This window comes from Choloepus didactylus, chromosome 5 (genome assembly GCF_015220235.1).
Source record: "Choloepus didactylus isolate mChoDid1 chromosome 5, mChoDid1.pri, whole genome shotgun sequence".
NCBI lineage: Eukaryota > Metazoa > Chordata > Mammalia > Pilosa > Megalonychidae > Choloepus > Choloepus didactylus.
In genome coordinates, this window is record NC_051311.1 from 85626382 (window position 1) to 85698470 (window position 72089).

Genomic DNA, 72089 nt, shown 5'->3' on the forward strand with positions numbered 1-72089 from the left:
ATCATTAAAGTAAATTTTGGGACTAGGATTAGCTATGGTTATCAGACTTCAGAATCAGTATCCTCTCTACTATCCTACAGAGGGTTTCCATTAAGTCTTTGCATAGTGCCCTATTTTCTAGAACCCTTTTGTGAAACCTCAGCATCTCTACTTTAAGCAGTGTGGAGCTTTACCTATGGACTTTTAACCTCATTCTGGGTACATTAAATACCTATGTGTCCAAGGCTACCAATTCCAAAGACAATACTAAAACAGAATGGAACCACCCATTAGTGTGCTGTCTGCTGACCCTGGAAACTTCTGGTCTCTTTCAACAAATCTTATTAGCCTGTCCTTCACTGAGTTGACAAAACTTTGTTTTAGAAAGTCCTCTATATCTATCTAGGGCTAATACAACAGACAGCCCCCTTCTATTTACCTAGAATTTCTATTTTCTTATTCAGTATTTGTTCACACAGCTTATATTTTGCAACAACTCTGAACTTGACACTGATGAGATGCTATAGGAGGAGCTGTGATTACAGGTCTTCCTTCATTGTACTTAGGAAAATATTTATACAAATAGTTTAAATTTTGATTTTCATCAATGCTATATGACAGGTGCAGGATGCTATGAGAGAATGTAACAAGGGGACTAAAACATTTCAGATGGATTACAGATTGGAAAGAATAAAGAACATACACATCACCCAAGATGTTCAATTAATTTATTTCATTAAGTATTTCTCAAAGGTTTTATAATTTTAGCTGAAGTGAGGTGAACACACAGAGCAGGAAAAGATACAGAAAAGTTTCTCAAGACCTGCCCAATTCTTTGCTCCCCACATTGAAATCTTTTGTGAAAAGTGAAAGTCATCAGTGCTGGACACAAATATTCTGGGTCTGTTACTTTAGGGCACACATTAAGATTGTACTTCTGGGAAAAATTATGAGCCAGTGTACAACTCACCATGCGCTCTTCCCCTGTGTAGGGCATGTAGTACAGACTCCAGCCAACCTCTAAGGGACGTGTGGCATGAGCAAGAAATAAAGCTTTGGTGTTTCAAGTCAATGAACTATTTGGATTGTTTGTTACTGCAACATAACCTAGCCTATCCTGATTATTGCAAGTCAAGAAGCCACTGGTGACCCTAGAGTCTTGCCAGAGCCAAGAAGATTAACATTATATAGCAATATATCACTTTAAATAAAAGGGGGTTGACATCACTATTAGTAAAACTGAATTATCCTGCCACAGAAAATGGATATTCAATGGATATTCAGCAGTTAGTTGCCAGTGACCCATTTTTCTGCCTCAGGTTATCCAGAATCCCTGAAAGTACATTTCTACAAAGAGGCTTAGAGTGGTCTGTTCTGGTCAGGAACAGTGGAAGAGGAGTTCATGAAGTCTTTCCTAACAAAGTGAATATAATTCTAATCTATTAATAAACTCTCTTGTTTTATCATGGAAAAAAAAAAAACTTCCCTTTCCATTTATGCACAATTCCCTATATAGTAGGATTTTAATAAATAACTGTTGGTTGGATGTTTTATTAGATCATCTGTGTTTTTAGTGAGGTAACTCAGAGCAAAAAATAAGATGAAGCATAAGTATATATTAAGAATGCTATATAGCAATTTTTTCATAGAGCTAAAAGTGTAAGTAATGGAATACTAAGTGGTGGTCAATTGGCTTAACTAATTAACCACATCAATAATAAAATGTCCCTAGTGAGGTGAAACTAATGATTGAATTTGGGGATCTATTATATCACAACAGAGAATAATTATTGCTTATGTGGTACTAGTCTGGTATCAGTGAAATAATTTAACTTTCTAATGACCTTTTCATTCAGTTTTGATTAATTTATTATCATGGCATTAGCTCACACAGTGAGCTTTAATGCCAGGGTAGAGATTATAATTACCTAGAGAAGCAAGGCCTATAAGCATTCAGAATTGCAACAGAAAATGTCATCATCTGAAAGTGCTTTGGCATTGGGAGACAAATATAGGGCAAAATTATCTATTACCCATACAGCAATCTAAAACCTAGGTATCAGAGAGTATTAGAATGTACTCACAGTCTCCAACAGCTTTAAATTATTCAAGGTTATTAGTAACAATACTCTAATGCAAACAACATAATTGCTTTTCAAAAAATAAATTATTTTTATTTTCATTTATGCATTAGTTTCTTGATTTTGGCTGCTTCCCCAGAATCCACTGGTCATATGATACCCCCAGGAATGCTCTAGGCTGATAAAAACTTGGGCATACAGAGTTGCCAAACACTTCAAGAAGCCATTAATCTATTATTGGAAAAAAATTAGCAGTGTTTAAATAAAAAGGTGTTGGAAATTTGCAAAGAAGGCCAGAGCAGGGAAATACCTACCAATTTATAATAGAAAGCATTTCCAAAGGAAAAATGAAATGTATATTTTCTTCTCAGGTAGTATATGGAAAAGTTCACTTTGATGAAGCCTGAGACAGACTCAAAATAGTAAAACTTTTCAAGCAAAATGCTCTCTCAGATGCCTTTCTAACTCTGGTGAATAATGATAAATTACTTTAACACCATAGAGTATACAAGTTATTTTCACATTTGATCTTCACAACAATTCTGAGGAGGAACAAGTAGATAGTATTTTTATCCTTTCACAGAGGAGGATACTGAGACCAGAGGATGTACAAATGACTTGATTGAGGCAATTAACTACTAAACATCAGGTGGAGTCAATAAGAAAGGCAATCCTTGGCCAGAAGATCTGAGCCCCCAACCCAACTAAATTCTGTACCACTTATATGTCCTTGGTACTGGTAGTAAACCCTTCTAGGCCTCATTTTCCATACCCACAAAATGAAGATAATACCCACATCAAGGAGTTGTTATAGACTTAAATAAGAGATTAAGGAGAGAAAAGTTCAATACTTTCCAGTGATACACTGATAAATATCAAACAACCCACTCTCCAAAAAAAGGTATCATGTATATAAATATACATAAGTTTATTATAAATTTTACTTATATAAAGGATGTGTGGCATGCAATAAACAAGTAATATAAAATTATAATATAAAATACAATGCTTCTTATTGTAAATTCTACAAAGTCAACTGATTCTCACCCAAGGCTTCTGATTTTTGCCTAACCCTTGTATCCATGGCCAAATTATAGTTGCAATTTAACCAGGATTTGATAAATGGAGTTATACCTCAATCTTCTATCTCTTTTCCCAATAAATGTATTATCAATAAATTTTATTTTTGATGAGTGCTGTTTGATATTTTTGTTTCCATTAATGAGTTAGGAGGAAAGTAAAACAACCAAGGCCTGTTAGAACCTCACTTGTTCATTGAATGACGTGAATATATCCTTGTGGAAAATCAGATAATAGTTTTCAAATACTAGATGAGTATTTTATCAAGTTTTTATACTATTGACAATGTAATAGCATGACATAACTTCAGCTTCAAACATGTCCAAATATGCCTAGTGTGCAGGTTTGAAACTGTTACTCCAGAAAAGCCATGCTCTTTTAATCCAATCTTGTGGGTGGGATCTTTTGATTAGGTTGTTTCCATGGAGATGTTACCCTGCCCATTTATGGTGTGCCTTAATTAGTTTACTGGAGTCCTTAAGACTGCTCAGGGAGAGAGAGCTCAGAGCTGACACAGACCCAGATGCTTGGAGATGCAGACAGAAAGATGTTTGGAGATGCTAAGCTAAGCAATGAAACACAGAGTTTGCTCCAGAGTAGATTAGTGAGAACCCACAGATGCTTAAAGAGAAAGTCATTGGAATCAGAAGCTGAAAGAAATGCAACCCGGGATCAAAGGACCAGCAGATGCCAAGCACATGCCTTCTCAGCTGACAAAGGTGTTCTGGATGTCATCGGCCTTTCTTCATTGTAGGTATCCTTTTGTTGATGCCTTAGTTTGGACACTTTTATGGCCTTAGAACTTTAAATCTGTAACCTAATAAACCCCCTTTATAAAAGCCAAGCCATTTCTGGTATCTTGCATTCCAGCAGCTTTAGCAAACCGAAACACCTAGCTTTCCTTAACAATTGTTATGCAACAAACTTATAAATTTAGCTGAAACTTTTTAAAATCTCTTTTTATAATTAGCCTACCTGTTTTGGGAGAATAACAATAACCATGAGAAAAAGAAAATTATTCTTGTGTCTAAAGAGCTACTTTGTGTTTTCTACAGGATCAGACTAACAGAAGCAGCAGCAGCCATTAGTATCCTTCCTGTCTCCAGAACACTGACTCTCTACTGCAGGGGAACCTCTCCCCTAAGAACCCAGGGCTGATCAGGCTGGCAAGAATCAAGGCCAGGGGCAATCAGGGCATTAGGAGAGGCTTAAGGCTCACTCAGGACACTACCTCCCACTACATAACAAGGTTTCCTCTAGATCAAAGATGACCAAATAATGTTTCTGGCCTTCATTGCTATTCCTCCCTCCTCAAACCTTTTCTTTTCTGGAGACTAATGGAACCTCACATGGCAGTCCCTGCTGCCAAATGTCATAGAAGGCTACACTGGGTCATACAATCTGTGATGTTTATTGGATTACCTCCAAGCTATGTGGCAATAAGCCCTGAGAAAAGATAGAACCATTTTTCACTCACTAATCATAAGATAAACATGGGGGATACATATCTACCCAGTAATGCTTTACTTTTTCCTTTTTTTCTCCTCCATGTTATTTTGTTTATAAAATTTTATATAAGCAGTTTTCTCTCTCATCTCATTCAAAAGTTCCCTTTTGTTTCTTTTATCTCCAAATCAACAGCATTAATGTATTTATTCAAAAGTTACATGGTTTACAATCCCACAATAGGAAGAAGCTTGTCCCAATATCAGGGAAGCAAGACAAAGTGCAATGTCTGTTCCCCTCTGCCCTCTTTCTCTGGCCCAAGACATATAACCTTGAAAAGTTCTGGGAATCTTGCTCAAGTTGCTCTTCTACACTTACGCTTTCTCAGCTTGACTTCTTGGGCACTACGGTTTTCCTACTTCGTTAGAGTTGCAACCCTGTCTCCTACTTCAGCAAGTATCTATGGGATATTTTGAGAAGGCCATTTGATAAAGATGTTTTTGAATTGGCTAAAAACATGTAAAATTGTAATTTTTTATATTACCAAGCAAGGTTCATAATTTACCCCCCAATTCCAGGCCTCTCTTTCTCTCTGATAAGACAAGGCTGAAGACATGGCTTTGGAATGTAGTGAGGAAGAGTTTTGCATGATGGGATAGCATTCAGAGGTGCTCATTGTCCAGGTTACTTAGGATTCTCTTGGTGTGTTTTCATGCCAGAAAGACCTCCTCAAATTCTCTTGCTTCACTTTTCATGGCAAGGCTTTCTTAGCAACAAAGTCTGTAGTATATCCCAGAACCTCTAATCCCAGTGTCCTAGAATGTGTTAAAGAAGTTTATTGTTATTATTGCTCTATTCCATCCATTCATTTTCAGCTGCAACTGATGTAGGTTTGGGGATAGCCTAAAACATAATGTGATGTGAACTGTCCCTCTCCTCATGGATCTATTTGGCAGATGCAGATGCCAGTGTCAGCTTTCCTGCTTAGAAGTTGAATTACATTAGACTGGTCTCAGCCACTAGCCTCATCTGGAAAATGGAGAGAAATAACATATCCCTACTTACCTAATAAAATGTTTAGTAGGCTCAATTAGATATATGCAAAAATGCTTTGTAAATCAAAAAAAACATTTTGCAAACAAAACATGTTTTATAGTTTTATTTATAATTCTTCAACTCTAGCATAATTGCATGCTGTTTTCCAAGAATAAACATACTGGGTACTTAATAAGTGAATATGGGGAGGGGATAAGATACTAGAGGGTATCCCTGTCTTAGTTTTTGAAGGGTACTGTAATGAGGTACCCCAGACTAGTTGACTTAAACAAAAGAAATCTATTGTCTCACAGCTCTGGAGACTGCAAACCTGAATCAAGGTATCCTCAGGGCCATGCTTCTTCTGCAGTCCATAGGATTCTGGCAGTGACTTGCTGGAAGTACATGGCATTTCTTGGCTTGTGGTATAATTCAATCCCTACCTTTATTACATGGTTATCCTTTCCAAATTTCCTCTCCTTATAAAGACATCAGTCATAACAAATTAGGACCCACCTTAATCCAGTTCGGCCTCATCTTAACTAATAACACTTCCAAAAATCCTATTGCCAAACAGAATCACGTTCACAGAACTGAGAATTAGGACTTGAACATATCTTGGGGTTACGGGGCGGGGAACAATTCAATCCATAGCACCCAGGAATACTCATACCTTACCATGACTATTCCCCTCAACTTGAGAGGCTCCTGGGAGAAAATGTATATGGGCAAAAGAGGCAAAGAAGGCAAGGTGGTGACATTTTTCCTGTCTGGAACTATAATCCCAGACCCCATTGTAAGACACTGCAGACTGGATTTCAGGAAGCAAATCATTTTTGCCTAGAGTAGAAAATTTCCTTCTGAAAATGGGCCTATACAGTTGTGGAGAATTGAACTGACCAGAAGATTCAGTGGGCACAATTTGCTGTGACTCATTCTGACCATTGCTTTAGTAACACTTTTCTGGTAGTTCTTAAAAACCCTACTGTGCAGTTACCACAAAATCAATCTACTAAGTCATTCCATCTAAACAATCATGCTTAGAGTGTATTTTGAGACCTGAAGAACCAATGTTTAGAAGGCAATTGAAAAAAAAATATTCTGGAATAAGAGCTGGAAAGAGACTTTTGTATTTTAAACAACTTTTCTGGGGAACAGAAGTTTAAAAAGTCCTCTTAAATTTTTCTTGTTATTGTTCTCTAGGTCTCTGAGACTTTTTGACCCAGGCTGTGTCTTTGAAAAGAAAAATTCTAAATGGATAGAGAGGCTCTTTAATAATACAGATCAGTGCCCCTTTCCTAAGCCATGTGCTTCTGTCATTCTATCTGTCTGAGCAGGTACTCCAGTGTCCTTAGGTTAGGAAGTCATAAGACCCAGTAAGAAGACAAACTGATTAAAGAGTCAGGCCTCCTTCATCAACACATAACTGTTAGCAAGTAACGGTGAATAAAGAAACACTAACAAGAGGTGATCCTTAACTATAAATTTCTTTACAGGTATGAGTTTGAACTCTTTATTCTTTAAAGTGTTCAGGGTTTAAACATGACTTGAGAATGACAATCAACCCTGTTTCATTTTGTTTTGTTTTGTTTTTCTTCACACTTCCAATATCAATTCAATTCTCCTCATCTGCAGTCTTGTTCTTAGGTCTTTAAAACAGAGCATTTGGAAAGAAAGTAAACCATGCAGAAGGGCAATCTTGACATGCAATAAGCAGCAAAGATAAAAAGAGATAATTAATCCTTAAGTGGAAAAGCAGCATCGTAAGAAATGCTTAAGGAAGATTTCCGTCACTCATAAATAAATCCTATTCAAGGGGTTTGTACCATCAACATGAGCACTTCAAAAAGATTGTATACAATCTCTTCTCTGAATTGACATTTAGAATCAGGTCCCTCACCCCTCAATCCATGGGCCTCTAAAGATATAAAAAGTGGCTGTATTTTCCACCAACATCTGGAAACTCATCTCTGATCAGAGGCTTTATATATTTAGACAGTAGATTTCTATGATAAATATAACTGGATTAAGATGACTCCCTAATCTTAGTCTTTGAAATGTTGATTCTAATTCAATTCAATCGATTATAGTAGAAATTATTAACACAGAAAAAAATGTTTGCCCTATGTAATATTCATAATATATCACAGTGATACCATTCATATTATTTTCTTTAAAAAAATTCCCAAAGATTGAAACTTATATAGGCTCTGTATGCTATGCAAATAAAAATACAGTATCAATCTTTCATAGAAGACACAGAATATCATTATTGCAGGTCATAGCACTATAGTAATGGTCTCTTGACTTATATAACTTCCTATCCCAAATTGTTAGCTCATTGGAAGAAAATACTGTTTTATTTGAATTTGTAATATTGGAGCTTATCAGAATTTGGGGCAATTGGTAGATGCCCAACAGATATATGATGAATTAATGAAGTTTTTATCATAAACATGGAAAAATGGATCTATAAAATGGGATACTGTACATGGGAGGATATATTTGGTCAAGAGGAAAACAGTAATGGCGATTGAGTAAAGGGGCGTATGCACCAGATGGAAAACAATTATTATCTTAAAAGATTGTTCCCTAAACTGTGAGTGTTTTCCAGTGGTGGGCAATATATAAACATGTATACTCTGCTTAGTACAGATAATCTAGCTCTGGATCCCAAAACTCATAATGTAGAATTCAATCTTCAAGTTCATATTAACTGATAAAACATATGACATTAAGAAAGTTTTCTATAGTTTGTGGTAGAACTTAACCCTCAACACATAAGAAATTGAAAAATCAAGGAAGAGTGTTAGGGGAGCCCTTTAGTAAAAATAAATTAATCTGGATGCTACAAGTGTTCAGAATAGCCACGTTTACTATATGACTGATTAAAACAGTTTGAACTACCCTCCATGTCAAAGACTGATCCAGAAAATATGGGAGTTACTTTGTCTTTGAGAGTGCAAGCTTTGAGTCTGTTTGGAGATAAAAATAAATAAAATAAAAATTGAAGGAAAAAAAAAGGGGAAACTAGTGATCCATGTGTAGTACGTGAGAAAGGAATTTCTGAGGGAGGGAAGCCAGCAGGGGAAATGAGCAGTTCAACCTCCCACAAGGAAAGCGGTGAGATATTCTCCTTCCCAATGCCTCAAACCCTGTGAAGAGCTATTCTCTACCCACATTAGAGCACTTACTGTACATTTCAGCAGCAGTCCCAGTACTTGGGAACAAATGGCAGAACATTATTTCACTCCTCTGAACAGAACCTAGCAATTTAAACAGCAGGAGTCCAAGTGTTTTATCAACAGCATGCTACCATCCAAGTTAAAAATAAATAATAAATAAATAAGAAAGAAAGAAAAGAAAAAGAATAAAAGTAAATTCTCAAAAACAAAGCCCCTTAAGGAATGTAGTATGAATGTCTAGTGAACTGTGCCTTTGGAAAAGAAAACATATCACAGCATGCAACAAGATGGTAGTCATTCAGAATAGCAGTGAAATTATATTTTTTGCTTTTCTGAGCTTCCATATATGCCTGATACTATATTCCACCTCCTGTGTATGGTATTAGAAGACACCATTTAGAAAATAACTGCTTCACTGGGGGTTCAGCCTAGGCTGAACCTTGTGATTTCATCATGGTCATCCTCCAGGAGAATCATAAAGATCCGTTTCTCAATGTCACCAAGCCATGAGCACTAGAAAATTGTCACAAGATTATCCAATTGAACTTTTGCACAATATGAGCCCTACTGTCACTGCTAAATTCAGACAGCATTCTTGCCTAAGTTTCTGCATTCTAGGGGAAATTAAGAGTTCATAAAGCCACTCCAAATTTTACAAAGATTTGGAAAAGGCTAAAATATCCAGAACAAATCTAGAAATTTTTTAAAAACATAGATTATTGCTCAGTACACAGAAATCTTATGAATTGCAACAAAAGTAAGTGAAGTCCCAGTGATCTTCATGATGTTGTGTTAAAATGTGATTCAGCCATTCATTCTAATACTTTTGTATCATCCTATAGATTGATTTATTATTTTATAAATGTCTGTGCTATCAATAAGTGCATCAGAATGAAAGGTACGAGGATTCTAGACAAGACCTAGCTCCTCACTTTGAGGAACTCATCTATTTGAAAGCTAAGCTATTGTTACTTATATCAAGAGGGTACATGACATTAAGAAAGGCAAGAAATATCAGTAAACAGAATAAAGTCAAGAGCTAGACAAATGATTAAGTAAATAAATGCTACAAGTTCATAGTTAAGAAAAGAGTTGGGATGAGGTGGAATCAGAAATGGATCTTGAAAGATAGTAAATATTTGGATAGATAGAGGTAAAAGAAACAGGCTAGATGAAAATGAGTCTGGTTTGTATGGGGATATGGAGGGGATAAAACTGATTTCAACTGGTAGTTTATATAGGCATGTTCTTAGAATTAAGGTTTGAGGGTAAATTGGATTTAGAATGTAAAGCAACTTGAATGTCAGCTTAAGGTGTGAATTTTATTAACTTGTGCCCTATCTTGATCTAAAATAATCTGAAATAGTTTACAATATACAGGTTACCAAGAAAATAATATTATTTACACTTCAGGAAAAATGAATCAAAGTAAAAATAAGGCTATAAAAAGGTAAGATATATCTAGAGAAGAATATTTGAGAAGCATGCTATAATCTGTTATACATTTGTTAAAAGTGACAGACAAAATTAAGTTTTAAGATTTATAGTATTCCACCAAAGAGGGAAAAACATATAACAGATTAAAAATTATAAGGCACAAATAAGCCAAATATTCAAGAAAATCACAACTGACACTAAGACTAGCAGCCTCAAAAAGAAGTCAGCAGATATTAATGATTAAACATCCTCAACAACCCAGCAAAATCATCAATATAAAATTTCTTATCATACGGGCCAATGATAGCATGACAAAAGCAATGGAGCCAAGCAATTCTTTGAGGAATGATACCCTTCAGATATGTTTTGTACTGATTGTCTGGCTTAATCCAGGAATATGAGGTAAAATATTTTTAACTCTGTGCTACATTCAAGTGGGAGCCATCGCTTTGGAGCTGTTTCAGCTATCAGCATGTGGACATTGCCCTTATTTCTCTTCAGTCCTAGCTCAGGAAAAGATACAATTCATTCTCAACAAAGTGTGTTTTCCTTCCATGAGTTTCCAACCAACTCTTGAAGAACACAAGTTTTAAGGTAAATAAATGCAAGGTAGCAGAAACCATCCATCAGAACTTGGAAAGCTTTAACCCAGAAAGAGAGGCATTTGGCTGTCAAGAGCACTATTTTCTTTCAAATTCATGCTGAAGGTTATTATTTATTTCATATCCCTTGCATAATTTGAAGGTCTGCCTGTTGGAGATGGCAACCATTTCTGAAGGTACTCTTGCAAAGGCCATGATGGAAATAAGTCATGAATTAATAATCTTGTTTGGCAGAAGTTTCATGACATCTGCCAACAATATACCCAAATAAAGCTTTTCTCAGTCCTTCACTTACATGACTGGTGAATTAAATCATACATTTTACAAAAGAAATGTTCCATACACTAATCATTTCCATCTTTTGACATCTGCTTCATGCATATCTTTGTTAGTCAAAGATATGCCACTTTTCAGGTATAAGTGAATCTGGGATATATAAAAATGTACATATGCTATCTTACATTAGGAAGACATAAAGGGCCTTAGCCAAAATTGACAAAAGTCATCAAATATAAACATTAAGTTTTACCCTAAAATTGACAACTTAAAATTCTCACCATAGTGATTGTTAGACAGATATAAACTAAACAGGATATCTAATTTACCTGAATTGTGATATAAATTTTGTTGATATATTTTTTTTAAATTAGCTTGAAATACTTTCAAACCCACAGGACAGTTACAAAAAAAATAAAAATCCCACATAGAGAATTCCAACATACTCCTATTCCCTAGATACCCAGATTCACCAGTTTTAATATTTTGCCACATTTGTCATGTCATTCTAGATCTCTCTCCATCATTCTACAAATACATCTGTCTATCCATCCATCTGTGTAACTATCTGTCTGTATCTCCATCTATCTATCAATCCTTACTTGAGTGTAGGTTGTACACATCGTGCTCCTTGAAACCTTAACACTGCCATGTACATTTCCTAAAAACAAGGATATTCACTACCTTGGGTGCAGTTATCAAGCTCAAGATATTTAATATTGATATAAAACTTCTGTCTATATTCCATTTTTTCATGTCCCAATAATGCCCTTTTGAGCTTTCTCTTCTCCCTTGTTAGATCCCATCCAGGATCATGTACTGCCTTTAATTGTTATTGTCTATTTAGTTGCTCTTTTTTTTATTGTGGGAACTTATATACAACATAAACTTTCCCATCTCAACAACTCCCAAGAATACTATTTGGAAGGATTAATCACATTCACGATGTTGTGCTGCCCTTACTACCTACCATTACTAAAACTTTCCCATCTCTTCAAAGAGAAACCCTACACCCATCTTGCATTAACTCCCCATTCCTCTGTCCTATTTCCATGGCAATCTGTACTCTAATTTTTCTCTATGAGCTTCTCTTATATATTCCTGGATATTTTCTTAGATACCACAGGGCTTAAATTTAATATCCCAAATCTGTAACATCTTGTTTACTTTGATATTAACTTAGCTTCAATAGTGTATAACTTAGCTTCAATAGTGTATATTTTTTATTCTCATAATATTGTTTTTATTGCATTTGAGGACATTTGCAATAAATACCATGATTTTGAGGCCTTGGCAAGATAATCCTTTTGCAATGGAAATCAGATTTCTCTGGCACAATTCCACTGCTAGCAATGGAATTTATCAAAACTACAAATGCCAGCACATTGAATATTTCAATACTGTACAGCTTTATGTAGGTTTTGTCACAAATTACATATTTATATATAAATATAGTCCAAAACCACTAATTTCTCATCACATTTTTTTCCAGGAGACATTGTTTATTTTCCTTGTTATTTTAACCTTGCTAAATGAGCTAACAAAACAAAAATCAGTGTTAACAGGCCTGTGGGATTAATAGAGAGGAAGCTCTGTTTGTAGTTTGTGACAACTGTCCCAACAATAGAGCACAGTAACAGACTAAGTTAGGTACCCTCCAGTATCTGAACCAATTCTTTCAGTGTAGCAGAGAAGCAAGAGGAAAAGCTAATCCAGTTGAGACTAAAACTATGAATACCTTAAATTCAAAAAACCAAAGGCCATTCAATAAATATGGAGAAACTGAAACTATTTTATACCATCTGCGTATCAATGTATCAAATCTAAGTCTATGAAAGAAAACTAACTAGGCAGAATTATTTCCCATAGATATTGTATTTGAAGAGGTCTCTGTCACTCTGAATATCCAATAAGTGCTAACTCTCCCCTAGGCCACCAAGTAATAACTGGGAAAGTTACTTTGATTCATATATTTATGGTTTAAAAAAATATGAAGAAATTCTTTGTGACTTTTACTTCTGATCTTTATTTTTTTATGCCCCTTTGAGCCACTGTATAGTGTCCTTTCTTTTCAGTCTGAAGAACTCCCTTCAGCATTCCTTGTAGGACTGGTCCAGTGGTAATGAACACCTTCAGCTTTTGTGTATCTGGGAATTCTTAGTCTCTCCTTAATATTTGAAAGACAGTTTTGCTTGATTCAGAATTCTTGGTTGGTTGGTAATTTTTTGCTCTCAGCAAGATACGTCAGCCCACTGCCTTTTTGCCTCCATGATTTCTGATGAGAAATCACATTTACTCTTATTGGAGCTCCCTTGTCCATGACATATTGCTTCTCTCTTACGGCTTTCAGAATTCTCTCTTTATCTTTGGCACTCAACAGTTTGATTACAATATAAAGCTGTTTGTGTCTATTTGGATTTATCCTGTTTGGAGTTCATTCAGCATCCTGGATGTGTATATTCATGTCTTTCATTAAATTTGGTAAGTTGACAGCAATTATTTCTTTGAATATTCTCTCTTCCCCTTTATTTTTTCTCCTTTTGGACCTCCAACATGCATACATTGGTATACCTGAAGGTGTTCCACAGGTTCCTCAGGCTCTGTTCTCTTTTCTTCATTCTTTCTTCTTTCTGCTCCTCAGACTGATTTCAATTGTCTTATCAAGTTCACTGATTCCTTCTTTTGCCAGCTTCAATTTGCTGTTGAACCCCTCAAGGGAATTTTTAATTTCTGTTTCTGCTGTCTTCAGCTTGTTTGGCTCTTTTCCATAATTCCTATCTATCTATTGATATTCTCTTTGTGTTCATCTATCATTTTCCTGACTTCCTTTAGTTCTTTGTCCTTGATTTCCTTTAGTTCTTTGAGCATAATTAGTACCTTTTCTTAAAAATCTTTGTCTGGAATATCCCAGGTCTGATCCTCCTCATTGATGGTTTCTAAAGCTTTAATTTTCTCCATTGCCTGGGGCCATCAACTCCTCTTTCTTTGTATGTTTTGTAACCTTTTATTGCAAACTGGACATTTTGATAATTTAATGTATTATTGCTGGAATTTAGACTCTGAAGCACCTGTTCCTTAAGATTCATTCACGTTAGTATTATGGCAGAGCTTTCCTTGAATGCCAAGAGCTAACAAAGTATAAGAAGGAAAATAGAAAACACCTTTCCCTGTCTTTGCAAATTGTCCTATGTGAGTGCTAATTCATAGGAATTTAGAGAATATCTCTAGGCCAAACTGACCCTTTCTGTGCATTTGTTTTCTCTTAGTTATGTGTGTGTGGCCCTAGGAATTCACCTGTCTACACAGATACATATGCCACTTCTTCCCCAGGGATAGTTTTCTTATGGTCCTGGGCACTGCACTGTATGTCCTATAGCCAGCAATCCCTTGCCCCAGGCATCCAGCTGACTGCATTCTGCAGAAGATTTCTATGTTCCACTTTCCATACACAGAGCATGTTCTGGGATGGTGAGTCCCTGAGGCCAACACCAGATGCCTTGAGCTAGACATACATGATCCCAGTGCACAAGGGTTGCTCTGTTTCCTCCAGAACTGGGACCAGGTGTTCATGCACTGGAGTCTTTGGCCAGCTCCATGGTAAGCCAGTAAGGATGGGGGAGGGGCCAGCTAGGGAGCCAGTAGATCCTACCACTTTTAACTAGCCTTTTTCTTGATTCATCACTCACCCTGTTACTGTAGTTCTTTATATTCTGGAGCTTTGAGAAAGATGTTTGTCTGCTCTTGTTGGTTGTTCAAAGCCTCTGTAAGGATCCTGAATTGTCTCACTCCACAATTTTGAATAGTATAAAATACTAATTATTATACAGTGATATGTTTTATACTTTGTCTTTATATTATTTATTTTATATTTAAAGGCCTTTATATTTCTGTCTTAAAATCATGAAATAATCCCTTTCAATATGATGAATAATACTATCTGAAAAATGTTAAATTTGGCTACCTTTGTCAACAACTATAAAAATGAAATAAAATTGACTAGTAAAAATGAATAACAATTCATTAAAATAGTAATATTCCATGTTATTTGGGGAAAAGCTATGAAAGGTCCAAATTATAATAATGTAGCTAAAATAGTTCAATCATTTCATAAGCAACAGCAATATCTTTATTATCTTATAGTGTTATTATGGTAGATCTCATTGGAATAGCTTTTCTAAGGAAAAAAATCAAAATTGTGTTTAGGGGAATGAGCAATGAATAGTGTTACTGTAGAATCTGTCAGATTAACTGGTGGTTTATTATTTTGCAGCTACAATTTTCATGAACATACTTAGGTTAATTTACACACTTGCTATTTACCTCTGTAGTTCTGATAGTCATCTAATAGAAACATACACAAATATATTTGTCAGACATTTGTCTTTTGTTCAATTTTCTTTATTCACAGAATGCAAAGTTATAGTGTTTTTTCTCTCCCACATGCTTACTAAAGTAATCTTCTATTGATTTAATGGGTGTGTATTAATGTAGAAGTCAAGTGTGGTATGATAGGTGATTTTTAAAATGGCTAAAATATTTGATTTACTTTTCTCAGTACCATCACAACTAGCACAAAATTTTTTTATCTGGTCTTTAGCCCACTGCTTCCTGAGTACTTGAAAAAAGAAAAGAAGGAAGGAAGGAAGTCATTGGGCTTTTTGGCCAGTGAAGTGAGTGTTCCATAGTGAAAAAAGTTAGTGGTAACATACTAGCGCCCAATAGGAAATTATTTGACAAATATTTTATTAGACTTGTTTTATAATGCATAGCTATTCTTCGTAACAACTAGACATTTATTTTTCATATAAAAAATTACATGAGGACTTTGGGATTCTACAAAGTATATAGCATTGTAGAAGAATATTTAGAAATATTCTTATATGGACATATGTAAAGTCTATATACTTCTATTCAACAGGGTATTATGCAGCTATTAAAATTTTATAAAATAAAAATGCTTATTATGCATTCAAAAATGAAAAGGCCCTGTAAATACGTACTATTCCATTTTTGTATAAACAGACACACACACCTACACATGAATTATAAAGCAAAAGGAAAAAATAAGCAAAATATTATTATTAAGTTGTTGGAGTAAGAAGGGTTTTCTTAATTTAAATTTATATCTTTCTGTATTCTCAAAGTAGAATATATTCCCTATATATTCTGAAATCAATGTGTATTAATTATGAATTAAAAATATTAAAGTAAAATGTTAATATACAATAAAATAGTAAAAATTATTCCAAATAATTGACACCCAGGTGGAGAATGTACCTTATATTCCTTATATTTCTGCTCTGATAAATTGAAACAGATAAATATACATACTAATAATTTTGCTAAAAGAGTTCTTAAACTGAGTAAGATGGCTAAGCACATGCATCCCTGACTCCCACAAAGCATGTGGCTATAACACGGACAGTATGCCAACAGCAGCTATTTGAGGCCACTGAAAATTAAATAATATCAGGCACATTAAAGAAGATAAGAATTTGAACCACTGAACCTACATTCAGTCTGTCATTATTTTTAACTCAGAACTTGTGCTATTTGGCTCTGAATGCTGAATACTTACCGAAGTGGGGAAGGGGGGGTAACTAAAGCCTCAGCTTTCTCCTCAAAGGACTTAAAAACAGAACCCCAGGGAACCAAAAAGTATTGGGGCTATCAATGAGACAGGAAAGAGCTCAGAAAAATAACTCTACACATTTGTGTAAGAATTCCTGGGCTTAGGCCCAAGCTGTGCATATGTATTTATTATCCAAATCAGCACATCAAAGACTTTGAGACCTGAACTAATATAAATACTCCCCACCAGTTCAGATTGGTCACTGGGTGGTGCACACAAAGGACAGATCCAAATAGCACTACACAGACTTTAAAAACTGAACTGGCATTGGAAACACAGACCACAATGGTGGGTTGTGATTTTCAGCATAAACCTAACCAAGTTTACTGTCTGCTGAAACAAAACGTCAACATTCTTTTTAGGATATAAACACAACCCAGAAGTTTTATAACATAACATTCAAAATGTTCAGGATACATTCCAAAATTACTCTGTATATGAAAACCTAGGAGTATGTCAACTTGCGTGAGAATTGACAATCAATTGGCACCAATACCAAATGCCCCAGATGCTGGAAATATCTGATAAAGACTTTAAAACAGCTTATCATTATCTTTGAGCCAACAAAATAATCATGAACACACTTGAAATGAGTGAATAACTAAAGAGTTTCAGCCAAGAAATAGAAGACAAAGGGAAGAAACAAATGGAAATTTTAAAGCTGAAATACACAATAACAAAAATTAAAATTTAGAGTATAGACTCCAGAACAGAAGGAAGATGATAGAGAAAAGAGTCAGTAAACTTGAAAATAGGTCAATATAAATTATCTAATCTAAACAGCAGATGGGAAAAAGATATTTTAAAATGAGCAGAACTTAAGCAACCTATAGGACAATGAGAAAAGGTCTAATATTTATGCATTGGAGTCCCAGAAGGACAAGAGTGCAAAGCTGGACAAATGCTTGAAGAAATAATAGGTGGAAACTTCCTAAATATTGTGAAAGACATAAAACTATGGATTCAAGAAGTTTAGCAAACACCAAACAGGATAAACCCAAATAAAAAAGGTGCTAAAAGAAAGAACTTATGTTCCAGAATTCTATATCCATTGAAAATATCATTCCTTGTCCAGAAACATACTGATCAGATTCCCAAGAAGAAACAGAAGACATCAATAGCTCAATAACTGTAGAATAAATTTAAAAAGTAATGAAAGACATAATATTGAAAATGGGAACTGGATAAATTGGATTACTTTAAAATCCATGTAAAACATTAAATTCAAGATTATTTGAACTATTTCAAAATGTAGGAAAAGATGGAGAGATCTTTAATTAATTTTAAAATTCAGCACAATCATAATTTCAAATCTTTATCCAAGGTAGAACGAATATAAAATAATTAGATTATTCACAGTTAAGGATATAGATGCATCAATTCTTATTCTTATATCAGCAATAAATAAAAAGAATAGTACTTTATGACCACAGAAGATTAATTCAGGAATATAAGGCATTTCAATATCAGAAAATCTGCTATCATCTTTTCCAGAAGCAACTAAGCAATATTAGCCTACTCAAATGCCAAAACCGTGTTTGTTAAAGCATAGACAGTAATACCCGTCTTATCGTGATGATGATTTGAGAAGGAAAGGGCAGCAGCCCTGAAACTAATTGCCTCTCTCAATGAAATATCCTATGAAATACGTCAAAGACCAAACCTCATGATAAACTTACTCAGGGTATTTATTCATGAAAAGATAACAGAGAGTCCCAGGTATATAAAATATTTTTAGGAGGATGTATCTGTTCTGCCTCAATTCCGTATTGTAAATAAACTTAAAATTTATGGCTTTATGGGGAGCATGGCTCTGTGGAAAGTGGAATATAACCCAGTAATCTATATATCAAAAGGGTATAAAAAGGAAGTATTTCACAGTTAAAATGCTCCCTTTCCTAAAAAGAACCTCATCTGTAGTCCAATTAGTCATACCTAATTCAAGGAGCAAAAGGTATTTTGGGTATATTTTATATACAAAAAGTGTATAAAATAAAGTCCTATTTCACATAACAATGACAAATACCATTGTTTGCTTAGAGACTGTCCCAGATGTCTCTAAGCAAAGAATATTTTACTTTTGCCTGATGTTTTCAGATATGTGTTTGAATCACTGATAAATTTTCTCCCGGTAAGATTCTGTGATTCACATGAATCTACTCAATAATACAATCCTTTGTATTATTGCACAATTGAGCATTTTCCTGGAGATTCAATAAATACATTAATACAAGAAAATGAAGCATAAAATAAAGAGAATAAATAAATAAAAAACCCATGACTTAAAAATCTACTTGAATTAACGTAAGAGTTTATATCAGAAAATATAAATGTATAAAAACCAATAAATTTTTCTCAAGTAAAACTTAGAAATGAATAATAAAATGAAAATTACTTCATAATATCAAAAACACTATAGAATATTTAAAGGTAAATTAATAATAAAAGCACAGGACCTATATAGGGAAAACTATAAATCTAATTGAGAAGATAAACAAGACCTGAAATGATGGAAATGTATGCCATGATGATATGAAAATTAATATCTTAAAAAATGCTAGTTCTCCCCCAAATTATATTAAATTGTAATACAATTCTAATTACTATCCTTATATGAACTTCTGGATAGATGGATTAGATAAAATATCTTGAAGTTTATATGGAAAGTACAAGCCAAGAGAAGTATTCAAAAGGAACAACAGTAAATAGGGACTTGTTTTACCAGATGCCAAAACATACTCTAAATGACTTTAATAATAATCAAAAAATCATATTGATATAGGAAGAAGTATATAAAGTAACAGAAAAGAACAGAAATCAAGAAATAGATCCTGGTGTGTATGTATATTTAATATACTAAAATTTCATAATTAACTCACTGGAAAAATAATTAATTACTTAATAAACATGCTGGCAAAACTGACCATGCATTTAGAAGACAATAAAAGAAAGCGTAAAAATATATATATTTTTAAAATATGTAAAAGTCCTAAAAGGAAATCTAGGAGATGAAATCAAAATCCCCATGTAGTAGAAAAATTTAAACTATTATTAGAACCAGAAGTTATTTTAAAAATTAATATAATTCACTAAATAAAACTTTAAAACTTCTATATAGCCATCTGTAGTTACTATATGCAATGAATTAGATCTATAGAATTTTAGTAATATATAAGAACTATTTTTGTAATAATAGCAAGATTTACAAAAAGTGTATAAAATAAAGTCCTATTTCACATAACAATGACAAATATCATGTATATTCATATGTATATTATATTTATAAGTAATGTCTACATATAATTACATGAAAATTCATGGAGATAAACAGAAAGGAAGCATGGCAGGCATTTATTGTGTGTTGTCTGCTGGGGGATGAGGAAGAAGTTCTTATGACTGAAAAAGGAGGGGATGACAATTGATGAATAAACATTTAGAAAGAATTTAACAGTATACTTTTAAAAAGCATGCAATACATGATTATACTTATGTAAAATAAAAATATTTTGTGGGACCATGGTTTCCAAATGACATGCTTCAACAGAGAACTTTGAGCAAAGATCTTAACTTCAGGGAGCTCAGACCTAGACATTAAATTCAGTCTCAGGGTAGAAATTTAAGCATTATTTACTGTATGTCTCATCTAGATCCCCATTCCATAGCACTTATTATGGAGACAAATTAATAAAGAAAAGACAACTTTTGATATATCTTTTTCTTATATTTTCTTAAGTTGGAATTTTCTTATACAGATTTGGAATCTCTCACAAAAATAGCAGAGTACTATGAAAATAAAGAGGTGCTGAAACATTTAAAGTGGATACATTTTCTTATATCACTCTGCTTTACTTAATCCTAAAATTCTTATTAAATGCTTTAGGAGGTAAGAGTAATTAAGAGCAAACTGAGTAAAAGCAATGTCAATACTGTTATAAAATGACCCTGGTTGAGAAGTTCATACTTTAGAGTGGAAAATGTTTAATTACTATATTAATTCACCCAGAGTGTGATATCACATTATCTGTAACAGGCATAATTTCTAGAGAAGAGAAATGTCGTATTATCAAGAATGATGTCATGAGAGAATTAAGAGTTACTGAACTCCTTCTCTATACAGTTACTGTGATCTGTGGTTTCCACACTTTATCTCATCTAACCTGCACAAGAACTCTCTGAGTAAGAAATAATAATGCTTTCTTCTTTCTTCAGATGAGGACCCTAGGTTCACCAAAGTTAAGAAAAATATCTAAAACTATAGTGAGTTGCATAGCAACCCAGTTGGCTGGGTGCAGAACACTAGAAAGGGGCACATAGAACTGGGTACCAAATCTGGCTCTTGATTTGCAAACCAGGGAGTTGGAGACTGGCTCTGTAAAGGATTTTTTAACTTTTTAGCATAAAGAAAGCAGCAGGATTTTTCAGTTGTCAGCACTGCCCCAGGCAAGGGCAGAATTAAGAAATATCTGAGAGACAAAGTAACTAGTCAGGTGAAGGAGATAATTCCCTGAAGGACCTATCTTCCCCAAGAAAGGGTGGAGAGGGGGACAACAGGGCCCAGCACAAGGGGCAGGTCTCATTCAGAAAATTCAGACCCCAAGGACTGGAAAACAGAAACACTTTAAGCCCACCACCTGCCTCAAACATGCACCTGGCAGGGACAGGGTCTGCTGAGAATTAAAGGCACTGCACCACTTTACACTGGTGGGAAGCTATGGGCTGATGAGCAACACCTGCTGGGAAGTATAAAAAAAGCACAGAATCAAGAGGCTTCACAGCAAATACCGACAACCTGCTAGGTCTTATCCCCAGGGAATCTTGATACTGATTACACCCTCCTCCAGAGGGTCTTGTCTGGTTCTGTTGAAGCATGGCATTTGGAAACTATGGTCCCATAAAATATTTTTATTTTACATAAATATAATCATGTATTGCATTTGAGACCCTCCTCAAAGAAAAATTCCATAATGGCAGGAAAAAAAAAAAAACCAGAAAAACAAGAGCTGAAAAATTCTGATCAGTTAAAGAGAAGCTCTGCTAGAGGTCTAGAAGAAGGTGAACTGAATGTCAAATAATAGCTAGAGAACAAAGCCATCCAACAAGAAAACCTTAGGTAAAAGAGAGAAAATGATCTCCAGAATAAAAAAATCAAGGAAGTTAGATGCCAAGACACCAGCAAAAACTCATGGGTCATACCAGGAAGCACAAAGATATGGCTCAAAGGAACAAACTAACCTTCCAAATGAGATACAGAAGTTGAAACAACTAATTAAAGATGTTCAAACAAATCTTCTAAATCAATTCAACAACTTGAATGAAAATGTGGCAAAATAAATGAAGAATATAAAGAAGACACTGAGTGATCATATCATGGTGATTAAATGTACAAATGTAAGAAAGTTTCTACATGAGGGAAAACAAGTGAATGTTGACATTGAAAGTTGCTGAAAATGGAATGTTATATGGGAAAAAATACATCAATGCAAACTAGGGTCTATAGTTAACAGTAGCATTGTAATATTCTTCCATTAATTGTAACAAAGGCAATAGACCAAAGCTAAATGTCAGTAGAGGGGAGTATAAGGAAGGGGTATGGGATTCTTGTTATTGGTGGTGGTGTTTCTCCTTTTTAAAATTCTTTTTTAGTCTTTATTCATTTAATTTTTTTCCTCTTCTTTCTTTGCAGAAGAAATGGAAATGTTCTCATATAGATTGTGGTGGTGAATGCATAACTATGTGATTTTAGCAGGAGCTATTGATTGTTCACTTAGGATGGATTGTATGGTGTAAATAAAACTGTTTAAAAAATAAACAGAAAAATACAAGTGCTGGAGAAGATATGGTGAGAGAGATATATCTATTCACTTTTGGTACAGAAATAGAATGGTGCAACCCCTCTGGAGGGCAGTCTGGTGGTTCCACAGTAGGCTAAGTATAGAGATGCCATATGATGCTGCAACCCTGTTATTTGGTATATACTTGGAAGACCTGAAAGCAGGGACACAAATAGGCATTTGCACACTGATGTTTATGGCAGCAGTATTCATGATTTGCAATGGATGGAGGTGACCTAAGAGTACATTGACAGGTGAACAGAAGGGTGAACAGTGGTGTATACATACAACAGAATATGCAGGAAGGAATAAAGTTGTGAGGCATGCAACTAGGTGAATGAATTTTGAGGACATTATGTTGAAAGAAATAAACCAGAAACAAAAGAACAAGTATTATAAGGCCTCACTAACATAAACTAATTATAATGAGCAAATGCAGAGAATTGAATTTGAGAGTATAGTTTATCAGGGGATAGAATGTGGGCAGAGATTGGGCAATCAATGATGCAGGAGTACAGAATGTCTGATAAGGCTTAATGTAAAGGTTTCTAGATTGTAATCTCTTAACTATTATTTAAGAGATGTTTATTTGGTACAAAATTTATATTCTCTATAGCACACTATCTAATTTAACCTGTATGGTCAGTTTATTTAAAAACATAAGTACATGGAACCTAGAATAGGAAAGAGATCTTGTAATTCTGTACAGGTTACATCCCAGAGTATTTTGGCAGAATATAAAAAACTATTTTCAAAGTCCCCTTTAGGGACTGGGGGAACATGTAGAAATATTCCTGATATTCTCACAAGCATTAGGGACTCCCAATTTAATAAGCCAAGCTCTCAATCTTTGGGCTTGCCCTTATGAAATTTATTCCTGCAAAGGAGAAGCTAACCCTACTTGTAATTATGCCTAACAGTCACCCACAGAGAACCTCTTTTGTTGCTCAGATGTGGTCTCACTTTCCCAGCCAACTCTGCAAACAAACTCACTACCTTTCCTCCTACATGGGACATGACTCCCAGGGGTATAAGTCTTCCTGGCAATGTGAGACATGACTCCCAGGGATCACCTGGCCCTGGCATCATGGGATTGGGAATGTCTTCTTGAGCAAAAGGGGAAAAGAAATGAAACAAAATAAAATTTTAGTGGTTCAGAGATTTCAAATAGAGTCAAGAGATCATTCTGGAGATTATTCTTATGCATGATATAGTCATTTTATTGTTTAGTGTATTAGAATAGACAAAACGTAACACCTGAATCTGTTGAACTGTATCAAGTTGACTTGATTCTTGATGATTGTGTAACTACATGGCTTTTATCGTGGGACCATGTGATTGTGAAAACCTTGTGACTGACACTTTATCCAGTGTATGGGCAGATGCAGAGGAATAATAAAATAAAGACAAAAAATATATAAATAATGGGGGGAGGATAATGGGCATGAGATGTTTTGGGTGTTCTTTTTTTCTTTTTCTTTACTTTGGAGTAATGGAAGTATTCTAAAACTGATTGTGGTGATGAATGCACAACTATATGATGATATTTGAGCCACTGATTGTATACTTTGGATGGATTATATGGTGTGTGAATCTATCTCAATAAAACTGTATTTAAAAAAATAAAAAAAATATCTGAGTCATGAGGTCCAGACCACACTCAAAGAGTGGGGTAAGACAAGAGCATATATACCAGAGTGGGGCAGGGATTGGATGGACTCTTACAGTCTGCTACCACATCTTTGGACAGAATTAGATTGTATGAAGAATATAACAGAAAATATTTTTTCTGCCATGAAGACCCCTCTTTGCATTGTTTTCATTGATAGCATAACAACTGGAATGCAAACAATTTCATCTAATTGGAGCCACTTTACTTACCTAAAGATAGTTCTACATGATATTCCCAAATCTGGGCCATTTAAATATAAGGGGCATTTAAACAGAAATTGATGGAAAGATGGCTTATGTCCCATTACTTCCACCCATAGCTGATGATAGAATTAACAATTTGGGATATTCTACATACATTTTATTTTATTTAAAAAGACAAATAAAATCTTACCACTATCCTTAAAATAGCATGATAGGGAGGAGCTAAGATGACGGCATAGAGAGGAGTGGAAGACCGTTAGTCCCCCTGGAACAATTCATAAATGACCGAAAAACTAGTAAATAACCTGGAATAACTGCAGGCAGACAAACATGACTGTCCACTCATCATACACCAACCTGAATTGGAAGGAATGCCTGAGATCGCAGCATAAAACCTGTAAGTAAAAACTGAGGACCCATGCCGACAGCCGAGAGTCCCTCCCTCATGGAAGCCTCAGGGTGCTAGAGAGCAGCGCTCTCTGAACAAGCGAATGTATCTCACCCCAGCTCCAACTGGGGTTTTAATGTTAACTGCTCAATACAGACAGCGAATCCCCAACAAGCAGACAGAGACTTTTGGTGACGACTGACCTTGGGAGAGTCAGGAGACATATCTGTCTCAGGACGGGGAGCCCAAAGGATCAGGTGCTATCTCTGGCCAAAGAGTGAATCTGGGAGCCTTCTCCCTCTGTCAACCTGGGCAGCTCAGTGAGTAAGCCCCAGCCGTTTTCAGCTCGCAGCTCTCTGCAGTAGAGAAAGCCATTTTAAAATCACAGCACTCTGACCAGCAGAGTCAGAGAAACAAAGAATCTGTTTATATGCAAATGTCCTCTCTGGAGGGGGCATAGCTTCCCAAGAGGAAAGGGAGGGGCCCAGCTCTACTACCTGCTTTACAATTGGAACCAGACCCCAGAGCATGGGGGAGGAGAGCTGTGGGCCACACCCCCTTACACCAGCCCGTGACAGGCTGACAGGTGCACCTGCTGGGCAGAAAAGCACAAGGTGTGTCAATCCTCTAAGAAAAACCATCAGGGAAACTGGATACTGAATATTTCGTCCTTCTGTGACCTGAGCTTGTTCTCATCCGGGAAAACTTGATTGGGGTGGCCTAGGAGGTCAGATACCTAGACAACAGAAAACTACAACCTACACTAAGAAAAACGAAGTTATGACCCAGTCAAAGGAACAAACTTACGCTTCAACTGAGATAGAGGAATTTAAAGAACCAATGCTAAATCAATTCAGAAAGTTTAGAGAAGATATGGCAAAAGAGATAAAGGCTATAAAGAAAACACTGGGCATACATAAGGCAGAAATCAAAAGTTCAAAAAAACAACTGGCAGACTCTATGGAAATGAAAGGCACAACACAAGAGACGAAAGACACAATGGAAACACAACAGCAGATCTTAAGAGGCAGAAGAAAACAATTCAGGAATTGGACAACAAAACACCTGAAAGCCTACACGCAAAGGAGCAGATGGAGAAAAGAATGAAAAAATATGAGCAACATCTCCAGGAATTTCAGGACGAAATGAATATAAGAATGTATGTATCATTGGTGTCCCAGAAGGAGAAGAGAAGGGAAAAGGTGCAGAAGCAATAATAGAGGAAATAATCAATGAAAATTTCCCATCTCTTATGAAAGACATAAAATTATGGACCCAAAAAGTGCAGCATACTCCAAACAGAATAGATCTGAATAGGCCTAGGCCAAGACACTTAATAATCAGATTATCAAACCTCAAAGACAAAGAGAGAAACCTGAAAGCAGCAAGAGAAAGGCGATCCATCACATACAAAGGAAGCTTAATAAGACTGCAGATCTCTCAGCAGAAACCCTGGAGGCAAGAAGGAAGTCATGTGATATATTTAAGATACTGAAAGAGAAAAACCACCAACCAAGAATCCTGTATCCGTCAAAGCTGTCCTTCAAATATGAGGGAAAGCTCAAAATATTTCCCGACAAACAGACAATGAGAGACTTTGTGAACAAGACACCTGCCCCACAGGAAATACTAAAGGGAGCACTACAGAGTGATAGGAGAAGACAGGAGTGAGAGGTTTGGAACACAATTTTGGGAGATAGTAGCACAGCAATGTGAGTACACTGAACAAACATAGCTATGAATATGGTTGAGAGAGAAAGGTTGGGAGCATGTGAGACGCCAGAAGAAAGGAGAAAAGATAAAGACTGGGAGTGTGTAACTCGGTGAAATCTAGTGTTCAACAGTTGTGATAAAATGTACAAATATGTTCTTTCACGAGGGAGAACAAGCAAATGTCAATCTTGCAAGCTGTTAAAAATGGGGAGGCATTGGGGAAGGGATGAAATCAACATAAACTAGAGACTGTAATTAACAGAAAAAAAAATAGAATGATAAATCCAAAAGGTCTCTAGACAGCAATTAGTCCAACTTCTTGATTTTAGAAGAGAAGAAATCCAGGGCTTTCAAGGGTCAGTTGTGCGCATCTCTTCCCAACTCTGCTTTTAGTAACACCTTCATGGTATCTTTAAATCCGGCATAGTGATAGTGGTTACACCATGGAAATCTGCAAGTGTTACAAATAAGAGATTTTTCCCAGTAATTCAATTGTTAAGTATTCACCAGCACACCCCTGGACTATGATGAGAATTCAGGATTTCTGTCTGCTACACTGGTTGCATGTCTTTATCATGAAGACCAAGTTAATGAACTAATTATCCTATATAAAGTTTCAATATGATTTTATTCTCCTTAACCTGACCTGGACTTTGTAAATAATGTTTCTTCAAAAGTTATATTCAGTCAAATGCACTGTTAATGAAATGCAGGTTTAGATACCCACAGTAATTACAATGTCCTGGTAATCTTCTAAAAAAATAGATGCCTATATTCTCAATTTCAAATTGTTTGCCATAAGAACACAATTACCCTTATTTAATGCTTTGCCGCTCTGGCTATATTTTTAACACTGCTGCACAATGTTAGCCATCCTCATGACTTTCATGTGATCTATATAACAATTAAGTTTAAAAGCTTTATTTCTTCATGCTATGCAGATTATAGTAAACTCTTAGTTTAACAAACTACATATTCTGTGGGGTTAACAAATACAGACAATACAAAACATAAGGAAAACCCAAAATTTAATTAAAATATAATTTATTTATAAAAGCATTCATATTATTTGCCTTATCCTGCTGTAATTTTCATTTTCTCATTTCTAGACTTTCATTATTATATTTAATTTCCATATAACATCAAATGCTCTTTTCTAATTAAGCAATAACATATAAAATATATCTGTCATTCTGAAACCAGTAAAAATTGTAAGCTACAAAATTTTCAACTCTGGTGTTAGCTTGTTTAAGCCAAAATTTCAATAAAATTTGTTTATATATGAAACATAATTTTGTTTGATATTTGGTAACACAGTTGTCATAGCAGCCTGAATACCACATAACAGATTGACTTAACACAGGAATTTATTGGCTCATGATGTCAGAGGCCAGAAGTCCAAATCACAACATTGGCTAAACAGCTAGCCTCCTCCTCTGTAGCATCCTGGTTGGCAAGCAGTCCTTGGTACCTGGTCTTTCATGGTGATGTCTTATTTTATCTCTTCTGGGTTTTATTGACTTCCGCCTTCTGGCTACCCCCTGTGGCTTCTTTCAGACTATGTCTGAATTTCTTCTGCTTGTAAAGGACTCCAGTAATCTGGATTAAAGCACACACTTATTCATTTGGGCCATGCCTTAACTAAAATATCATCTTTAAGAGATTCTCTTTACAATGGGTTCACACCCACAGGGACATATATTAAGATTAAGAAAATGACTAAATTAGGGTATGTAATTCAACCCACCACAAGCATTATCATTTAAAAACTTATGCTACTATTATTAAGCATCACATGCTAGTTATCAATAAGATCCCTTCTTAAAGCCACAGTGACTTCCTTATTAAATGCAGAAGTACTCAGATCACGACAATAGTCTTCTAACTAGCTTGCCGGTTTCTATTCTTGCTTTCCTACACTTAATTCTCTATACTGCAGCAAGACTTATCATTTAAAAAGGTATAGGAACCAAGGACAAGAAGAGAGTTCTGAAAGTTGCAAGAGAAAAGCAACAAGTTATATACAAGGGAATCCCAATAAGTTTAAGTGCCTATTTCTCATCAGAAACCATGGAGACAAGAAGGCAATAAGACAAAATATTTAAAATGCATATAGAAATATAGAAAGTGATTTCCAACCAAGAATTTTGTATCTGGTGAGACTTTCTTCCAATAATTAGAGAGATTAAGACGTTCCCAGATAAGCAAAAACTTGAGGGAGTTAATCACCACTAGACCTGCCCTGCAAGCAATGCTAAAGAGATTTTCAATCTGAAAGGAAAAGACACTAAACAGTGGATCAAAGTGGCCTAAATAGAGACATCCATAACCACATGGATAAGTATAAATGCTGGTACTATCATATTATATTTTTTGTTATATAACTCTACATCTTACTTTTTCAGGTACTGAAATGCAAATGCATGAAAAATTATGCTTATTATTCTGCCATAAAAAGGTGTGAAATCCATTACTTGCAAAACAAGGATGAAACTTGAAGACATGTTGACTAAAATAAGCCAGACACAAAATAGCAAATATTGTTTGATCTCCCTGATATGAAATAATTAGAATAAACAAATTCATGGAGTTAGAAATGAGAATATAGGTTACCATAGGTGGGGTAGGGGTATGGAATGGCAAGTTAATGTTTAAATTGTAGAGAGTTTCTATTTTGATTGACGGAAATGTTTCAGTAATGGATGGTGGTGATGGTAGCCAACATTGTAAATGTAATTCACAGCACTGAATTATATATTCAAATGTGGTGAAAAGGGGAAATTTAGGGTTGTATATGTGTTGCTAGAATAAAAGTTTTTTTAAAAAAATAAACAACAATGAAAAAACATAGGATTGTACTATACAAAAAGTGAACACTAATGTAAACCATGAACTATAGTTAATAGTACAATTACAAAAATATTCTCTCATCAATTGTAACAAATGTACCACATTTATGCAATTGGTTAACAGTAGGGAGGTATATAGGAACTCTGTATGCTATGCATGATTTTTATGTAAACCCACAACTTTTCTAAAAACAAAATAAATAACATAATAAAAAATAAACTAAACTTAAATTAAAAAAATAAAAAAAGGTATAGGAAGTCTGCTAAACCCTGAAATAATTTCTCATCTCATTCAGAGTAAAAGGCCAAGTCCTTATAATGGCTTACATACCTTGTATCATCTGACCCTTGTTTTTCTCTGACCTCAGCTCCTCATTCTCCCTCCCTCTCTCCTTCTTCTCCAATCACTCTCCCATCCTTGCTCTTTCCAAATAGAACTGTGATGTTTGCATTATTTCTTTCTGCCTGGAATGCTCTTCTTCCAGAGATGGGCATGGCTCAGTCCCTCGGCTCCTTCAAATTTTGGTTAAATGTCATATTTTCAGTAAGGTCCGTTGAATGCCATGTCTAAAAAAAGACCTGCCCTAATCTCTGGTCCTTTGCTCTCATTTTTCTAGAGTATGTACAACTTCTTAATTTGCTATAATTTATCTAATCATAACATCAGTATTAATTGGCTGACACCTATAGCCATACTAGAATATAATATATATAAGTATAAATGCTGGTACTATCATATTATATTTTTTGTTATATAACTCTACATCTTACTTTTTCAGGTACTGAAATGCAAATGCATGAAAAATTATGCTTATTATTCTGCCATAAAAAGGTGTGAAATCCATTACTTGCAAAACAAGGATGAAACTTGAAGACATGTTGACTAAAATAAGCCAGACACAAAATAGCAAATATTGTTTGATCTCCCTGATATGAAATAATTAGAATAAACAAATTCATGGAGTTAGAAATGAGAATATTTCTATTTCTAGAAATTTAACTTAAAGCCTTAAATTAATATTTTTCAAGAGGGAGGAAAGGAAAAGAAATAAAGGAAGAAAGGATGGGAAGTGAACCCAAAAGGGAATAGAAATTGGTTAACTTGTCAGTAAATCTATTTAATTGTAGACAGTAGAAGCAAATCAATAAAGATGATTAATAGGAGGAGGTGGATCTAACAAACCTGATATTGTAACATGAAAATGATAGGAAGAGATAAATGTTTTCATGTTTTAAGCTTCCATTGCTATACTATATGATAGAAATATTGAGTAAAATTAGATACTGTTAAGAATACAGCGTGTTTTAAAATTCAAGTATGTCCATAAAGAAAATAAAATATTATCAGGCAAAAAATAACATAAGCAAAGGTGAAATTGACTAAACTACAACAGGAATTTTACAAGTATCTTCCTCAGAAACTGAACATCAAGGAGATAAAACAGTAGTAAGACTCTCAAACATATGAAAAGTGAAATTATGTCTCTCTCTTATGAATACATAATCTTCATAAAGCAGAGAAAAGAAATCATTTTCAATCACAAAGATATCTGTATACCAAAGAATATCTAAAATAAAATATTCACTCTTGCCAAAATACAAGAGTCTAAATGGTGTATGCGCAAACACCTAAATAGTAACAGCAAACTTCTGTTAAAATTGACTGCCCGAAGAATAATACCACAACTTACAATACAAGATATGAATCAGAATTGAATAAGAATAATATCAATGAAGATAAAAATGTGTGAAATACCTCTAAAGCAGTACTTAGAAGGAAATGTATGCTTTTGATGCATACATCAGAAAACAAGACTGAAAATTAATGAGCTAAGTGTCAAAATCCACAAGTTAGAAAAAGAAAAGGAAAAAAAAAGAAGGAGATTATAACAGCAAGAGCAGAAACTAATTATAAAAAAAGAAAAAAAGAATAGGGAAGATGAACAAAACCATATACTTTAAAAATAAAATAATACAAAAGACACAAAAAAATAAAGCTATCAAAATTAAAGAGAGATAAACAAATTTAGGAAAATTTAAGGGGACATAATTTAAACAGAGTAGAAATTTGGAAAAAAAGCAAAAGAAAATACTATGGAAAAATTATGTCAATTAAATTGAAAATTATATTAAAAGTACACTTTATCCAGAAAATTATTAGCAAAAGTAACTCAAGAATAAATAGAAACACAAAATAGAACTATAACCATTAAAAAGTTGGATCAATAGCAAAACTCTACCAATTAACAAAGGATGAGACCCTAACAAATTTAAACAATTTTTAGCAAGCTGATATGAACTCTTCCAAAAATGAAAGAAAGAAAAGAAAACATAACTTAAATGTATTTTAAATGGCTATGATAATCTTAATGGCAACACTGGAAAAGGACAATCCAAGAAAGGAATATTATAGGCCTACTTGCTTATAAGCATAGACGCAAAACATTGATTAAAATAATAAAAAACTGAACCCATAAACAATGAAAAGAATACATAAATAAATAGGTTTTGTACCTAAAAGAAAAGATGCTATGGCATTCAAAAATCTATCATTGTAACTTAATATATTAAGATATTAATGAATAAAATATATACAATTATATCATTCAGTGCAAAGTTCCATAATGTTTACTATATATTAATGTTTTTCAGTTTTTTCTTTAAATCCTCAACAAACTGACTATAGATGAATTAGTGCAGGACTTCAGGACTCCTCCTGGGTGGGAGGATCAAAAATCCTCTTTCCGAAAAAGAGTTATAAACATTGAAAAAATTGTCATAAACAATCATTGCAGGATTCTGGGTGCCAAACAAAGGCAAGCAACAAATTGAGAAGTGTTTATTCACAAAAAAAAAAGCTAAACTTCATGTAAAATCAGTGGGGATCTGTGGTGTTCCTGCCTCAGGTGACTCTCCTTTCCCTCCCTCCAGCAAATGACAGCAGTTAATTGAAATAAATTGAACATATCAATCTATAAGTATGCAATTAGACTCAAAATAAATAAACAGCAAAATAAAAAATGGAGACTAAAACATCTCATCATCAATATTGGAGGATGTGTAGTGAAGAATTAAGCTTATTCAAAGAGAAGTCTGGCCTTTGTCTTGGCCCTTGGAGGTAGTTTCTAGGCTCCTCTTACCTAATAAGAATGTCTTTGTTTGCCTTGGAGCTTCAGCCAGCAGAAATTATAACCACATGATTTATGATGGGGACTTTGGGTCATGTTGTATCAGTTCCAACCTCTGGAGGAAACAAAGACCAAAGATTTTAGCTCGACCTCGGGAGAGTACTGGAGCCATATTTTTCTGTGCCCCCAACCCCGAACAAATTTTAATTTTGAATGTTACCTGACTATAAAAAACTATATAAAAATAGTACATCTAAAAACCATATCATTGCACCTAGTGTCACCAATTGTTAATGCTTTGCCATACTTTCTCTATAGTACTTTCTCTATAGATACAGATGACATACATGTAGATAATGAGATAGAGAGAGAGATAGAGATAGATAGAGAGAGAGAGAGAGAGAGAGAGAGAGAGAGAGACTTCTAAGACCTCTATGTACACTATGTCCTGCAAGTGAAAGGAAGAGATACTCAGTTTTAAAAATCCAAAGCAAATATGAGAAAATGTCAACATATATCAATTCTGGATAGTGATATATGTACATCATTCTTAGGGCTTTTAACATGTGTGAATTATATAAAATCTTACAATCATTTTGCAAAGATTTTAAAATATGTTTGTTTCTGTCTGCCTACCTACCACTCCTACAACAGCGACCTTAGTATAATCTTAGATTGAGCTAAAATGGAGTAACCCGTGACCAACAAATGAAGGCAGGCAATTTTTTGCTGTTTTTTATTTCATTTTGTTTTGTGTTTAATATTTACCTGGGAATAGTTTTAAATTTATAGAAAACTTTTTCAATAACAAAAAATATTATAGAGAACATCCATATACCCTGTATTGGGTTGAATAGTATTCAAATTCATGTTGACCCAGAACCTTTTAAGGTAGTAGAGAGCCTCTGACTTAACCAGGGCTTACGGGGGTAAGATCCTAATAAAGAGAGGAACTGTGATGAGGTGAGCTAACATTTGTGTCTGCTATTTGCCTTTGGCATACTTGCTAATTCTGGGCACTGAGCAAGAATCAGAGAGTTCAGAAAAAGGGATGAGTAAAAGGGACAATACTAGAAAGCAGAGAAACAAGTGGAGCATTTGCAACTCCACAAGTCTGGAAGGACAAATATTAGAGACTTAAGGGATCAAGATCTCTGTGAAAAGGCAGAGACCTAAAATTAAACCTTCCACTAGGAATGTTTTCCCATAAATATATTCAAGCTCTCAGTAACAGCAGGGCAGTTCTTTAGGACCAAAATAGATGGAGATTTAGCAAATATGCAATATAGCCTTGAGTCAGCTTAACCCAAGATTGATTAAAATTACAAGTCCCTATTTTACCTGCCTAAAAAAAGGAAATGATTAACTCTCTTTAGAGGAAGAAAATATAACTCAGAGCCTCTATGGCTTTTCATAACGGATTGGCACTCAATGTAGAATTGCCAGACATGCTGTTAGCCAGAACCACATGATGCAAAACCAAGAGATAATATAGACAACAGGTAATCCAGAAATTTGAGTTATCAGATAAGGACTTGAAAATAACTATCACTAAGAAGTTCAAGAAAATAGAAGGAAAGATGGAGAAAATATGGAGGTATGCAAGAACTTACAAAAAATTAAAATGCTATGAAAGTTAGGACATAATAGAAGAGATTAACAGCAACTCAGACAGTAAAAAGAGAGGATTAATGAACTAGAATACTGAATAGAAAGGATCTAGATGAAAAAAAAATGGAAATCATGGAAAGGAACCTAAAAGACATATAAGAGACAGTATAATGATCTAATTGAAGTTTCAGAAAAATAGGAAAAATACAGTAGGGAAGAAGTAATGTTCAAATAATTACCAGCTGAAAATTTCCAAAATCAGCTAAGACATTATAATCCAGAGATCCATATGGAAACCTAGTCAGGATAAATGCAAAGGAAACTACATTTAGGCCCATCAGGAAAGAGACAATGCTGAAAACCAAAAAAACAATAAAAAACATTATCAAATAGGCAGAGGAAAGGATGCATCATTACCTTTAAAGGATAAATCAGGATTTAAAGCTGATGTTTCTACACAAGCAATGACAGTCAGATGACAATTGAATAACATCCTTAAATTGATGAAATAAAATAACTGCCAACAAAATATATAATTAAAATACATGTAAGTTAAGAGTTATTAAGATATTTAAGACTAAAAATAGAAAATTAGTCAAAATTAGGCACTTATTAAAAGAAGTATTAATTTTCTACCCCTGGCATGATGTAGTAAGAGGGAATAGATTCAACAGTATGCTTTAAACAACTAAAAATCCAGACAAAATATAAGAAACAACAGTTTTAAGACTTGGAAAACAGCACAGAATAGTGATCTCTAAGAGAAGGAGAGAAGGGAAACATATGAGGTGACATCTACAATTGCCACAGCTAACTAGCTAGAGAGAATATCCAGGGCTAGAGACAGGAAGGGTCAAACCGAAGTAGGAAGTCACAATTCCCAGTAAAGGGTACTGGAAAGGAGAAAAATAAACAGAGAGAAGAAACCTGCACAGAGAAACATTCCAAAAATTTTGAGAGGACCTCTTGAGCCTTAGCTGAATATTGATCTGTACATGTACATGAGAACATGATGAAATCAAGGGAAAAATATGCAAAGAATAGTCAGAACAATCTCTGGGGCTCATACAGCACTGGAAATATTTTATGTTCCTACCAGCTGTAGTAAAAAGATTTCCTAATGTGTGAAGTACTCAGAAAAGTATTGCCTTATAGTGGGACCAAATAAGCCCTAGAATTTAGGCATTCTGGGCACTCCTTAAGAAAGCTTAAAAACAAGTCTCAAAAGGATCAAACTGTTTACAAGCAACATAACTGTCTCTAAGAACAGAGCCTCAAAATATCTAAAGTAATAAAACAAAATCCATTATGCAAAAGTATAAACTCACAATATCTGTCATCCAATAAAAATTACAAGGCTTGCAATAAAAGCAGGAAAATGTGACCTAAACAAAGAGAAAATCAATCAACATAAGCAGACCAGAAATAACACAGATAATAGAATTAGCAGTCAATACTATTAAAAGAGTTATTCTATACAAATTCTGTAAGTTCAAGAAGATACAAGGAAAAACATGAACATGTTAAGAGAAATGGAAGAATTACAAAAAAGACCTGAGTCAAACTTCTAGAGATTAAAAAAATATAACATCAGGAATGAAAAACTACACTGGATGAGATTAACAGCAGGTTAAACACTGCACAAGTAAAGATGAGTGAACTTGAACACATAGTAACAGAAACTATTCAAAATAAAACAAAGAGAAAAAAAGACCAAGAAAACTAAAAAGAATACCACTGTTCAATTCATCAACAGGACATAACTATTCTACATATGCATGCATTTTATAAAAAAGCTTCACAATGCATGAAGCAAAAATTGATAGAACTGAAAGACATCTCAGAAAGAAAGATATACAAATGACAAATAAGAACATGAAAAGATTCTCAGCAGCATTAGGCATTTGAAAAATAAAATTAAAACCATAATGAGATACCAATATACATGTATTCAATGGCTAAAATTTTTAAAGATTGACAGTACTAAGTGTTGGAAAAATATGGATCAACTAGAGCTATTATATATTTCTGATGGGACTGCATAATGGTTCAATCACTTTGAAAAGCAGTTTTAGTATTTCTAAAAGAGAAATGAAACTTACATATGAATGCTCATGGAAGCCTTATTTATAATCTACTAAAAATGGAAGACACCCAAATGTCCATCAAGAGATTAATAAAAACTATGTTGTTTATTAATGAAATGGAATACTATTCAACATTAAGAAATAAACTACTGACATATGCAAAAACATGGATGATTCTCAAAAACATCATGCTGAGTGATGGAAACCAGTCAAAAAGTATTTTCACTGTATGATACCATTTATATGAATGAAACTCTAGAAAAGACAAATTCAATCTATAGTTAGGAAAAGACAATCAATGGTTGCTTAGGGATAGGATTGAGTGAGAAGATTGCCTGGGGAGGAGCTCCAAGGAACTTTTTGGGGGTTTTGAAAATGTTCTGTATCTTGATATTATGGTTGTGGATATATATCAAATTATACCCCCAAAATAGGTGCACCTAATTACAGATTAATGATTTTATTGTGTTGATTTACATAAAACAAAGAGAGGAATGGAAATTTAGAACTAAAATAATACAATATTTTAAATGAAAAATCCATTGGATGCACTTAACAGCAAATTGGGGACTCATGAGGAAACAATGAAGAATGAAAATTCATAATTTATATCTCACCCCATGTTTAAAAATCATCAAAAATTTCCACTCCATTGGAACAAAAATATATGCTCCTTAGCCTGACCTATTAGTCCCATACGATCTGACCCCTTTTTCTTCCTCATTGCATTCTCTCTCATGCTCACCACATTCTAACAACACTGGCTTTTTTTGCTTCTTGGAATACTCCAAACTCTTCCTTATCTCAGAGGTTTTGCACTTGGGGTTTTTTTCTACCTAAAAGGCTCTTATCTCCTATTTTTACATGGCTGGTTTCTTCTTATCATTTTATCTCAACTCAACCCTCACCTTCTTAAAGGGCACTTTCCTGATAACCTTATTTAAAATTGACTGATGTCTTCCAATTGCATCCTTTTATATCACCATGTGTCATTGTTTATTTATTTGTTTATATGTTTGCTGTTTATCTCCCCTCACTAAAAAGTAAGTTTTACAAGACCAAAGACCTTGTCTGTTTTATTTACAGTCTTAACCTTGCCTAGCACATATATAAAAGCTGCATAAACATTAGGTGAACACCTGAGTATTAAATGAGAGAGTTAATTCCGCTGGGTAAGGGGGACATGCTTGGGAGCAATACAGACATAATCCCTTTTCTCACTAGATTAACATTGTAATGGAGAAATCAGAAAAGTAAGCCAATTATTAAAATATATGATGACTAGAACAATTGCAGGGAAATAGAGTGTATCTTCAGAGCCACAAGATTACCACCTAATTTGGACTGGGAGAGGCACATGTAGGCAGGCAAGTTCACTTGAGAGAATGATTTTAAACTAAAACCTAAAAGATGAGAAGGAATTAGCCTGGCAAAGGGAAATGGAGAGAAAGCAGAGGAATTACAGAGAGGAGACTGCAGGAGGCTGTACATTTTCAAGGAACTGAAAGTTTTGTGAAGATGGATTCCAGAGTACAAGGGAGAGAGTGGTAAAAGATGAGGCTAGTTGGTAAGCAGGGGCAAGGGCAGTCTCATATAAACCTTTCCTGATGTTTTAAATCAGGAGGCAGGGGAGAAAGGTATAAGAGAGTTGCTGAAGAGCGAGCTTAATTGAGGGAGTAAGGCACACAGAAATAAAGAAGTGATGAGTCTAAGGCATGGGTCTGAAGTCTGTTTTAAGGATAGGTTTAGCAATAGGAGACAATTCCTGAATGTCCTCCTTCTTCCCAGTGAAGTAGGAAGTGAGATGACTTGCTGAGATGTGTAGTGGCATGTGATGCTTCAACACATTTTGCTTTAAATAAAAAGTAAATTAAAAATAAATGTAAATTGAAGCCAGGCTACTCAAAAGGGACAATCATAATGAATTGGCATGATTCTAAACTATAAGATCTTAATGTTTGTAATTCAACAAGTGAGACATTTACCAATAAGATGTCACATGGTCTCTAAATATAGATTTTACTATTTCAAACAGGATTCACAGGGACACAACCATGCATGAAGTTATTCTTTTATCATAGTAAATCATAAAACTTAGGGTATTTTTTCTCAAGATATAATTTGCATAATATAAAATTCACAATTCACCATTTTAAAGGGTTTTTAAGTAGTCACTATATTATGCAACCATCTATCTAAATTCTAGAATATTTCCATCATTCCAACTTGTTTTTAAATAACACTTGTTTTTAATTGACAAATATTAACATGAGAGCATTACATAGATAGACTTGAACAAATCCAATTCACATTAGAAAGCAAAGGCAGGAATAAGTGTTTCCTTCACTACTTCTATATCAGGTTAATTTTAAACAGTAATCAACATGTAAAGTTTTCCTTTAAAAAGGACAGTTTATTTCCCCAAAAAAATTCTCACCTGGTATTAGTATAATTAACATTTTTAATAATCACTTTTTGAGCTTCTTTTCTTGAAGAGTCAGTTAAGTATTATTTCATAATGTCAATTTGTGCCAGGCTGCATTTTTGAGATTGTAAAAATGCGTAAGTATTTGAATATCATATATTAATGAATATAGTCAACATAATTTAGGTATATTGAGTAATTATGACAGAATGCAAACTCCTTTAAATTGTCTAATGTATTAACAGTAACCACACTGCTTCAGCATAACCTATTCCATTGCTTCTGTGAGGCAAGGATAAATTTTGAATCTCCTACTATGCAGTATCTCCATTTCCATCTAAGCTTCAACATTTTGGGCTTGAGACAAGCATCACCTCACTCAAAAAATCTCACCTGATCACTCTCACACACAAACTTTCCTGTTTTGGAATTCCTATTTAGCACTTATTCATTTTAGTTACCTAATGAAAAATTATGCCACTGTTTGTGTTAACAACAGCAGTTAAGAATGACAGGATTTTTTTTTAAAACCTAACAGATCTTTGACATCCAAATGAGTTTTAACACTAGAGTCTCTGTAAAAGTGAGCAATGCACTCATTTCAGTGATGTTGCCATTACTCAAATCATTTCAGTAATTCCCATTTTGAAGTTGCCACTAGCAACTGATTACAAATCATACAGGGCATTTTCCTGTGGTGGACTAATGTCTTCTCTGGTGAGGAATCATGTCACTCACATAAAATAGCTTTCCTTCTTGACCTTGACTTTAGTCTCATCTATCTACCCTGACAATGGATCTTACTTCAGAATCTAAACTTCTATTTCTTCTTTCATATGGAATAAAAGGTGATATTTCCCTGATGAAGCTGGTTGTATAAACTTTATCACAAATTGATCATCAATTTCTTTATTAAAATACCCCAAATATACTATATAATGAGGGACTTCTAATGCAGATCCAAGACATGGATCCTTCCTTTTGGAGTTTCATGAATTAATTGGAAAAACAATCCACTTATAAACAATGTGTCTTATATTTTTAGTCAATATGTCTTAATTTATATATATAAATACAACTGACAGTTGTCAGGCATTGGTGCTGGGAGTTCAGAAATAAAAGTCAATGACCTATGATCAGTATGTAAGATAGAAATGAATTCATTTAAGTAAAATTTCAGTAATCAGAAGATACAGGCCAAAAAAAGAAGTAAAGAAAAAATGAAAGTTTAAGAAGACTAAGTTGGTTTGTGTACTGCATTGTCCAAAGAAACCAGATTGGGTGGTGGGGGGATTCCCTGTCATATCTTATAGGAGTAATAGGACATGAACACAGTGTCCTTCAGAGTTCTCACTTTCTGATTACTGGGGAAAAAATGTCTGCCATAAAAAAAGTTTTTTTTTAAACCCAGAGATCATGATACATATATGTTAAATGGCTTTCCAAGTAATTGAACAACTGTTTTCTATCTCCTCCTAAATTTTAAGTCCCTTAAGGGCAAACAGTATATCTTGCTCACTCATAAAAAGTAGCTGCTCAAGAATTTTTGATGAATGAATTATATAAATGAATGATTAGGCTCACTGATACTAGTTCTTAACTCAGTACTTGGTCAATGCAATTGGCGCTGTGGCCTAAATAAAAAAGGCGAGGGCAGTTAGGACAGTGGAAAAGCAAGACATAGTCTAAGGGTTGACACAGATGTAAAACTTTTGATTAGGGTGTCAGAAAAACTGACAGATGTCCCCCTGTCCAAGGACCAGGGATAGGAAATGGACAATGAGTTGGGACTCTTTATTTCTTCAGACACTTGAGAGATCTAGGCCTGGAAACAATCCTATCTGAATTGCATAGAATCATAAAAAGCATCAGTAACAACAGATGTTTCTAGTTTGGTATGCATGATACAGAGCAAACTGAATGTGAGCTACTTAAGAGCCTGGAAGTATAGCCTGAAGCAATGCTCCATAAACTAAAAATTTCCTTAAAACACAGTCCTTCTTTAAAATTCATGCAAATTTGGTAGTGTCCAATTTTTTACTTGTGTTCGTTTTAACGACAAGGGGGACAAGGATCATATTGTTCTTGACTATCTATACTGAGTGCCTATCACAGTGCCTAGCACCTCATAAGCAATCAATAAATATCTGTTGAATGAATGTAAAATTAGTTTCAATTGTTTTCCAATAGGAAAAGCAATACACTTGAAAATAATTTTTGTAAATCTCATTCATACTGAATAAGATGCCATTGCATTGAATCTATCAATTTTGGAATATTAGTTTGAATTGAAATAGAGCTGACATCTCATAAAAGATTTAGCCTCCAAACAGTTTCTCCAGTTTGTCACAGGGTCACATTTTATGAGACTTCATTCTTGCCTAAAAGAGGAATATAAATGTGGTGGCTTGGAGTTATTTATTCCAGAAAAACATGTTCTTAAACTTAATCCATTCCTGTGGGTATGTACCCATTGTAAATAAGATGTTACTTCAGTTACAGTGTGGTCCAAATGAATCAAGTCAGGCTTGAGTTCAGATTACCGGAGTCCTCTATAAGCAGAGTGAAAGCCAAATGGGGGAAAAAGCCACAGAGGGAACAGCCAGAAGCTGAACGTTAATGGAGCCTGGAAGGGAAGGGATAAGTCACAAGAGCTGCGACATGCCTTGTCATGTGACAGAAAAGCCAAGGACCAAGGATCATGAGTAGCCAGCCCTAGAATGCCAGTCTTCTGAGAAAAATCATCGCCTTTATGACACCCTGATTTAGGACTTCTAGCCTCATAAACGTGAGCCCATACGTTCCTACTGTTGAGGCCAACCCATTGCATGCTAATTGCTTTAGCAACAAGAAAAATTAAAACAGTAATCAACAACTTTTTTTCTCTTTTCATGAACTTCTTAGTTATCCTGAGAGAAGTCTTTCAGAAAGCCAGTGAAGATGTACGATGGTAGAAAGTTTGGGGGGTTTTGTTAATGGAAAATTCAATTAATGTATCTTCCTGGCAAAATGTCAAGTCGATGGTCACTAGATGCTGGACAATGGAAAGTGTTTCAAAATAATGGTCAGGCTTTATTACTGTCTAGGGGAAATTTTTAAACAAAGATATTTTTCAGCAAAAGAAAGAAGACTGTTGATGTTTTTACTTGACTGTTAAATGTTCTCCTTTTCATTCCATGCAAATGACTCATTTTGTCAACAATTAACTTCTCATCCAAATCTCAAACATCATTTTCATGGCAGCCATTCTGTTGTGTGCAATTAAATTATTCGATTTTTGCCTTGCAGTTAATTGATTGTAATTATTCAGCCTTAAAAAATATTATATAAGCAAACATTGTGATATACTTTTTTCAATAAAGTTAACAATGAATTAATTCATGTAAACAGATTCTTACCCTTTATCACAGTACCTTTTATCTTAACAAAGAAAAATAGATATTAAACATGATTTCAAAAACTAATAAACAATTTCATTTAGTGTACATCTCCGTAGAAGCATCCAAGAGAGTTACTTTCTATTTGACAATAGAGCTGACTGAAAAATAAAGTTTATTTTTTAGAAGAAGCAATTTCAATAGTATTTACCACCTTAGCATCTCAATAAACAAACTGTTACCAAGAGGTTGTCTTTTGATTTTCTTACTGATTTATTATCGATGGAGATGCAGCTGTGGATACAGTGGCAGGCCTGTCATGATTTGGCTTCATATGTTTCCATATATTTTTTTCCCAGTCCGTAAGATTCTTCTTAATAGAAATCACAAATTAGTTGTTGAAATGTGTTACAGTTTGCCTATTTTTTATCATTAAGTATAGTGAAAATTAACATCTCTATAGACTTTTTTTTAAATTTTTACATTTAAATTTTAACATTTAATCCAGTACTATAGGTATTTCATTGATCTCAGGAAGCAACAAATTATATGGGTGTTCATATACTGACTGACAAATCATTCTTTCCATGTGTTTTCTTCCCATACTAGTTCTAAAGACAGAAGATCTTAGTATATTTTGTTCTTGGTGCATTGCCTAATTCTGTTTGCTTCACCCTGATTATAATGACACCAGATTTTTCCATAATACAATACCATATTTTCCAATTACTGCTTGCACATTAAAAGTTTCTACTCTCTAGGCTTTTGAAATAAAAAGAAGTTCACTAAATTAGAAAAATGATATTCTTAAAATTTTGCTTGAGAATGCATGACAAAATATTAAAAGAGAATAAAATTTTGATATTTTCCAAATCCATGAGAAAAATTCACAGCACAGGAAGGCAATTTTCCTGTAGTTGTGTACATCTTTGTTTCCAAGTATGTCCATATTCTCCAATTTGAAGAGCACTAAGGAAAAGAGAAGCTCAAGGACATAGAAGAGGTAGCCCTGACGGCATTCAGGCCCTATTTGACTAGAAGACAAACTCTTACATCTTCTAACCTGGAGAGAGTGTATTTCTGTGTGTATTTTGTGCTTTTGTCCATAGCTGACTACCTGGATACAGGTTATGCCATAAGAACTCCTCAAAATTATAGAAAAACTATAGCAGATTGCGTGAGCACTTCCTACTGTTAGATATGAGAGGATATAGGAAGAAAGGAGAAAAGAATATGTTCCCAGAAGTTAACCTCCAGGGAAACAAAAATTAAGTTTCTATTTATTGACATGGAAATGTAGGAGTTGCTTGTTTCATGACAGCATTCCAGCTTTCTCTGCAATTTCTAACTTTATGACACCATTTCTCCTTTTGTAAATCTATTATCTCAAAACGTGATTATTATGGAGTGAATGAATTATCAATGGAACAAACATCTGAGAAACCAAACACAGAATTTGTGATTGCCTATGTCAAATATATCATTTGATGAGGATTATTTGAAACTAGCTTATGTCCTCTTAACTTTAACAATTTATATTAGGGTTGATCTCAGCATAAAAACTTTATGCTGAAAGCCATAGAAAACTAGAGTTAGTTGTGTTGCAAGTTAGGATCCATGCAAAGTATACTCTGAGATAGAGATTGACATTCTGTAAACTTACTGGGGAGTGTTCTCATGATCAGAACCTTGGAATCAACACACCAAAAGGGAAGGAAGCAGGAGAGGGTAGAGGGAAAAGTAGGAATGAATGTCCAGATTTTCTGCTTCCTAAGATATTTCTATGCTGATTCATTGATCAGGTAATTGCATATTTTCTCAACAAATATTAGTTAAGAACTTACTATACATAGGTACTATTTGATAGGCACTATTTGATATTACATAATATGTTTAAAACAATTAAGCAATTTTTTTTACCATGCACAATACTATATATAAATATTATTTTAAATTTATTTCTTCCTTTCTTTGAAGCTTGGTCTCCTGAGATAAAGTTTCTAAAAGATTCAAACAGCCAGAATTGGGGAGAGAAAGAAGAGGTTAATTTCAGTGTGTATAATTGCTCCCTGGAAGAGATGGCACTTGAACTATACTTGGAAAGATAATACATGGAAATTTGATATTAGGAAAAGAATTAGAGCTGCATAGCCAAAGACAAGCATGTTCTTGTTCAATGATTGACAAAGACTGCTTTGACTGGATCATAGGGTTCATAAATCAGTTCTGGGTAGGTCCATTCTCATTCTCTCTCTCTCTCTCTCTCTCTCTCTCTCTCTCTCTCTCTCTCTCTCCCCCTCTCTCTCTTTCTCACTCTCACTCTCTTTCCCCCAACCCCGTCCCCACTGCACCGCCCCCCCACCCGGGCCCAAGCAAGACAACTCCTACTCATTCTTAAAATTTCTGCTTACTGTCAATGCCATCAAATAAGTCTTTCTTAAAATTTCTGCTTACTGTCAATGCCATCAAATAAGTCTCATCAAACTTAAAAGAACCAGAATCATGTCTTTTATTTTAAACAGATGTTGTCCTCTGACTACAATGTATTCCCTGGAAATGAGCAGCAATTGGATTTTTAAGCAAACAAAATCAATTAAAAAAAAAAAAATCCAAACATATGATTAAACATTATATTCTAAATAAGTCATGTTTCCATTCCTTCTAAGTACCTCTTGGTAACTCAGTCTTCAGGAAACATGTCAGGCATCCTTAGCATTATTCCAATATTTGTACTTTTTCTTATTCATTTCCTCATTATTCACAAGGCCCCTTTGACTAATGTGAATAATATCAGGTGTTGACATTTAGCATAAAATAGATTCAGACATGCTGGCAGCCCGTTTTCCAGAATTCTCAAGAGTTCCTTCTCCCTTTCCTTCTGGTTCTCTTCTCCTCACAGCATATATTTTTGTGAATGGAGCCATTTATCTTGCACACATGCTCATTGACAGAGTCTGGTTATGTGGCCCTCTGCCTAGTATTGATTTAACTTACGCTTTATTTTTTGAACACTCTTTGCCTTAATATGCATTGCTGAAAATTACACGGCAGTTAGACTTCATTACATGGTATTTCGTACTGCCTGGCATAAAGCATTATTAGAAATCCTCATGAATCCTAGTTTCCTCCTATATTGGTGCTACTCACTAGAAGAGTTGTACTAGAACTCTAGTACAACTAAAGGCCCTACATAAATGCAGCATCTTAACGGAATTTCTTTCAGAAATTTTAAACCTGAGAAAAATGTTGAACAGAGATTTTTCTTAAATTTCTATTTAAAAGCATTAAATTTTCTGAGTCAATGACCCAGAAATTAATACAAATTCTGTACAACATTCGCATATCATCATGTCAAATGTTTTCTTGCTAATGCTTTCCACCAAGATTCACCAAGATGGTCTTAGCCAAAAAAAGTCTCTAGATACCAACCAAGTAATTTATGTATTTTGAAAATTTAGCTTTGCAACTTTATCAAACAAATGGAGTGAAAGATACTTAAACGTTATCAGAAGATTTTAAAAATTCACTTAAACAATATACACTTCAGGCATCCTGGTATCAAGTCTACAATACATAGGATTTCCACTCTTCCTCACTAGCTAGAGTGTCAGGTACTCATTGGCAAAGGAGTACCATAGAAGTACCAAACCAGGTCCAAACCTAGAGGCAGGAGAGGTTGATGTCTGGTTCTCCAAATTCAATGTTATATAAAAATTATTTCATCATTTGTTATTTTGGGCACTGACTATCTAGTTCTGTTACAGATTAAAACATTCTGTTCATTGAGACACATATACACATCCACACACAATAATTTTTAACACTAAAAGGATCTTTATATATTATTCTGAAACTTTTTTTTGTTCTCAGCATGCCTTAACAATCCTTCTATGCCTATATATATATACACACATATATATATAAATTTATCTCACTCTTTAAAAATGATATTTAGTATCAATAGACCATGCATTATTTATTCTCCTACTGATGAATTTATATGTTTCCAATTTTTCAGTTTTACAAACCATGATGCAAAGAACTACAGAGAGGCAACAGAGCAGAGTAGTTAGGAGTTGAAGCACTGGAATCAGACTGCCTGAATAGTGGTTAAGCACCTAGACAACTAGGTTATGTCCTTATTTCATCACAGTCTGGCATAAGCAAGGCCAGAGGGTAGAACAAGCTGTACAAACAGGTATCTCAGACCCCAATGCCATCCACCATTCTTGCACCAGTGCCACTCATATCTATGTCCATATGGGGGAGCTTTTACAACCAGCTGATGGAGGGAGGAAAAATAAAACCCTTAGCTTAAGGATAGGGCAGCTATATGGGTACAAACTGAAAATGAATAGAAGCTACACTGAAAGGAGTGGCCTTGAAAGATCATGGTGAGGGAAAATATTCCCAATGGGCAGCACCCCTGTTATCCACTTGGAATGCAAAGAGAAGTAAGCAGCCCAAGTTTTAAAATATACACACACTCATGGGCAATGTGGCAAATGGCCTGGCCAACTGCTCAGGAGACTTAAAGAGGAGATGTTGGGAAACTGGCAATAAGTAGGTTTACTTTAGAGGGACATGTCTGGGCACATGGGAGTGAGCTCCTGATGTGGCACCATTCCTCAAGTACAATAACCATTTGGTGGCAAGTTGACTAAATTGGCCCCTTCTGTCCGGAAAGGGTCAGATATTTTATTCTAACATGAATCAACACCTAGTCTGGTAGAGGTTTGTCTTTCCTGACCATAGAACCTCAGTCAGCACCACTATTTGAGAGTTCTTGGGGTATCTGATCCACTGATATGACAGCACATCAGACCACAAGACCCACTCTATAAAGGAGGTGCAGACATGGGCCCATAACTATGGGATCTCACTGTTTGCATTGCAAAATGCACCACTCTGAAGCTGCTGGTCAGAAGGAACATTGAAACAGCCTCTTGAACACATCCTTGAAGGACTATCTTGAAGCCAATTCTCTATGGGGATGGAGCATCATTCTCCTGGATGCAGTATATACATCGAATCAAAGACATTTATACAGTACTGTGTTCCCAGTAGGAAGAATACATGGGTCTGGAAACTAAGTGGTTACCACCAGGGGAATTTTGCTTCCTGTCCCTGGAAAAGTTTGGGATCTGCAGAGTTAGATGTCCTGGTTCCTAAAGAGGGCATACTTTTGCTAGAGGTTATAGCTAGAGTCCAATTGAACTATAAATTGGCTTCTCCCTGGGCATGTTGCACTCCTTATGTCCAGGGACCAGCAAGCAAGGAAAGGAGACACCACGTTGGCAGAGGTCATTAGTCTTGATCATCAGCAGGAAGTAGGGCTGCTAGGTTTATGATCCACCTTGAATATTTTTTTATACATTCATATGGATGTCCAGTTATTCTCATACCATTTATTATAATGACTTATCTTTCCTCTATTGAATTACTTTTTACCTTTATCAAAATAATTAATAGCTCCTGTGGATCAATTGCTGAACTCTCTATCCTATTGTCTTAATCTATTTTTCTATCCTTATGCCAACACTACACTGTCTTGGCTATTGTAGCTTATAGCAATTCTTGAAGTCAGTTAGTATAAGTCCTCCAGCTTTGTTCTCCTTGTTCAAGAGTGTTTTGGATTTTCTAGTCTTTTTGTTTTTCAACATAAATTCTAGAATCACATTGTCTATAACACAGAAGAAAGTCTGTTGGAAATTGCATTGCATTGAATCCAGGTTATTGAAGTGTTGTGGGTGTGTGTGTGTGCAGTTGCTCAATTTTGTGGCTGCATAATTACAATATGCATCCTTAACTTCTCACAGTCCTTTTCAAGTTAATGTATTATCACTGCATTAAAAAAAAACAGAAAAGGTTTGCAATAATATATGTCCATTTTCCAGCCCACCATCCTTTCTCTAATTATAGGTATACATTATGTCCACATATGTTATAAAACTCACAATATGGTGTTATAGTTTTTTATTTAAATAGCCATATGTCTTTTAGCAAAATTAGGACAAGAAAAAATATATTTATATTGCTTTATGCATTTATTCACATAGTTAGCGTTTCCAGTCCCTTTCATTTCTTCCTGGAGAATCCAGGACTCCATCTGGAGCCATTTTCCTTCAGCTTGAACAATTTTCTTTAACATTTCTTATAGCACATACTGCTGGCAACAAATTGTTGTTTTTTTCTGTAAATGTCTATACTTCACCTTCAGTTTTAGAGGATATTTTTGCTGGATATGGAATTCTGGTCTGGCAGTTTCTTTATTTCCTTTCACCCCTTAAAAATTATCATTCTGTCTTTTGGTCTATTCTTCCTGATGAGAAATCACCTATCACTTCTATTCTTGTTCCTCTGTATGTAATATATCATTTTCCTCTGGCTGCTTTTGAAATTTTTTTCTTTCTCTTTGGTGCTCAGCAATTGGTTTATGATGTGCCCGGGTATAGTTTTCTTTGTATTTATCCTGAGTAGGGTTCATTTAGTTCCTGGGTTCTATGGGTTTCTAATTTCATCACATTTGACAAATTTGGGGGCACTATTTCTTTAGACACCTTCTTTTTTCTATATCCTTTCCTTCCTCACTTTCCAGCAGCACCAGATTATTTGATCTTTCTTCTCTGACAACAGTTACATTGTGACTTTCTGCTTGAATTGTAGCTACCCACAGCATGCAGACTAGAGAGGGACTCAAGCAAAAATTTTCACACAGTGAAGTTCCCTTCTTTCAAGAGTCAACTCCCCACCAGTTTCTGCCTTCTTTTAGTTGCTCTGTAATACCTTCAAGTAGTTGTTTGGTGTTTGTCTGTTTGTTTTCTTCAGAGTTTATGACAGTTATCCACAGGAAAGTTGGTGTCATTATTCTTCTACCATTATCTGAAGGAGGACTTTCCATCTTAACTTTCACCAAAGTTTCTCCATTTTTTTCTGTACTTCAACCAAAAGAAGCTGTGTTTAGTTTCTTGAGTATGCTATATGCCCTGTCATAGATCTCTTGCAATTATTCAATCATCTCTCCTTGGAAGGTTCATTCTCTCTCTCTCTCTCTCTCTCTCTCTCTCTCTCTCTCTCTCTCTCTCTCTCACACACACACACACACACACACACACACACACACACACATACCCCGCCTGGTTTATCTCTATGTATTCTTCAGACCTCAGGTGATTTTACATATTGCAATGAATCCTTCTCCTACCTATTGGTCTATACTAGTTCTTCCTGTTATCTGTAACTATTGCTTCCTGTAATTTTCCCTATAGCTTTTATTACCATTTGTAATTTCGGTTTTTTATATGTGATTACTTGATAATGTTTTTCAGTACCATTGTAACTTAAATTCCAATGATTGTACTCACAAATTTGTACACAGAGTAACCTTGTTTGTTTTGGTCGCCATCACATGAGTAATATCTAACAAGTACCTGATACATAGGGTGCGTTCTTAAAATATTTGTTTAATCAATCAATTAATTAATAGCTCCTGGCCAGTAGTGCATTTCAACTGTTTTTAATTAAATACTCAAAGACATTTTAAACATCCTGTGCCTCAAAAAGAATATATTTTCTTTCCACCAAACCCTACCTGGCCTTCTTTATTTCCAATGCAAATTAATTATAACCCTATTTATCTAGGTGGCCAAAATAGAAACCTCAAACCATTTTTAGGTTTTTCTTCCTATCTAATAAACACCTCCCACACATGCACTTCCCTGGTACATCTCATTAGTCAAAAATTCTACCACCTTCTTTCCATTCTCTAACTGTCCTATATAAGGGCCTAATTTTTTCTGGATTATTTCTTCAGGTTCCTACCTTATCTCACTGGCTTAGTCTTTCCCCGGACCCCTTTGCCTTTACTATTCATCCCTATTCTCCCAAAAGAAGGATATGCCAACAATGCCAACTTGACATGTCCTCAATTAAAATCTTTTCAGAGCTCTCATTTTCAATGGGAGGATGTTCAAGAACCATAACATAGCCTACACTTCTTATCATCTGGCTGCACACTTACGTGTGCTCACAAATGTAGACACTACAACTCAAGGAAAAACTCAGCTACTTTATCTTATATAAATGGTCAAATTTTCCCCACAAGTTCTCAGCCTGTAGCCAGAGCTGTGTTGTCTTCTGACCCTAGGTCTCTGCCCATCCACAGGTTCTCTCAACCACTCCATTCCTGTTAGTGGGGCACTAGGAACTTCTAGAACTCCTATATACCATGAATAGAACATGGGAATCTGGGAGGTCTCCCTCAGGGTTACGTATTTTGCCACATCCTGTTTCCAATGGTTCTCTACTGCTGTGACTCCGTGTTGGAAGTGGCACAAAGCCAAATACCAGGCTTCTCCCAGGGCTAGGAGGCTGATGGCTGTGCCTTCACAGTAGGCCACAAACCTGAGGTTCTCAGGAAATTCCATACCTATCTTAACGTTTACAGCCCTCCAACCTCCAGATCAGTTATGGACTTAGGGTGGATTAAATTTGCTCTCTGATCCCCTTGGCTTCCTGTGTCTATTCTCCCTCTCCCATTCTGGAAAATGGAAGGAGCAGCCTTTCAACTTCCTTTTTCTATCAGAAAAGCTTCTGTAATGTCATACTCTTCTCCACTTCCCTGTCAGATAGAGTGATGGAAGATAACAAAGGCTTAGCTTTATGGAGGATCTAAAAATATTATTTCTATTATACAAAATTTATAGTTTTCATTCTCATTTCTGGTCATGTCCTCTTTGTACCATCTCTAAGCAGAATTAATTGCTATCATATCTCCCACAGCCCCTTATTCATATTTTTATTTTATCATTTAGCACATTGTAATTATAATTAGCTGCATGTTTGCCATTCTCACTAGACTATCACATACTCAAGGACAGAGATTGAGTCTTATTCATCTCTTTATCTCCCCAAAAACTACCACAGGACCAGACAAAGAGTAGGTACATTATAAGTATCTGTTCAACCCTTGAGCAAACCTGCTTAAAGCTGAGACTTCATGTAAAGGAAAAATGAATGGAAGATAGAGTTAGAAAGAAAAGTTGTAATCAGTTCATGGAATACCCTAATTTTGGACCTTAATTCTCTAACAGGAATCAATCTTATTTCAGAAAATTAATTTTTAAAGTATCTTCAGTGAGCGAAAAATGTATTAATAACAGAAGTCACAAACATACATAAAATTTTTTGATAGTTTATCAGCATATGTTTGCATGATGATTTAAAACTTACTGATAATTTTTCTTGACCAAGAATATGTCTTTAACAATGCAGTTATTCACATTTCAGAGATATGTGGAAGCAAGTGAAGAATATCCTGCCTTTTGCCCCACTGTCTTTACATACACCAGATGTCCATTCTCCCCATAGATATTTTAGATCATTTCCTTAATTCAATTAGATATTGAACATATTTTATTATAAATTATTTTGGTCTCTTATCAAACAACTTTAAAGATCAATGAGAATATAAAATCAACATGACAAAAACCAAGTAGAGCATAGTTCAATAATATTACTACATGTGGTTAACATCACAAGTATACTTACTGCTGGGGAAGTTAGGGAAACTCCTTTTCTAGTGTGTACAGATGTTTCAATATGTTTCCATTCTGCAGCTTGGAGGAGATGTTATGTCTAATGAAAAAGCCTGATCATACCTTGAACCCAGAAACAGGAACAAGCTTTCCTGGCAGCTTATAAGGATGGGAACTCTCAGTGGAAGGGCCCCCTTCCCCTGGGTTGTACAAATACCTCACATCAGGCAGTACAGATTTGTTTCTCCTCTCCCAAATGAAGTTGGGCATGAGGAGCTGCCATCCACCAACCTTAATGTGAGCAACTGGCCTCTCCAGGAAACCAGCCACGATGGGATCTCTTCTCCGACTCATTTGAACCTTTTGTGCTAGGTAAGTAATAAAGAGATCATTTGCTGAAAGTTTCTGTTGTGCCTGAGCCTGTGTTACCATGACACAACATATAGCAACTCGCTGCACACTTATCATCCAACCATTGCATGCCTGTGATATTAGAGGCAATTACACAAAACATTAAAAGGAATATTCTAGCCAATGTTGGCATTATTGACATCAGGGCTTTCATAAAAAAATGATTGCACATAGGAGAATCACTTAGATGTGAAAACTTATGAATGAGAACTTTTCTAAAAGTGTTGACTTGTCTCATAAACCAGATATTACAAAGAGATCAAAGTAGAAAGTAAATAAAAACATCAGTCACCAAGCAGAAGCCATCATCATTTACATAATTCTTTACATCTTATGAGTCTATGCATATATATAGACTAAAGGATGGATAGAAAAGCTAAGAATATACAAAATGATTTATGTCACACATGCTATTTCAAAGAAAAAAAAACATGAAATATGATATTTCTGAATTTTAAAGAAAAGTATATAAAAACAAAATTTAATTTAATTGTTGAACTTTAGATAAATGTTTCTCCACCTTACTAGATAATAACTCCTCAAAAATCATTCCAAAGAAGAAACATGATTATGAAAACCATTAATACTTTGAAGCCATTATATTTCCTTTTTTAACTACAGTATCTACTGGCTCCCTGATTTAAAAAAAAAGAAAAGAAATTTTTAAATCTCCTTCTGCTTCCCATTTCTCATGTTTTTTGAAAGTGATCTTATTATTGTCAAGGTTTATATTTCTTCACCAGCCCCTTTACTGGTGTCTTTTAATTCCTGAGTACTTTATTTTAATTTGTCATTTGTAGAGCTGTATTGACTTGTCACTTAGTTTAGTTTTGGGGGGTTTGTTTTATTTCAAGAGAAGTTTGTGACTATTGTATTCCTTAAGTTTCTACAGGTTTAAGACTGCTGTCCTCATAAAGAAGTATATTCTTCTATTGTAGATTTGAATTATGTTTTCAGTTCGTTTTCTTTATGGAAGAACATTAAAGTCTATATCAAATGTCCTTTGATTTTCTTCCACCTACTTTTCTCTTTAAGTCACGTCTATACTTTTCTTATTTTCCATTTGTGATTTTCTATGCTTCCCTCAAACCTGTGTACCATGTTCCTAACAGTTGTAACCACCATGTTTATTCTTTTTTGTGGTAGTTGTTTATAATTTGACTTTCATCCTAGTAATGTATTTAATTTTCTCTTCCATATTTCATTTTCATCTCCTTCTAGTATCTTCTAATCTCCTTTTTAACCTTTGAATTTTTTTTTTTTTAGTTTTTATTGAGATTGTTCACATACCATACAACTATCCAAAGATCCAAAGTGTACAATCAATTGCCCATGGTACCATCATACAGCTGTGCATCCATCACCACAGTTTTTTTTTTCAATTGTTAGAATATTTTCATTACTCCAGAAAAGAAATAAAGACAAAATAAGGAAACTCAAATCTTCCCATACAACTAACCATCCCCCCACTGCATTATTTATTCATAGTTTTGCTATAGTACATTTGTTACTCTTGATGAAAGAATGTTAAAATACTATTAACTGTAGTATATAGTTTGCAATAAGTATATATTTTTTCCTATCTGTCCCTCTATTATTAACTTCTAGTTATAGTGTCATATATTTGCTCTAGTTCATGAGAGAGATTTCTAATATTTGTACAGTTAATCATGGACATTGTCCACCACAAGATTCACTGTTTTATACATTCCCATGTTTTAACCTCTGACTTTCCTTCTGATGATATACATGACTCTGAGCTTACACTTTCCATGATCTTTGCACACCATTCAGCACTGTTATTCTCACAACATGCTACCATCACCTCTGTCCATTTCCAAAAGTTTAAGTTCACCCTAGTTGAACATTCAGCTCATAAAATGCAACCGCTCCCCATTCTTTAGCCTCGTTCTATATCCTGGTAACTTACATTTCATGTCTATGAGTTTACATATTATAATTAGTTTGTATCAGTGAGACCATGAAATATGAGTCCTTATGTGTCTGCCTTATTTCACTCAATATAGTGCCCTCAGGTTTCTTCATCAACCCATTTTTTTAAGACGGTTTTGTTCACCCACCATACATTCCATCCTAAGTAAACAATCATTGGTTCCCCATATAGTCATGTATTTATGTATTCAGCACCATCGCCACTATCTATATAAGGACATCTCCATTTCTTCCACAAAGAAGGAGGAAGAGTCAAAGAAGGTAGAGAGACAAAAGAAAAAGAAAAAAGAGAAAGAAAAAAACATGACAACTAGAAAGCAACAAAAGGAAAGACAGCATTATACAAAGTAGAATAAAGAGTCAGACAACATCACCAGTCAGGAGTCCCACACCCTTCCCCTATGCCGTCCCAGCCCCCCACCCCTGCCATGTGCATTTAGCTTTGGCATATTGTCTTTGTTATATTGAAGGAAGCATAATACAATGTTTCTGTTAATTATAGTGTATAATTTGCATTGATTGTATTTTGCCCCCAATCCCACCCTATTTTTAACACCTTGCAGTGTTGACATTCATTTGTTCTACCTCGTGTAAAAACATACTTGTAACTTTCATTAAAATCGTTAAGCTCCCTAGGTTTCACTGAGTTATACAGTCCCAGTCTTTATCTTTTCTCTTTCCTTCTGGTGTTCCACATGCTCTTAACCTTTCTCTTTCAACCATACTCATAGTCATCTTTGTTCAGTGTACTTACACTGCTGTGCTACTATCTCCCAAAATTGTTTTCCAAACCTCTCACTCCCATCTTTTCCTTTCTGTCTGTAGTGCTTCCTTTAGTGTTTCCTGTAGAGCAGGTATCTTGTTCACAAACTCTGTCATTGTCTGTTTGTCAGAGAATATTTTAAGCTCTCCCTCATATTTGAAGGACAGTTTTGCCAGATATAGGATTCTTGGTTGGTGGTTTTTCTCTTTCAGTATCTTAAATATATCACCCCACTTCCTTCTTGCCTCCACGGTTTCTATTGAGAAATCCATACATAGACTTCTTCAAGCTTCCTTTGTATGTGATGGATTGCTTTTCTCTTGCTGCTTTCAGGATTCTCTCATTATCTTTGATGTTTGATAATCTGATTATTAATTGTCTTGGCATAGATCTATTCAGATCTATTCTGCTTGGTATATGCTGCACTTCTTGGAACTGTAATTTTATGTCTTTCAAAAGAGATGGGAAATTTTCATTGATTATTTCCTCTATTATTGTTTCTGCCCCTTTTCCCTTCTCTTCTCCTTCTGGGACACCAGTGACATGTACATTCCTGATTTTCATTTTGTCCTTAAGTTCCCAGAGACATTGCTCCTATTTTTCCTTTCTTTTCTCTAACTGTTCTTTTGTGTGTACGCTTTCAGGTGCATTGTTCTCCAGTTCCTGAGTGTTTTCTTCTGCCTCTTGAGATCTGCTGTTGCATGTCTCCATTGCGTCTTTCATCTCTGGTGTTGTGCCTGTCATTTCCATAGATTCTGCCAGTTATTTTTTCAAACTTTTGATTTCTTCCTTACGTATGCCCCATGTTTTCATTATATACCTCATCTCTTTTTGCCATAACTTCCCTAAACTTTTTGAATTGATTTAGTATTAGTTGTTTAAATTCCTGTATCTCAGTTGAAGTGTAAGTTTGTTCCTTTGACTGGGCCATAACTTTGTTTTTCTTAGTGTAGGTTGTAGTTTTCTGTTGTCTAGGCCTCTGATTTCTTTAGTTACCCCAATCAGGTTTTCCCAGACCAGAATGGGCTCAGGTCTCCGCAGGAGGCAATAGTATCACATCTCCCTGAGTGTGTGTCTTAGAAGATTGGTATATCCTGTGAGGCCTCAAATCACTGTGCTTTTCTGCCCAGCATGTGGCATCTGTCAGCCTGTAGCTCCAGACTGGTTTAAGGAGGTGTGGCCCATGGCTGTTTTCCCCCAGGCTCTGGGGTCTGGTTCTGAATGGAAGGCTGGTAGTAGAGCTTGACACCACCTTCTTCCCCTTAGGGAAAATACACCCCCTAGGGTGAGGTCATTTACATTTGAATAGACTCTCTGCCTGTGCTATCTCCACCGTTGTCTGGTCAGAGCTCTGGGAACTGAAAATGGCTGAGGCTTTCTCCACTGAGCCAATAAAGGGACAGAACACCCCCTTCAGGGCCAGTCTGTGGCCACCCTCCGGCTCTCCAAGGTCAGTCATCCCCAAAGCCTCTGTCCGCTTGTTGAGGATTCATATCTTTTATTGAGCAGTCCACATTTGTTAATTAAAACCCCAGATGGAGCTCAGCTGAGCTATATTCACTTGCTCAGAGAGTGCTGCTCTCTAGCACCAGGAGGCTTTGCAGCTCGGGCTATGGGGGGAGAGGGCTCCTGCCTTGGATCCAAAGTATTTACTTACAGATTTTATGCTGCTATCTCGGGCATTCCTCCCAATGCATGTTGGTGTATGATGAGTGACAGTCATGTTTGTCCCCCCGCAGTTATTCCAGATTATTTACTAGTTGTTCCTGGTTGTTTATTAGTTGTTCCACAGGAACAAACTAGCTTCCACTCCTCTCTATGCTATCTTCTTCTATCCCCAAAGCTTGCTTTTTCCAATTTTTTTTTAAGTTCTCATTTATTAACTATAATTTTGTTGAGAATGTGGGAAGCCATCTTACTGAATTCTCTACTGATTCCTTTGAATATTTTCTCTTATTATGTACATTCTTATTTAATTAATATGCTTTGCTTTCTATTCCTTTGCAGAGTTGTTTGTTTTTTCACCATATCAATGTATTCATCAAGTGCCAGTTCCTTTTTTATTATTCATCTTTGAATGTACTATTTTTTGAAGAATAATGGTGAAAAGTTTAGTGGGGAGAATTGGAAGATTCAACAACTTTGTTTCAGTTTTTTTGCCACAGAAGTTTCTTCCCAAATCCTTCTTCTTTGAAACAACCTTCACGTTGGTTTTTACATTTTAAGAGGTCAATATGGCAAAGCCCTTTAATCCTAGGTTCTCTGTGTTGCAATCTGTTGATCACTGCACCTTCCCACTCCAGTCTTTAGACCTTATCTCTCACAATTTTCCTGGATCAGTAAACCCAGATGCAGAAAAATAGAAATGGCAGGTCAGCATGGCTTCTCCTTTATCTCCACCTGCCTAACATTCTGTAGCACCAAAATCAGTTACAGCAGGAACATTCTTCATTTATCCCACTACTTACCCTCTCCTAAGTTTATCTGATTATAAACATTAATAATTTACTTACTCAAAATTATTGTATTGGGTGTCAATATATCAAGCAATTTTCTAGGTTTGGGGAGTATTCAAGTGCCTGACCTCTTGAGATTTACATTCTGGTAGAAGACAATAAGCACATAAACAAATAAATACTCTACTTTTAGAAATGTTAAGTGCTAAGAAGAAAACCAAAAGGATTTTGAGATAGAGAATGATGGAGGTAGGATGGTGTGCTTCTGTAGTAATGATAGCAAGTGTAAGCCAATAAGGAGATGTCTTTAATGAAATATAAATAAAGAGAAAGGTTCAGCCTACAACAACCTGGGAAAGGAGACTTCCAGGCAGGATGGAGATATTGTGTGGAGGCCTGAATGGAGTTGGGGGACAGAGCGCTTTAGACTTACCTTTCAGTTCTGGGCACCAACTGGTAGCAACAGCTGCTTTGGGCATGGGTTTGAAAAGTTCATCTCAGCTCTCAGCTCTCACATTTATGTTTATTTTGGTCTCAAATTTTCATAATTTGGAGGTGAGCTTAATACATAGTGGTTCAGGTAGTGTTTGCTTCCTTATTTCATTGAATATATAGGTTCTCTTCCCTCTTTCTTGAATTTTGCTTTCTGTTTTCTGGGGTGGATTGCTTATTGGTTGTTTTGTTTACTGCTTTTGGTGGTTGGTTGGTTTGTTTGTTTGAAGTTGGTTTGTTTGTTTTGAAGATAGGACTTGACTATAGTTCTATTTATTATATCATCTTTCTATTCAGGGTTCGAATCTATTTTAAATTAAGGGTATCTAACTAAAGATATGGCTACAAACACTTTGATAATAAAAGTACTTCTTTTACAAAAAGCATCATCAAATTTGAATACTTCAACAATCTTCTGAAATAGTAGTATGCCTGTTAGTATTCCTTTTGATAAATATTTGACCAAGTATATATCTCATACAGATGAAGCAGTGAACTTTTTTGTTTATTTAATGTGTGTCAAACGCATTTCCTAAAAATACAGAAAAAAATCTAATATCCTGTACGTCATACTAAAAGTATATTATCATTCAACTCATCCAGCACATATTTAAATGTTTAAGTGCTGAAAGTTGATTTGATAAAAGCAAATTTTACAATATCAATAAATTCTAGATATATGGTTTGTCTAGGATTTCAACAAACACAAAATCACCTTTGTTTTTCGGTAGTTTCTCTATATTCCCCTAAAGAGAAAACAGAATGAAATAGAGCACTTGTTTGAAGCAACCATGGACCTTGAAATATTTTAAGTTCCCAAGTTGAATATTATTTTGCATCTTTTTATCTTCAAATATAAATTTGGAAATTGTAACACACACTGAGATATCACTGTGAAATACAGAATCTTATCAAGACTCCTTTTAATTGCACCATTTTAACTCTAAGGCATCAACTTTATCAAGAATATTTTGCTTGTTCTCACTGTGCTCCTACTGCTGAGGACTGGTTCTGGAGGCAAGTTATCCACAATAGATAATCAGTGTACATTTGTTTTTCTCCCAAGCAAACAAAACATTAAGGACAAAAACAAAAGAGCATCAGTAAGTACTCCAACTCCAAGGCTCTGAAATCAATCAAAAGGCAAAAACTGATTTTACTTTTATCACAAAGGTCAGGCTAAATTATTCCCTTGGTTTAACTTCATCACTTTTCACCCTTTCACATACTCAGGTATTTTTCTTATATACAAACCCCAGCATATTGCAGATAAAAGTGAGGTCAACCCTGATACCTAGCCATTCACCTCCCTCCTTCCCAGGGTCAACTATCATTATGAATTTGGTGAGTTTTTTTCTCTTGTCACTGTGTATATAAATATACAATTTATGCATTTAAAATAAATAGGATATATAATATATAAGATTGTTTGGTGTTTGAAAATTTTACATAATGCTATCATATGTTAAGTATCTTTTTGAAACTGGCTGCTTTGATTTAACATTAGGTGTTTTTGTTTTGTTTTGTTTTGATTTTATTGCAGAATATAACATATTTACAAAGAAGTGATAACTTTCCAAATACAATTTAACACGTAGTTAGAGAGCAAATTTCAAAGAATGTTACAGGTTACAGTTCCACAGTTTCAGTTGTTTCCTTATTGTGAAATATAACATAAATCCAAAGGGTGATAACTTTCAAAGTATGATTTAACAAGTAGTTATACAGGAAATTTCCAAGAATTTTATGGGTTATAGTCAATATTTGGTTTTGAGACCTATGAATAATCAGAGGATTTTTAACCTATTCCTTCTAGTTTGTCTTTTTTTTAAACTATTACAAATAGAGTTTCAACAAATTTCTGTAATCTATCCAGTTTGAAAGCAATTTCAAGAATTTAGGATACTTTCACTCAAATCTCTCTTCTGCCATTTCTCAAGCTATTGCAGTTTGGTTTTCTGGTTCCTCTTTTCTTTGTTTTCCCCAAATCAGCTTTTATATTTTTTAATTAAAAATAAAACAAAACTTCTATGGTAGTTTGAATTATGTACCCCAACACATACATGTTCTTAATATTAATCCACATTTCTGTGGGGAAGAACTCATTGTATAGGACCTCTTGAAGATATTACTTTTAGTTAAGGTGCAGCCCAATGGAATGAGGGTGGGTCTTAATTTATGCTACTGGAGGCCTTATAAAGAGTAGAAACTGGAAGCCAGAAGTCAGAGAAAGCCACAGGGAGGCATCAGAAGCCAGAAGTCAGTGGAAACCAGAAGAGCAGATGAAAGGAGAGGACATTGCCATGAGACAGGAGGCAGAGGCACAAGCCAAGGAAACCCAAGGATTGCTGGCACCAACACCAGAATGCTACAGACTCAGGGAGAAAACAAGCCTTGTCGATATTTTGATTTTGGACTTCTTCTAGTCTCAAACCATGAGCCAATAAATTCCTTTTTTTTAAGCCAACCCATTGTGTGGCATTTGTCATTGCAGTCTGGAAAACTAAGACAACTTTTAATATGTATTCAACATTAACTACACAATATATTTACCAATTTATTTTGTTAACATTGCGTTCTTTACATCCCAGTCACCTCTCTGAATTCAGTTTTCTTTTGGTTGAATGCTTCTTAAATAGTATTTTCTTTGAGAATATGAGTTGCAAATTCTTAGTCTTTATTTATAAAAGTCTTTATTTCCTCCTTACTTTTAATAATCATTTGTCTGAATATAAAAATGGATTGATAGTTATTTTTTCCTAGGTTTTGAAAGTACTTTGCCATTGTCTTCTGATAGCAATAAGATAAGAGTCTGTGAACAGTCTGACTATTGTTCCTTTAAAGGTACTCTTCACATATAACCCCACCAACACAAGACAAGAGCTTTTTATAATTTGAATTGGTCTTTTTACAATGAACTTTCATGATGATGTTTTCAGGGATGAATTTATCTTTATTTATTCTGTTCAGCAACTAACATGTTTTTTGCTTTTCTTTTTTTTTTTTTTTTAGTTTATTCTGATGATTCCTGCATATCTTTAATTGTGGGAAAATGTCCCTATTATATTTTCATATAAAGTCTCACTCCCATTTTCTCTTTTCCCTATTTCTGGTATTCCTCTTTCTTTTGTGTCTTGAATCTTCCCTTTCTATAATCCACACCTCAAACTTCTGTTTAATATCTTCTTTTAATCTCTTTGTACTGCATTTTGTGTGATTTCCTCATATCTATATTCTAATTCATTAACTCTTTCTTCAGCTGAATCTAGTCTTGCATTTAACTTGTCCATTGAAGTTTTTAAGTCAAGGGATACATTTTTCATTCCTTTAATACCAGTATGGTTCATTTTCAATCCCCCCCCCCTTATTTCCCTCCAAAATAATTTAGTCTGTTCATCTCATTTGTAGTCTGTCTTTTGTCACTTTGGTTTGCATTAAAGTCTCTTAAGTTTGTTCTGTGATCTTCAGCCCACAGAGTATAAATTCTCCCACATTTTGGATCTGATGGTTCCTCTAATGGTGTTCATTTTCTTGCAAGGTTTGTTATTTTTTACTATAAACTTATCTTCAACAGAGGTCACCTCTGTGGTATTCCTGCATGCCCTGCATTGTGGAAGTATTCCTGCAAATTAGTTTCATGATTGCTCCTGCTTGAGGACCCACAATTATCACTGGTTCAAAGTTGGGTATCCTGTGCCCTGCCATTAGCAGAAATCAACCCTGCCCAGGTGCAAGGGTTTTCTTTTCTCTTACAGAGACCTTTTATTTCCACCCCTGACTCCTGCAGTTGACAAGCATGTATACTGCTCCTCTGACCTGTGTTGGGGTCAAGTTTTTGTGTTCTTATTTCATATACGGTCTTATCCCTTATGATTCTAAGTTTTATAGAGGAAGTTTGTTTCTGGTCCCCTATTTGCAGAGCCTAAAGTTGAGTCTTTCCTTTTTTCTTCAACAGAACAGCTCCCTCCACCCCCCACCTCTGCGTGCACACACACACACACACACACACACACCAGAAAGGAATTCACCAATTACATCCAGGAAAGCAATTCATAAGAACATCAATTCTGGATTCCACCCATAATGTGTCTGATGAAGGAAGGTGATTTCTCATATCAGTTTAGCTCAAAATTTTAACTGGACAAACCTCTCAGTTTCTTTTAGGATCCCTGAATATATACTGTTGGTGTTTTTCATGGTTGACTGCCTTGGGTAGAAAAAAAATTTTTTAACTTTTAACAATAATTCTTTTGGCATTTTAGCTTTTAGAGCTCTGATTGTTAAGGATTGGTCTTTTTTTTTCCCACTCTAGGAAGATCTGAAAGTCCTTAAAGAAATCTGGGAAATACTTATTTCATAATATCATCTTCAACTTCAAAAGGTGTTATTGAATGAACAAAGGAATATATGAATGAACATTTCATTTGCTTCCCTAACATCATAGCCTAAAATTTATTCCTTAGAAATTTCAATTCCTATTTTAAAGTTAGATAAGGTTTGGACTCCATTTTATTTGCCAGTCTCCTGTTTTATTCTCTTCCACATACTAAAATGCTTTTTTTTTTTTTTTTTTTTTTTTGCATTGATACTTGACAATTCTCATAAATTTTCTATGGAATTCAGCCTGTACACTCTAATGCCTAATGTTTAAATTCTCTTGTCCAAGGCTCTCAGTCTTATAATTTTTGGCTTATTGGCTTAATCTACTATTATAACTTTTCTTCACCTATTCTATAGCATTTAGAGAGAAGAGGAAGAAAGGAAATGAAAACGAGGGCACAAAATCTCATTCTGATGGAGTTGATACATTAATGCAGACTAAAATTGAGTACAATGAAAAGAACTTTCTTGTTTTGTTTTGTTTTCTCATTTTAAATCAGTCATAAATAAAGAACAGGTTGTTTAAAGCTATATATTTTATTTATAGGAATGTCGTTTATTCTACGAGCCATTGAAAATAAAAATGACAATCCCCACCATTTCCTCTTTTAAAAGCTATTCAAATTGGAATCCACACCTTCCTTTTGTCAAAAACCTTTACAATTTACTATTAAGGTCTATAAACCTTGGCAGGCATTTTATAGTGGCAGATCTCAGAACCAGATGCTCTGGGGCCTAGAAGTGTGTAGAATGTGCAAGAACATTCAATGATTATTAGTTTATGAGAATTGAGATAATTTAAACAATGGCCAATTAGTAAATCCTAATAAAGTTTGCAGAAGACTCATGAAAGTTTATCATGCTTGAATTCCTTCCATAGAGTCACCCCACTTTAAGCAATATATGTTCCTGAAAATTACATGACAATTAAACATTCATAAGTTAAAACATAAGTTCTCATGGACCTGAGTTATCACTGCTGATACACTTTATCTTCACTTCTGATTGATCTGTGATTGGCAATGGCTCCAAGTGAAGCTAAGCCTTTTCAGCTTCTATGTTAAATAACAAATATTTCAGTGCCCACAAGGGAGAATATTACTTAAGAGTACACTTTAAATTGTTTTATAATGTAAATCATTGTCTTCCTATTGATTAGAAAAGAGAGGTACACTTACCATATGGAAAATGGTATAATATAAAATATAATATAAAATATTATAAGACATTCCATCTGGAAAAGGGGAGTTCAAGATGGTAGAAAGAATCTCCTAAAGGAATGTTCTTTCATAGTTATTTCATTTAACCTCACAAAAGTGCTAGAGGTAGGAATTCTTGTTCCCATTGAACAAATGAGGATTAGGAAGCTAAGAGAAGCTAAGTGCAGCAGCAAGATTAAAACACCCCTGTCTATCTCCCAAGTCTAGCCATTTCCACTCGACAACAGGCCTTAGCTTGGCCCATGTCAGAAAGCTCACCTTCATAATTTTAGGAAGAGCTTTCTGAAAAGACTCTGGCTATTTACTTATGGAGATCTATAAGAACGGAATAGTCCAGATACATATAGATTAAGGCAGGTCCCAAATTCCCCAAACAGATGGAAAGTAGAGGGTATGCAATTTTCTATTAACTATAATAATTTTTTTTTGCAGAATACTAGTATATTTTGCTTTAAAATATGAGTTATTGACACTTTTAATTAGTGAAGGAACAAATGACTCTTTGCTGGTGATGTCAGCCCAATCACGGAAAAGTCCCACTGCACTGCTGCTTTTCTGTTCAGAGTAGCTACCTCATAAGGCCTACTAACTCCCAGTCCAGCTGCTTTTAATTGCCGATGAACAACAATAAAAGGAAGGCCAAGTGGTAGCTTGCCCTTGCTCTATCCTTAGCCCTTAGCCCTAAAAATAGAAGTTATTCAAAGACTTCTGCAAAGGTCTCCTGCATTGGCATCCAGCAACAGTGACATTGTATTTTCTCAGTGTGAAAAGTCATAACAGTCCTTAGTGATTTCCTGCAGTTTTAATCAGTTGAACTAAATAGCAACAATTCCTTGAATTTTCCTGGCATCTAATGGCACTCAGAAAGATATATTCTAACTCTCCTTTTTTGCTAACTTATTTGTCTTTCTAAAAGAGCAGTTGGAGGTGTACAAAAAAGTCATGCAGATAGTACAGATTTCCCATTCATACAACTCCCCCCACACACAGTTTTCCCTATTATTAATATTTTGTATTAGTGTGGTACCTTTGTTACAGTTCATGAAACAATATTATTATAATTATACTATTAACTATAGTCCATAGTTCACATTAGAGTTCTTTCTTCGTGTTGTACAGTTCTTTTAAAAAAAAAAAATTCTGGTAACATATACAACCTAAAATTTCCCATTTTATCTACTTTCATTTATATAATTCAGTGGTGTTAATTACATTTCAATGTTGTGCTACCATCACCATATCCAGTACCAAAACTCTTTCCATCCCCTGTTTTTATATTTCAAATTAAGGTCTAATGAAGATTTGTGTGTGTGTGTGTGTGTGTGTGTGGTTGGGGGAGGTGGAAAGTAAGGGGTTAAATCTCCAAATAACCTTCAAGTGTCGATTAAATATTTTTGTGAATAACATAGACAAAGTTGCTATTCTATTTGCAATGTGCAAAATGAAGAAGAAAGAAGATGTAATGGAATCATGGAGCTCATTTTGGGAAAACTAAAATCCTGGACTAATATATAAACGGAAAGAGAGAATAATTTGATTAGGGAGGCATTATGTAGGAACGACTAACTAAATTTGTTTACTGAGTGTAGGGATGAGGATGAAGGAAGAGTCAAGGATAAACTGGAATTTCAAAACTTGGAGTTAAAAGCATACCTCTGACAAAAAAAGGAAGCCAGAGGAAAACCCAATTGGAGTACTAGGGGAGGAATGAATAGCTAATTATGTTGAGTTTCAACATGTATTAGAAAGACAGGACATAAGTCCAAGAAGCCATTATGGCTGGGGGTGCAGTGCTGGTCACTGAATCCCTGAGACCTGAGCATGGTAAGGAGGAAGCAGAGGACTGAGAGGGCTTTGGAGAAGGAAGTAGGGCAGTTGGAGGACATTTATTAAAAAAACACAGCCAGGGGTGTAGATGAAGCAGCTTCACAGAGGTCAGAAATGGAGAGAATTTAACAAAGGAATATGTAAGGAACTGAATATTGCAGAAGGACAAAAAATATCTTCTAGGAGATCATCTTTGAATTTAAAACTTAAAGGATTTGTTCTGATTTATGAGTGTTGTGATGATTTAGATAATCATACAAATAAGTGGATGATAAAAAGTTTCTCACAAAACCATAAATCCAATGTTTTTGAAAATGGGAAAGTGGACAGACTGTACATTTTAGTAAGGCAACCTTGGAGAAATATAAGAATTTTAATGAAAAATATGCAAATGTACCTCATTACATTTTAGTGTTAAGTGAATACACTGAGTAATATCGCATAAATGTACTCTGCAAATTTGGAAAAGGTTTACAATGTGTTCCTAAGGGTAATAGAGAAAAATTTAATTCTTAATTGCAATACTTAAGGCTCTAAGCACAAGGACTGGCTGGCCCATATAAGTTTTTATTGAGGCATAAATTATCTTAATTTTGTGCCTTTCTAACTTGGTAAAGTGGACTTTATTTTTGTAAATAATCTATGTAATTTTTAACATTATTCTGAGAGTTTAAATGAGTAATATTGGCGGAACACAAGGATGTCTGCTTAAGGAGAATGATCTGTTATCCCATCTCAACCCAATATTATACTGTGGTTCCCAACACAAACTACTCAGTGCACATGAAATAAAATTAAAATTGCCAATATCATCTAGTTGAAGACAAGGCTCCCCAACACAAGCTTTTTTCCCTAAGCCCCAAACTCACTCAAACAAGCAAAATTTATTTTTTTTTCTCTTCTTACTCTCCATCCCATGCACCTTCAGCCCTCACCCCAAAGAGTGGAGAAATCATATTGTCTACACAGCAAAAAGAAATTACATTTTATATCATTATAAAAATTATGCAACAGTGAACTTGTGATCACAGAAAGTCATTCACATTCAAAACAGGTGTGTAGTTGTGTTTTTAAATGAACTGTGTGACAATTTTTGAAAAAAATTCAAGAGAACTAGAGGTGACTGAGAAAGTCAGTCAGCTTGATTCACCACAGATTGCTCACCTGTGTGTGGAGCAGTGACAATAGTAGTCCACTGTACTTATAAAGTAGTTTTAGTGAAGTGTATTCAATCTGCTACAAAACTCTTATGATTACATTTTGTTTGGCTACTATTGTATATGAACATGATTTCCATTAAAGATCTAGACCAGTAGGGCTATTTTAATATTTGAAAAGATGTCTGTCTAGTAAAATCTACTGTAGCAAGATTTATAATATCCCCTAAGTAAGTTTCTAACATCACACAGTAAATAAGTAATTGCTATACTTTTTATTTTGATCAAGTGCACATGAAAGTTCTTTGCTGAATTTTATACTTCAACAGGGAATTTTAAGTTTCCATTTGTATGCTACATTCAAAAGGTAGTTGTAATATCTGATTCACCATAAAGAATAGAACTAAACCATTTTTAAAAAGAAAAATTAAGATCTGTCTCCAGAAGACAACTAGAAATAATAAATTCAGTGTCTAAAACATGATTCCATTTTGTTTCATTTACATCATATCTGTGAAAAGGAATATTTGAGGAAAGAAGTTGTGAATCAAATATATGTTACTCAAATCAATGTGTTACCCCTTTCATTTTCTCTAAAATTTTTAGGAAGTTGAAGCCAGTATCCCAAAGATTATGTATTATTTAATTATACAAAAAACATGATTCATAAAATAGTCTGCCTGTTAGAAAATATCTTCAGGTATTTTATAAGGAACAATATAGATAAAGTACCAAAAATATACACAACTGCAGAAGCAATTAAAATGAGTAATAAAATTCAAACATAAAATCAGTGTACCATGCCAAAGGCCTTTCAAAATAAAAGAGCTTTAAACCTACAGAACATAAAAGGAGACTAATGCAGTGGTTGTCCTCAATTGAAGAGAGGGTGTTCCATAGCCCTAGGCTGGCAGATAGAAATTCTTGTGCCTGTGCTTGTAAGTTTCAGAATGAAAATTATCTTGCCCTGAAAGTTCCCCAGTTCTTTAACATTTCTCTTCTCTCCAAGTTGCTCTGCTTAGAGAATAGTGTCACCAGTAAGCCCTTAACTATGAAGAACAATTATAAGCATATAAGTACACTGTTTGTCTATCACCATGTTGGCCTTTTAGCTTTATGCAGAAAAAATAAAATTAATAAATAAACAAACACCTATTCACTGTTTGCACTCCAGACATCAGTCAACATCTGAGCACTGGTGGGTGAAATGAGAAATAAAAGGTAGTTTTGAGCAAACCATCTCTCTTTCTAGGAAAAACAAAGGTAAAGGAAAATCTTTTCAATATGTATGACTTCCTGACAGGGTAGTAAATGCATTCACTTGTCAAGAATGAACCAAAAAAAGATCTAAATACAGTCGTTATCAAAATTTCAAAATTCTGCTTTACCACAGAGGAGACAGAGCTTCTAATTCTTAATGTTTGTAAAAACTGAACTGCCATCTTCTTTATAAGAAAGGCTAAATGTTACTCTAGGACTCTGATCCCAGCATGAGTTCATTGGATGAGGTGTAAAATTCTTATTTCTCCACAATAAGGAGCTCCAAGCCATCATGTTTAATTTGGCCTGGCATATGCTTGGTATATGAAAAATGGAAGACAGATACTTTTGCCACCAAGAGTGCACATTCAAGTGAATTTCAAACAACAAATATTGCTGAATATATTTTTAGTTTTTCTAGCACCACTGTGTTTGAAGAAAGAACTTCACATCACTTTCCACCTAATCAGAGAAAGCTATGTAAAATTCACAAGGAGGGAAGAGAGAGAACAGAACATTCACAGATACAAAAAAAAAAGTTTTCCTTTATTTTTCTTTTCCTTTGTATTAGGAAAGATGTTGAAAAAGAAAAAAAGTGTGATACTAGAAAGGATAAAGGAAGCAAACCAGTTTACCTGGAAAAGAAAATTAAGTGCAGAAGACAACTCTTGCCTACTAACTTCTCTTAATCTGGCTTTATGCCCACAACAAACTTTTTAACAACAGCCTGGCACTGACAGCTTCTGTCAATCACTGTCAATATCTTGCAGTAGATTAGAGTAGAAGCAGAGCAAGGAGAGTGTTAGCACCACAGGGAATATATCAACAAAGGAAGGCATTAGTAAATAACTATATATAAGCCTATCTATCTATCTATCTATCTATCTATCTATCTATCATTTATTTTATCTGAACAATTCTATATCTTTGTGTTGATTCTAAAGGTAGAATAAATATTTGATACCAATATCACCTTTAAAATCCATGTTGAAGATTAGGCATGTATTGGATGGCAGTCATTTTGGTCTGAAAGATTTTCCTTACTTTTAGTCCCCTTTGTATTTTTTTAAATTTAATTTTATTAAGATTGTTCACATACCATGCAATTATCCAAAGATCCAAAGTGCACAATCACAGTACCATCATACAGCTGTGCATCTATCACCACAATTATTTTTTTTCCAATTTTTTAGAATATTTTCATTACTCCAGAAAATAAAGACAAAAAAGAGAACTCAATTCCTCCCCTACCCGTAACACCCCCTCCATTATTGACTCATAGTATTGGTATAGTACATGTTACTGTTGATGAAAGAATGTTAAAATACTACTAACTGTAGTACATAGTTTGCAACAGATATACTTTTCCCTATATACCCCTCTATTATTAGCTTCTAGTTATAGTGTCATATATTTGTTCTAGTTCATGAAAGAGACTTCTAATATTTGTACAGTTAATCACGGACACTGTCCACCATAAGATTCACTGTTTTATACATTTCCATCTTTTAACCTCCAACTTTCCTTCTGGTGACATATGTGACTCTAAGCTTCCCCTTTCCACCACATTCACACACCATTCAGCACTGTTAGTTTTTCTTATATTAACATGCTACTGTTACCTTTGTCCACTTCCAAACACTTAGGTTCAACCTAGTGAACATTGTGCTCATAATAAGCAACTGCTCCCCATTCTTAAGCCTCATTCTCTATCCTGTTAACTTATATTTCATGTCTATGTATTAACATATTATAATTAATTCCTATCAGTGAGACCATGCAATATTTGTCTGTATGTGTCTGACTTATTTCACTCAATGTAGTGCCCTCAAGGTTTCTTCAACCTGTTTTTTGTTTTAAAAGTTTTTGTTTAAAGTATGGTGGGTTTTGTTCACCCACCATACTTTCCATCCTAAGTAAACAATCGATGGTTCCCTGTATAGTTATATATCTATGCATTCACCACCATCACTATTATCTATATAAGGACATCTCCATTTCTTCCACAAAGAAGGAGGAAGAGTCAAAGAAGGGTAGAGAGACAAAAGAAAAAGAAAAAGAAAGAAAGAAAGAGCTAATAAGCAATGAAAGGAAAGACAGAATTAAACTAAAGTAGAATAAAAGAATCTGACAATATCACCAATGCCAAGAGTCCCATACCCTTCCCTTATGTCCCCCTCTTATAGGTATTTAGCTTTGGTATATTGCCTTTGTTACATTAAAGGAAGCATAATACAAAGTTTCTGTTAACTATAGTCTCTAGTGGGCATTGATTTATTTTTTCCCCAATACCACCCTATTTTTAACACCTTGCAAGGTTGACATTCATTTGTTCTACCTCATGGAAAAACATATTTGTACATTTTATCACAATTGTTGAGCACTCTAGGTTTCACTGAATTATACAGTCCCAGTCTTTATCTTTCCTCTTTCCTTCTGGTATCCCACATGCTCCTAACCTTCCTCTTTCAACCATACTCACAGTCATCTTTGTTCAGTGCACTTACATTGCTGTACTACCATCAACCAAAATTGTGTTCCAAATGTTTTACTCCTATCTTTTCCCATCAGTCTGCAGTGCTCCCTTTAGTATTTCCTATAGGGCAGGTATCTTGGTCACAAATTCTCTCATTGTCTGTTTGTCAGAGAATATTTTAAACTTTCCCTCATATTTGAAGGATGTTTTGCCAGATATAGGATTCTTGGCTGGTGGTTTTTCTCTTTCAGTATCTTAAATATCACACCACTTCCTTCTTGCCTCCATGGTTTCTACTGACAAATCCGCACATAGTCTTATTAAGCTTCCTTTGTATGTGATGGATAACTTTTCTCTGGCTGCTTTCAGGATTCTCTCTTTCTCTTTGATGTCTGATAATCTGAATACTAAGTTTCTTGGCATAGGTCTATTCAGATCCATTCTGTTTGTGGTATGCTGCACTTCTTAGATCTGTAATTTTGTGTCTTTCATAAGAGATGGGAAATATTCATTGATTATTTCCTCTATTATTGCTTCTGCCCCTTTTCCCTTCTCTTCTGTTTCTTGGATACTCATGACATACACATTCATGCACTTCATGTTGTCATTTAATTCCCTGAGACGTTGTTCATATTTCCATTCTTTTCTCTATCTGTTCTTTTGTGTGTAGGATTTCAGGTGTCTTGTTCTCCAGTTCCTGAGTGTTTTTTTCTGCCCCTTGAGATCTGCTGTTGTATGTCTCCATCGTATTTTTCAACTCTTGTTTTGTGCCTTTCATTTCCATAGATTCTGCCAGTTGTTTTTTCAAACTTTGAATTTCTACCTTACGTACTCCCAGTGTTTCCTTTATAGCCTTTGTCTCTTTTGTTATATCTTCCCTGAAATTGTTGATTTGGTTTTTTATTTGATTTAGCATTTAGCATATTTCTTTGAAAATCTTTAATAGATTGTTTCATTAAAGTGAAACAATATCTCAACTGTATCTTGATTGAGGTGTAAGATTGTTCCTTTGACTGGGCCATATCTTCATTTTTCCTAGGATAGACTATAGTTTTCTGTTGTCTAGGCATCTGGTTTCCTTGGTTACCCCAGTCAGATTTTCCCAGACCAGAACAGGTTCAGGTCTCAGAATGGGGTTATATTCAGAGCGTATCTTAGAGGAATGACAGAGTTTCCTGTGAGGTTTCCAGTCACTCTGCTTTTCCTAACCTGCCCAGCAGGTGGTGCCTGTCAGCCTATCGCTCCCAGCTGGTGTAAGGAGGTGTGGCCTCCTTAGTTTCTGTTTTAGCTGTTTTCTTCCAGGCTCTGGGGTCTGGTTCTGAAGGGAAAACTGTGCCCCAGCTCCTTACTCTTAGGGAAGATACACCCTCTAGGGAGTTATCATCTGCATTTTATTAGTCTCTCTGACTCTGTTATCTCCACCCCTGTCTGGGTCAGAGCACTGCAAACTGAAAATGGCTGTGGCTCTCTCTTCTGAGCCCTTCAGGTTCAGAGAGAGTAAAAGGGACAGAAGGCCCCCTTTTGGAGCCAGTACATGGCCTCCCAGTTTGAACTGTCGGCCAGAGGTAATACCCAGTCTTCTGGGCTTCCCCTCCCAGGACAGATGAGTCTTCTGGTTTTTTAAGGTCAGTCATCACTAAAAGCCTCTGTCTGCTTGTTGGGGCTTTGTAGTTTGTATTCAGCAGTCCACATTTGTTCATTAAAACCCAGTTGGAGCTCAGCTGAGCTACATTCGCTCACTCGGATAGTGCTGCTAGTTTCTACCATAGCAATGTTTTGCAGCAAAGTCTCCCATGGGGGTAGGAGGCTCTTGGTGCAGTTCAGCAGCTTTTACTTACAGATTCTATGCTGCAATCTCAGGTGTTCCTCCCAATCCAGGTTGATGGACAATGTGTGGACAGTCACAGTTGTCCCCCAGCAGTTATTCCAAATTATTTACTAGTTGTTCCTTGTTGTTTATTAGTTGTTCCAAGGGACTGACCAAATTCCTCTCCTCTCTATGCCACCATCTTGCCCCTCCCTCAGTCCCGTTTGTATTTTAATGAGGAAAAAGAATCTATAACAAAAAGATTTTATAATAAATATCATTTTTATTGTCATTCGAGCATTAAATTTACATTC